The sequence below is a fragment of the Moschus berezovskii genome, chromosome 12 (assembly GCF_049115385.1).
Source record: "Moschus berezovskii isolate FMDL1 chromosome 12, NW_MosBer_1.0, whole genome shotgun sequence".
NCBI lineage: Eukaryota > Metazoa > Chordata > Mammalia > Artiodactyla > Moschidae > Moschus > Moschus berezovskii.
The window spans coordinates 48,699,409-48,771,497 of record NC_142471.1 but is presented as its reverse complement, the minus strand read 5'-3'; the positions used below and the strand labels follow the sequence as shown (position 1 = coordinate 48,771,497).

Below are 72,089 nucleotides of genomic sequence, written 5' to 3'. Positions count from 1 at the left end.
AGATCCACTGGAGAAGGGATAGTCTACCCACTCCAGTATTCTTGGGCTTTCCTTGTGGCTCAGTTGGTAAAGAATCTGCCTGCAATGCGGGAGACCTGGGTTTGATCCTGGGTTGGGAAGAGTCCCCTGGAGAAGGGAAAGGCTACCCACTCCAGTATTCTGGCCTAGAGAATTCCATGGACTGAATGGTCCAAAGAGTTGGATATGACTGAGTGACTTTCACTTTCAATGTATGGCTTTGATATACTTTCCACAACTTTCTCCAGTTCTTTAATTATCTTTAAGACAGTTGCTTTAAAGTCATTTAGTAGGCCACCATCTGATCATTTTCAGGTACAGTCTTTGTTGTTGTTGTTGTTTTCCCCCCTTTGAATGGACTACACTTTCCCAACTTTTGTATGCTTTGTGATTTTTTTTTTTTTTTTGATGGACACTTTACCTCCAAGGTACAGTTCACAGACAATCTGAAACAACCCTGTTTTATCTAAGAATGTGATTCTGTTGTCTTAGGTTCTAATAATTTATCTCAGTGTCCCCTTTCTTATTTCTGCAGGAGATTCCTGGTGACTTAGTTCAGGTAGATATGTTCCTAAGGTAGGTATATATGAAAATATTCTTGTTCTTATTTATATTATGGTACTCCAATTCAAATTTTAAATTATAGTGTGCCCTATAGAAGCATAAAGAGTTAGACATATAAAGGCCTTTAAAAACATTTATTCCAACATTATCATTTTACAGATAAGTCATTTGAGTCCTCAGAATAGTAGTGTTGGTTATTATCAATCTTGGAACATGAACCCATTTCTCGAAAGCCAGGTCACCATTCCCTGCACTAACACATGTCACTTTCAGTGTAAAATATACACTTTCTCATTAAAAGATAAGGGATTTGCATATTAATCACTGACTTTATGTGGTGTAATTATACATACACAATGGCGTCAAAATGAGAGAGATCAGTTGGTGGAAAACAAGAAAAGTAAGTTCTTACTGCATGAACTATTATGTAAAAGTGCCAGTGATTTATAGGATAGTTCTTAAGGCCTGCATATTTTAAATTTCCTTTGCACCATTAGGAGTCCTTGACTGCAGGAAAAAATATGCAAACTTTAGATTTTGAGAAAAGAAAAATGTAGTGGTTAACAAACTCACATACTGACAGAACGTAACACAACAGTACACTCAATGTTTAACATTTAAATATTATTTTTCAAGTTGTATACAAACAAAGCACAAATGGCTTTGAATAGGCCATAGTTTGCCTAATTTATAAAAGAAAATGTACAAAATGCTTTTGGTGTTCATTCCATTACACAGGGAAGTATCTTTTCCTCAGCAGGTTTGAAACACTTGTTTCTTTTAAGTTTACTTTTGCTTTTATTTCCTTTGGTTTAGGAGACATATCCAAAAAGTACTACTATGATTTACATCAAAGAGTGTTCTGCCTATGTTTTCCTCTAGGAGTTTTATGGTCTGGTTTGACATTTATATTAATACCTTTAATACATTGAGTTTATTTTTGTATATGATGTTAGAGAATATTTTAACTTCATTCTTTTACATGTAGCTGTCCAGTTTTCCCAGCACCACTTATGGAAGAGAATATCTTTTTGCCATTGTATATCCTTGCCTCCTTTGTTGTAGATTAGCTGACCATAAATGCACAGTTTTTGCACAGCAAAGGAAGCCATTAGCAAAACAAAAAGTCAACTTACAGAATGGGAGAAAGTATCTTGCACATGATATGACTAATGAGTTAATAGTCAACATACATACACAGCTCATATAACTCAACACCAAAACAAACAAACAAAAAAAAAAAAACAATTAAAAATGGGCGGAGAACTGAATAAACATTTTTCCAAAGAGGAAATGCAAATTGCCAAGAAACAAATTAAAATATGCTCAACATCACTAACCATCAGGGAAATGCAAATCAAAATCACAATGAAATATCACCACACACCTGTCAGAATGGTTATCATCAAAAAGAATATAGTAACAAATGTTGGTGGGGATGTGGTGAAAAGAGAATCCTTGTATACTATTGAAATGTAAATTGGTGATGCCACTGTGCAAAACATTATGGAAATTTTTCAAAAAGCTAAGAGTAGAATTACCATATGAGCTAGCAATTTCACTCTTAGGTATACACTCCAAAAAACAACACATTAATTCTAGAGAAGTATGCACCCCAATGTTCATAGTAGCATTATCTACAATTGCAAGATACGGAAGTGACTTAAGTGTCCATTAACAGGGAAGTGGATGAAGAGATGTGGAATGTGTATACTATGGATTACTTTACAGTAATCCAAGCCTATGCCCCAACCAGTAACGCTGAAGAAGCCAAAGTGGAATGGTTCTATGAAGACCTACAAGACCTTTTAGAACTAACACCCAAAAAAGATGTTCTTTTCATTATAGGGGACAGGAATGCAAAAGTAGAAAGTCAAAAAACACTTAGAGTAACAGGCAAATTTGGCCTTGGAGCACAGAATGAAGCAGGGCAAAGGCTAATAGAGTTTTGCCAAGAAAACACACTGGTCATAGCAAACACCCTCTTCCAACAACGCAAGAGAAGACTCTACACATGGACATCACCAGATGGTCAACACCGAAATCAGATTGATTATATTCTTTGCAGCCAAAGATGGAGAAGCTCTACACAGATAGCAAAAACAAGACCAGAAGCTGACTGTGACTCAGATCATGAACTCCTTATTGCCAAATTCAGACAGAAATTGAAGAAAGTAGGGAAAACCACTAGACCATTCAGGTATGACCTAAATCAAATCCCTTATGATAATACAGTGGAAGTGAGAAATAGATTTAAGGGACTTGATCTGATAGAGTGCCTGATGAACTATGGACGGAGGTTCATGCGATTGTTCAGGAGACAGGGACCAAGACCACCCCCATGGAAAAGAAATGCAAAAAAACAAAATGGCTGTCTGAGGAGGCCTTACAAATAGCTGTGAAAAGAAGAGAAGCGAAAAGCAAAGCAGAAAAGGAAAGATATAAGCATCTGAATGCAGAGTTCCAAAGAATAGCAAGGAGAGAAAAGAAAGCCTTCCTCAATGATCAGTACAAAAAAATAGAGGAAAACAACAGAAGAGAAAAGACTAGAGATCTCTTCAAGAAAATTAGAGATACCAAGGGAACATTTCATGCAAATGGGCTTGATAAAGGACAGAAATGGTAGGGACCTAACAGAAGCAGAAGATATTAAGAAGAGAAGAATACACAGAACTGTACAAAAAATATCTTCACGACCAAGATAATTACGGTGGTGTGATCACTCACCTAGAGCCAGACATCTTGGAATGTGAAGTCAAGTGGGCCTTAGAGAGCATCACTACGAACAAAGGGGAGGTGATGGAATTCCAGTTGAGCTATTTCAAATCCTGAAAGATGATGCTGTGAAAGTTCTGCACTCAATATGCCAGAAAATGTGGAAAACTCAGCAGTGGCCACAGGACTGGAAAAGGTCAGTCTTCATCCCAATCCCCCAAAACGGCAATGCCAAAGAATGCTCAAATACTGCACAATTGCACTCATCTCACATGTTACTAAAGTCATGTTTAAAATTCTTCAAGCCAGGCTTCAGCAATCCATGAACTGTGAACTTCCAGATGTTCAAGCAGGTTTTAGAAAAGGCAGAGGAACCAGAGATCAAATTTTCAACATACACTGTATCATGGAAAAAGCAAGAGAGTTCTAGAAAAACATCTCTTTCTGCTTTATTGACTATGTCAAAGCCTTTGACTGTGTGGATCACAATAAACTGTAGAAAGTTCTGAAAGTGATGGGAATACCAGACCACTTGACCTGTCTCTTGAGAAAACTATATGCAGCTCAGGAAGCAACAGTTAGAACTGGATAGGAAAAGGAGTACGTCAAGGTTATATATTGTCACCCTGCTTATTTAACTTATATGCAGAGTACATCATGAGGAACGCTGGGCTGGAAAAAGCACAAGCTGGAATCAAGATTGCTGGGAGAAATATCAATAACCTCAGATATGCAGATGACACCACCCTTATGGCAGAAAGTGAAGAGGAACTCAAAAGCCTATTGATGAAATTGAAAGAGGAGAGTGAAAAGGATGGCTTGAAGGTCAACATTCAGAAAACAGATATCATGGCATATGGTCCCATCACTTCATGGGAAATAGATGGGGAAACAGTGGAAACAGTGTCAGACTTTATTTTGGGGGGCTCCAAAATCACTGCAGATACTGACTGCAGTCATGAAATTAAAAGACGCTTATTGATTCGAAGGAAAGTTATGACCAACCTAGATAGCATATTAAAAAGCAGAGACATTACTTTGTCATCCAAGATCCGTCTAGTTAAGGCTGTTTTTCCCGTGGTCATGTATGGATGTGAGAGTTGGACTGTGAAGAAAGCTGATCGCCGAAGAATTGATGCTTTTGAACTGTGGTGCTGGAGAAGACTCTTGAGAGTCCCTTGGACTGCAAGGAGATGCAACCAGTCCATTCTAAAGGAGATCAGTCCTTGGTGTTCATTGGAAGGACTGATGCTAAAGCTGAAACTCCAATACTTTGGCCACCTCATGCGACGAGTTGACTCACTGGAAAAGACTCTGATGCTGGGAGGGATTGGGGATGGGAGGAAAAGGGGACGACAGAGAATGAGTTGGCTGGATGGCATCACCGACTCGATGGACATGAGTTTGAGTGAATTCGGGAGTTGGTATGGACAGGGAGGCCTGACGTGCTGTGATTCATGAAGTCGCAAAGAGTCGGACACGACTGAGTGACTGAACTGAACTGAACTGATAGAAAAGTATGAAATTTTGTCATTTGCAGCAACATGGATATGCTAAGCCAATATGCTAAGTGAATTAAGCCAGACAGGTACAAACAAATACTTTCTGCCTTATTTTATTTGCAACTTTGAGTGTATGTTGACAAATCATCTTGATGAAATTATTCCAAGCCACTGGGATATAAGGTTCAATAATTAAAAGGAAAACGAGCTAAGAAACAACTTTTGTATACTTATCATGTAATATGCACTGTAATTCATAGTCATAATATAAATAATATTTGTACTTTTTATACATATAAATAATATATGTATATAATATAAATAATATGTACTTTTGTACAAAGTGGTGTACAAAATTAGAGAAATGAAGAGTAATTATATAAAATATGGTGAGCACTGAATAGAATGTATGCTCAGGGTGTAGAAGAAACACAGAGGAGCAAATATCAGTTTTTTGCTCTGAGATAGGCCAAAGATTGCTATGATAAATACAATGCTTTTAAGGTCAGTCAAAGTATTTCAAACATACTTCACACATTTAAGATGAAAATTATACAGTTGTAATAGTTTTGCTCTCTATGAAACAACTTCTAACTGCTGGTCAATAACTATCCCATTAAATTGTTAATAAAAATAACTAATGAAAATAAGAAAGTACCAATTAAGAACAAATAAAATCAAAACATTTAAAGTTCTTCTTGCATTTACACATCTAACAGGTATTGCTATGGCAACTCAGTTATCCTGAGATATTCAAAAATTAAACGAAAACAGCACAATGTTGAAAATCAACATTTTCACTATTATGCTTTTAACATAAAGATGGCAATTGATTGGAACATACTACTCTATCAAATTTTTAAAAAGATAATATTAGATGATGTTTATAGGTAAACATTAATCAAGTTCAGTTGGTAAAGAATCTGCCTGCAATGCAGGAGCCCCAGGTTCGATCCTTGGTTTGGGAAGATCCCCTGGAGAAGGAAATTGCAACCCACTCTAGTATTTCAGCCTGTAAAAAACCATGGAGAGAGGAAACTCGTGGGCTAACAGTCGAAGGGGTCACAAGATTGGAAACAACTTAGCAACTAAAATACCACCAATGAATTCAGAGGAAAAAGTTAGGAAAATCCACCATCCCCAAACCTCATCATCTTAAACAGTTCTTATCTTCATGTGTGCACATCTGATGGTAGGGTGGGGAAGGTATGGAGGCAGAGAAATGGGTGCAGTTCAGTTCAGTCGCTCAGTTGTGTCCGACTCTTTGCAACCCCATGAACCACAGCACACCAGGCCTCCCTGTCCATACCAACTCCCGAATTCACTCAAACTCATGTCCATCGAGTCGGTGATGCCATTCAACCATCTCATTCTCGGTCGTCCCCTTCTCCTCCCACCCCCAATCCCTCCCAGCATCAGAGTCTTTTCCAGTGAGTCAACTCGTCGCATGAGGTGGCCAAAGTATTGGAGTTTCAGCTTTAGCATCAGTCCTTCCAATGAACACCAAGGACTGATCTCCTTTAGAATGGGCTGGTTGGATCTCCTTGCAGTCCAAGGGACTCTCAAGAGTCTTCTCCAGCACCACAGTTCAAAAGCATCAATACTTCGGCGATCAGCTTTCTTCATAGTCCAACTCTCACATCCATACATGACCACGGGAAAAACCATAGCTTTGACTAGACGGACCTTGATGGCAAAGTAATGTCTCTGCTTTTTATTATGCTATCTAGGCTAGTCATAACTTTCCTTCCAAGGAGTAAGTGTCTTTTAATTTCCTGGCTGCATTCAGCATCCACAGTGATTTTGGAGCCCCCCAAAATAAAGTCTGACACTGTTTCCACTGTTTCCCCATCTATTTCTCATAAAGTGATGGGACCTGATGCCATGATCTTCGTTTTCTGAATGTTGAGCTTCAAGCCATCCTTTTCACTCTCCTCTTTCATTTTCATCAAGAGGCTTTTTAGTTCCTCTTCACTTTCTGCCATAAGGGTGGTGTCATCTGCATATCTGAGTTCATTGATATTTCTCCCGGCAATCTTTATTCCAGCTTGTGCTTTTTCCAGCCCAGCGTTCCTCATGATATACTCTGCATATATGACTGTGGCTCAGATCATGAACTCCTTATTGACAAATTCAGACTTGAATTGAAGAAAGTAGGGAAAACCACTAGGCCATTCAGATATGACCTAAATCAAATCCCTTATGATTATACAGTGGAAGTGAGAAATAGATTTAAGGGTCTAGATCTGATAGATAGAGTGCCTGATAAACTCTGGACGGAGGTTCATGACATTGTACAGGAGACAGGGACCAAGACCATCCCCATGGAAAAGAAATGCAAAAAACAAAATGGTTGTCTGAGGAGGCCTTACAAATTGCTGTGAAAAGAAGAGAAGCGAAAAGCAAAAGAGGAAAGGAAAGATATAAGCATCTGAATGCAGAGTTCCAAAGAATAGCAAGGAGAGATAAGAAAGCCTTTCTCAGAGATCAATGCAAAGAAATAGAGGAAAACAACAGAACAGGTAAAACAAGAGATCTTTTCAAGAAAATTAGAGATATCAAGTGAACAGTTCATGCAAAGATGGGCTCGATTAAGGACAGGAATGGTATGGACCTATCAGAAGCAAAAGATATTAAAAAGAGGTGGCAAGAATACACAGAAGAACTGTACAAAAAAGGTCTTCACGACAAAGATAATCACGATGGCGTGATCACTCACCTGGAACTAGAAATTTGGAATGTGAAATCAAGTGGACCTTAGAGAGCATCACAAAGAACAAAGCTAGTGGAGGTGATGGAATTCCAATTGAGCTATTTCAAATCCTGAAAGATGATGCTGTGAAAGTGCTGCACTCAATATGCCAGCAAATTTGGAAAACTCCACAGTGGCCACAGGACTGGAAAAGGTCAGTCTTCATTCCAATCCCAAAGAAAGGCAATGCCAAAGAATGCTCAAACTACCACACAATTGCACTCATCTCACACGCTAGTAAAATCATGCTAAAATTCTCCAAGCTAGGCTTCAGCAATATGTGAACCGTGAACTTCCAGATGTTCAAGCAGGTTTTAGAAAAGGCAGAGGAATCAGAGATCAAATTGCCAACATCCGCTGGATCATGGAGAAAGCAAGAGAGTTCCAGAAAAACATCTATTTCTGCTTCATTGACTATGCCAAAGCCTTAACTGTGTGGATCACAATAAACTGTGGAAAATTCTGAAAGAGATGAGAATCCCAGACCACCTAACCTGCCTCTTGAGAAACCTATATGCAGGTCAGGAAGCAACAGTTAGAACTGAACATGGAACAACAGACTGGTTCCAAATAGGAAAAGGAGTACGTCAAGGTTGTATAAGAAATGGGTTAGGGAAAGTAATTATAAAGAAAATATTAAAATGCAAAAAATAAGATTTGACTTCGGAAAATTAGAAAGCAGATCAAATAAAATGATTAGAGCCTTCAGAAAAGAAAAAAAAAAAAAAAACTTGCCACTGAGGCATGAGATCTTTAAGTGTACTTGGATCCAAAATAATAACACTAAATTATGATAATGCATGCAGTTCAAGGGACTTGCAAGGGTCTCCTTGAGAAACCCTTAATATCAATAACCTCAGATATGCAGATGACACCACCCTTATGGCAGAAAGTGAAGAAGAACTAAAGAGCCTCCTGATGAAAGTGAAAGAGGAGAGTGAAAATGTTGGCTTAAAGCTCAACATTCAGAAAACTAAGATCATGGCATCCGGTCCCATCACTTCATGGCAAATAGATGGGGAAATAGTGACAGACTTTATATTTTGGGGCTCCAAATCACTGCAGATGGTGATTGCATCCATAAAATTAAAAGACACTTGCTCCTTGCAAGAAAAGCTATGACCAATCTAGACAGCATATTAAAAGGCAGAGATATCACTTTCCTAATAAAAGTATCTAGTCAAGGCTATGTTTTTTCCAGTAGTCCTGTATGGATGTGAGAGTTCGACTATAAAGAAAGCTGAGTGTCGAAGTGTGGGGTCCCCTTGCTTCTCCCCTGGTGGCGCTGCGGTGGAGAGCAAGGCGTTGGCAAATCCTCGACCTCGGATGTGGAGCCCGTTTTGCCTCCCCGCACCAGAGCGGTGGGGAAGAAACCCCAGGGGAAGGGTGAGCTGGCCGCCCGCCCTGCAGCCCTCCTCGCCTGGAGGAGGATACTCAGAGGCAGCAGGGGGGTTCTGTCAAGGCAGTTCCGCTTTATTGTTACAAGCTCTCCATATATAAAGGCAAGCATGGGGGTTTTGCAAGGGACTTCCTGCAGTCGGCTCCAATCATATTAAAGGTCAGGACATCACGCACTGACGTCACAACAGAGGTCTAGGGTGATCATGCACTGTTCATGCAAGGGGACGTGTTCAGGGGCCAATCACAATTTTTTGTGATTATCTGGGGCCGCGCCCTCCTGACATCCATCAGACGCAATCATTATGGGTGCACCTTTGCCATGGGTCTTTTTTCAGCTATGTGCCCTATATCGAAGTATTGATGCTTTTGAACTGTGGTATTGTAGAAGATTCTTATGAGTCCCTTGGACCGCTAGGAGATCCAAGCAATCCATCCTGCAGGAGATCAGTCCTGGGTTTTCGTTGGACAGACTGAAGCTGAAGGTGAAACTACAATATTTTGGCCACCTGATGCAAAGAAAAGACCCTGATGCTGGGAAAGATTGAGGGAAGGAGGAGAAGGGGATGACACAAGATGAGGTGGTTGGATGGCATCACCGACTCAATGGACATGAGTTTGGGTAAAATACAGGAGTTGGTGATTGTCAGGGAGGTCTGGCATGCTGCAGTCCATGGGGCCACAAAGAGTCGGACATGACTGAGCGACTGAACTGAACTGAATGATACTGCAGTCAGGCAGTCATTCAGTCACTCAGTCGTGTCCGACTCTTTGCAACCTCATGAATCACAGCACGCCAGGCCTCCCTATCCATCACCACCTCCCAGAGTTCACTCAAACTCATGTCCATCGAGTCGGTGATGCCATCCAGCCATCTCATTCTCTGTCGTCCCCTTCTCCTCCCACCCCCAATCCCTCCCAGCATCCGAGTCTTTTCCAGTGAGTCAACTCGCCTCATGAGGTGGTCAAAGTATTGCAGTTTCAGCTTTAGCATCAGTCCTTCCAATGAACACACAGGATTGTTCTCCTTTAGAATGGATTGGTTGGATCTCCTTGCAGTCCAAGGGACTCGCAAGAGTCTTCTCCAGCACCACAGTTCAAAAGCATCAATTCTTCGGCAATCAGCTTTCTTCACAGTCCAACTCTCACATCCATACATGACCACGGGAAAAACCATAGCCTTGACTAGACCGACCTTTGTTTTCAAAGCAATGTCTCTGCTTTATAATATGCTATCTAGGTTGGTCATAGGAGCCTGGTGGGCTGCTGTCTATGGGGTTGCACAGAGTTGGACACGACTGATGTGACTTAGCAGCAGCAGCAGCAGGTTGGTCATAACTTTCCTACCAAGGAGTAAGCGTATTTTAATTTCATGGCTGCAGTCAGTATCTGCAGAGATTTTGGAGCACAAAAAATAAAGTCTGACACTGTTTCCACTGTTTCCCCATCTATTTCCCAAGAAGTGATGGGACCAGATGCCATGATCTTAGTTTTTTGAATGTTGAGCTTTAAGCCAACTTTTTCTCTCTCCTCTTTCACTTTCATCAAGAGGCATTTTAGTTCCTCTTCACTTTCTGCTATAAGGGTGGTGTCATCTGCATATCTGAGGTTATTGATATTTCTCCCAGCAATCTTGATTCCAGCTTGTGCTTTTTCCAGCTCAGCGTTCCTCATGATGTATTCTGCATAGAAGTTAAATAAGCAGGGTGACAATATACAACCTTGACGTACTCCTTTTCCTATTTGGAACCAGTCTGTTGTTCCATGTCCAGTTCTAACTGTTGCTTCCTGACCTGCATATAGGTTTCTCAAGAGGCAGGTCAGGTGGTCTGATATGCCCATCTCTTTCAGAATTTTCCACAGTTTATTATGATCCAAACAGTCAAGGCTTTGGCATAGTCAATAAAGCAGAAATAGATGTTTTTCTGGAACTCTCTTGCTTTGTCCATGATCCAGCAGATGTTGGCTATTTGATCTCTGGTGCCTGTGCCTTTTCTAAAACCTGCTTGAACATCTGGAAGTTCACAGTTCACATATTGTTGAAGCCTGGCTTGGAGAATTTTGAGCATGACTTTACTAGCGTGTGAGATGAGTGCAATTGTGCGGTAATTTGAGCATTCTTTGGCATTGCCTTTCTTTGGGACTGGAATGAAGACTGACCTTTTCCAGTCCTGTGGCCACTGCCGAGTTTTCCACATTTTCTGGCATATTGAGTGCAGCACTTTCACAGCATCATCTTTCACGATTTGAAACAGCTCAACTGGAATTCCATCACCTCCACTAGCTTTGTTCCTAGTGATGCTCTCTAAGGCCCACTTGACTTCACATTCCAAGATGTCTGGCTCTAGGTGAGTGATCACGTTATCGTGAGTATCTTGGTTGTGAAGATCTTTTTTGTACAGTTCTTCTGTGTATTCTTGCCACCTCTTCTTAATATCTTCTGCTTCTGTTAGGTCCATAGCATTTCTGTCCTTTATCGAGCCCATCTTTGCTTGAAATATTCCCTTGGTATATCTCATTTTCTTGAAGAGATCTATAGTCTTTCCTATTCTGTTTTTTTCTCTATTTCTTTGCACTGATAGCTGAGGAATGCTTTCTTATCTCTCCTTGCTATTATTTGGAACTCTGCCTTCAGATGCTTATATCTTTCCTTTTCTCCTTTAGTCTTCGCGTGTCTTCAGTTATTTGTAAGTCATCCTCAGACAGCCATTTTGCTTTTTTGCATTTCTTTTCCATGGCGATGGTCTTGGTCCGTCTCCTGTACAATGTCACGAACCTCCGTCCACAGTTCATCAGGCACTCTGTCTATCAGATCTAGTCCCTTAAATCTATTTCTCACTTCTACTGTATAATAATAAGGGATTCTATTTAGGTCATATACTGCAAGTGCTTCTTAAAAGCAAATTTTGAGAACCATTTATGATGGTGATTAACTCACCTTCTCATAGACTCTTCAGGCTAGAGTGAAGTAACTGACAAGTTAGTAGGAGATAATATATTGTAAGTAATATGAGAAGTAAAAAGAAGGAGCACAAATATTGGTATGAATGCACATAATTTATAGACTCACAGTAGAGAATACGCAGCAACTGAGTAAGCAGAAGAAATTTCCCAAAGCTACAAGAATATAACATTTTAATCTCAGAAGTAACAGTTAGCATTTTTTCTGCTTTATAGGCTGTAGCTGAGCATGTGTCTGATGTTTATAGCAGGGACCAATACAGGGATAATTCATTAATAATCTTAAAATTCATTTTAAGAGTGTTTATAAACTTTGTACATCCTTCTAAATGTGAGGCAAAATGACTCATACTGTTTAGTTTTCCTAAGAACACAGGGATACATTATGATACTGTATATTTTTAGCTCTAGTTCAGCAATCATTTCTTCAAATCAGACACATCTTAGAATTTAAGCACAGAATGACAGAGAGAAATGAAGGAATAGTGATAGGCCCTAGGCAGTATATATTTTTTCATCTTTGATTTGGGAAACAGAGACTTTAATGAAAGTACTGTCCCTCTCTTTGACCAAAATTCCATTTGCAGCCTATATATATATATATATATAATTTATATATATATATAATTTATATATATATAATTTATATATATATATAATTTATATATATATATATATTATTATTATTATTTGAGATGAAGATCCTTCAAGAAGCAGCTTGCAGGCAACCAAATGTTTGACTATCATTACCAAAGGTTAAGGGAAATATTACTGAAAGATCTGCCTAAAGAAACCAGAATTGGATCCAGGTTTAAGCTCTCTGATATAAGTACCTTAGTGTTTCAGAGGCTTTATAAAGTTTTTTTTGTTTGTTTTTTTTTAACCTCAGTGACCCAACAGTTGTCCTTACTCAGTTTGCTTTCTTCCAGGTGATGAGGAACCAAACTCCCTCCATTTTGTCTCTGTCTTCCTCCCAATTTTCATTGTCCTCTCCAGCCGGCAGATGGACAAAAAGGATGGGAGGTATGGTGTCGTGAGCCAGGGTTAGAAGTAGTATGTATCATTTCTGTTCCCATCTTCTTGGCTGTAGTCCAGTGACATGGCCTCACCTAACTCCAAAGGAGGCTAGAAAATATAGCTTAGCTGTGGGAGTTGGGTGAGCAACCAGTAATTTGGGCAATTTATCTCTTCGTAGATAAAGATTTTTATTTCCTGAGTTTACTTTCTGAGAACAAAGGAAAATTATATACTTATCAATTCTATTTTTCAGGTATGTGTGTATCTGTGATCCAACCAGTCCATTCTAAAGGAGATCAATCCTGGGTGTTCACTGGAAGGACTGATGCTAAAGCTGAAACTCCAATACTTTGGCCACCTCATGCGAAGAGTTGACTCACTGGAAAAGACTCTAATGCTGGGGGGGATTGGGGGCGGGAGGAGAAGGGGATGACAGAGAATGAGATGGCTGGATGGCATCACCGACTCAATGGACATGAGTTTGAGTGAACTCCGGGAGTTGGTGATGGACAGGGAGGCCTGGTATGCTGTGATTAATGGGGTCACAGAGTTGGACATGACTGAGCAACTGAACTGTACTGTGTACATATGAGTTTCAATAATTATTCTGTCAAAACCCACTAAAGCAGAAGTTTGCCCACACTCTCTTATTACCCTCCTTTTAGCATGTCTTTCTGTTTCAGGTTATACCTCTTCTTTAACTTCAGACTTCTGACAGAACCTAGTGTTCCCATCATTATATAAAAATATTGAACTCTTCCTAGCATACAGGTAGTCTATATTCTTTTCTGGATCTCGGATCCTCTTCAAAATGGATATGTTTGTTGCTTCACAATTTTAACCACTAATAGCCATAACAAAATGTAAGCTAGTCTTAGTGAATAACTGCATAGTGTTTCTCACAAAATAGTTCCTAAATTCACTGCATCATAATCTGAGGTACTTGTTAAAGACGCAAAATTTAAACCAGAAATTGGGAGTTAGAATCTTCCAGAGATGACTGAAGTCAACAATTAAAAAATATACCTCCACATTATTCTACTGCACTCACATATTTGGATTCTTATAGTAACTTTAGAAAAGTAATTTGTGTGTGTGTGTGTGTGTGGCAACTATGACACGTGGAAAGAAATGTTGAGCATGAAAGTGAAAGTGTTAGTCGCTTAGTTGTGTCTGACTCTTTGTGATGCCATGGACTGTAGCCCACCAGGCTCCTCTATCCACGGAATTTTTCAGGCAAGAATCCTGGTGTGGGTTGCCATTTCCTTCTCCAGGGGATTTTCCTGACCCAGGGATTAAATACAGGTCTCCTGCATTGCAGGCATATTCTTTACCATCTGACCCATGAGGAAAGCCAATTTTGAATTTGATTAACAAAGCTACTGCTGGTATTTTGTCACTGAAACTCCAATACTGAAACTCCAATACTGAAACTCCAATACTTTGGCCACCTCATGCGACGAGTTGACTGACTGGAAAAGACTCTGATGATGGGAGAGATTGGGGGCGGGAGGAGACAGAGACGACAGAGAATGAGATGGCTGGATGGCATCACCAGCTCGATGGACATGAGTTTGAGTGAACTCCGGGAGTTGGTGATGGACAGGGAGGCCTGGCGTGCTGTGATTCCTGGGGTCACAAAGAGTCAGACACGACTGAGCAACTGAACTGAACTGAAAGCACCTAATCCTCAGTTGTTTGGTCTATAAGTGGTATCATAATAATGAATTAGTTAATGCCTGATAGCATGAAGGTGTTCAATACCCAAGAATTGACTGCTAATCTGTCAAAATTGTAAGCGGACAAAAATCTGCTTTTTTCACTAAAAAGACAATCAGGTAGGTGACAAAATCAATACTAAGGTGAACAGATACAAATTTAATTTTTCAACAGCTATTTGCTTTTGTTTTTAATATTTAAACTTCTTAAGACATTATTTACTGTAACTTGTCCAGCTATCTCTGCAGTCTAACCACAATTCTGTCTCAGCCACAAATCCACATACATTTTCCGTTAAGCCACATTACCACTTTTCTGTTCCTGGACAAATTATTATCCTATATTTGTTTTTTTTTCCCCCTCAGCTTATTTACCTAGCATATGGTTCACTCTAAAATTTCTTGGCAAAATATACCTCTTACAAAGGTCTGTTTCATATTCCACTATTTCTAGGACATCCCCTGGATCTATTTCATCTCATGGAGTTGGCTCCCCACTTCACATATTTCTGTGAGTGAAAGTTGCTCAGTCATGTCTATTTATAGCCCAGTAGGCTCTGTCCATGGACTTCTTCAGATCAGAATACTGGAGAGGGTTGCTGTTCTCTTCTCAACCCAGGGATTGAAGTCAGGTCTCCCATGTTGCAGGTGGATTCTTTAACGTCTGAGCCACCAGGAAAGCCCAGTGTATTTATGGTATGTTGATTTTCACAGATTTTAATAGGCAGAGCAAAAATATTTATCATATATGCCAGATGTCTAACAATTAGTAACTGAATGGGGTAATATGGGAGTGGAAGGAGGAAAAATGATCCATCACCTTTATGGACATTACACAAGAGCCAGAATTGACTGCTGATGTGTATTACATCAGTGGGTGCTGAGAATGACCATTAGTACTAAATGTTTATATAATTTACACCTATAGGAATCAAAGCCAATTAGAATCTGGCACACCATATTATGGCAGCAAATTTTCATTTAAACTCAAGTTGTAAAACTTTTGCCAGATAACCAAAGATTTTTGTGATGAAAGGATACTTGAATTATTTGTTATGATTACACCCTAAGTACTGAACTCACTTCTCTGAGGTCTTCAGTCTTTTAATCCAGGTAATTCAAGTGGATTTTTGAAAGATCATTTCATGAAGGGAAATATAATGTTCAAACAGACTCTGGTTGCCTTCACAAGCCTATTCTCATATTAGACATATTTAGGATAGCACAAGTTATATAAGTAATCTGTATTTCTAGTAACCTGTATTCTCTTTGTATTCCTAGGTATGGGCTGTTCAGCAAAAACCATCTACAAAGAAGCAAGCAACCACTGCTTGACAAAATATGAGCAACAAAGGGAGTTTGGTGTTTCTTATTCAACAGCACAAGAGTAACATCAGAGATAGTCATGCAAAAGGGACATTGTATGTTAATATAAAATGTCTCAAGGCACAGATGTAAAGAACAGACTTTTGGACTCTGTGGGAGAAGGTGAGGGTGGGATGATTAGAGAGATAGAATTGAAACATGTATATTATCATATGTGAAGTAGATTGCCAGTCCAGGTTCGATGCATGAGACAGGGCACTCAGGACTGGTGCACTGGGACAACCCTGAGGGATGGGATGGGGAGGGGAGGGAGGTAGAGGGGGTTCAGGATGGTGGACACATGTACATCCATGGCTGATTCATGTCAATGTATGTCAAAAACCACTACAATATTGTAAAGTAACTAGCCTCCAATTAAAATAAATAAATTAATTTTTTTAAAAAAAAAGGTCTCAAGGGATTAGAGAAATTGCAATCAAGGGACTGAGAGCTAAAGTATAAAACTTTGGGACTCTGTGGGAGAGGGTGAGGGTGGGATGATTTGGGAGAATGGCATTGAAACATGTATATTATCATATGTGAAACGAATCGCCAATTCAGGGTCGATTCATGTTACAGGATGCTCAGGGCTGGTGTGCCGGGATGACCCAGAGGGAGGATAAGGGGAGGAGGGAGGTGGGAGGGGGGTTCAGGAAGGGGAACTCATGTACACCCGAGGTGGATTCATGTCAATGTATGGCAAAACCAACCAATATAATATTGTAAAATAATTAGCCTCCAATAAAAAAAAGAAAAAAACTTTATGGAAATCTTTGGAGGATTTGTTACAAGGATGGAAATTATTTATTTAGATTTCTGCCAAACACACACACCTCTACAAAAACAATGATACCTAGATTTTAAATGTTCTATTTTTCAGATTTTGCATAATTCACATAATTACTAATACGGGAAATACTAGATAAACTTCAATCCAAATTGAGCAAAACAAATATATTGTTTGTCACAAAACTTTTTTTTGTCAAAGTAAGACACATCCGGGAAGCAAGCATCTTGTGAATTCTAAGACAGCACTAAGTGAAAACTCTGTTCCTAATAAAAAATTCAAAACTTAACCAGGCTGTCATTTAGCTTCTTTACAAATAAACAGGATACTCAGGTAAAAAATAGCAAACTGTTGACAGTAATCAGTACTACAACAAAGTGAGATGGGTTTCCTGTAGCTTCCAGGTGTCTTCATGATTGAAATAAATGACTCTTTAAAACACAACACAAAGTCAATTAAATTTATAAAGAGAAAATGATGTCTAACTTCACATTTTAGAATATATGTAATGTACATATTTTTAAAAACTATTTTAAGCTCAACATATGTCACTAGGAAGAACAAAGTGAAAGTGAAAGTGAAGTGAAAGTCGCTCAGTCGTGTCCGACTCTTTCCGACCCCATGGACTGTATGGTCCATGGAATTCTCCAGGCCAGAATACTGGAGTGGGTAGCCTTTCCCTTCTCCAGGGGAGCTTCCCAACCCAGGGATCGAACCCATGTCTCCCACATTGCAGGCAGATTCTTTACCAGCTGAGCCACAAGGGAAGCCCAAACACAACATCAAATAGCTCTATAATCTAAGTTCACGAAGTGAAATTAAATACTATAACATGTCTAACAGAAAATATTATTTTATTGAAAAGCCTTTTGAAAAAGACAGTTCCTTTAAATTATACCCTAGTTGTTGGGAACTAAGTTTCTAGAGATATAGAGATGTTAACACAAAGGCAAAAATCATTTCATTAATTACTGGGAGAGTGATGTCAATATCAGCTGTGCAGGCTGAGGCTGGAGGGACATATTTCTCTCCAGTGGCACCTGGATTCTGAGGAAGGACCTCAGTGACTGGGGAAGTGGGGAGAAAAGGAAAGGGAGATGACTAGAATATCAAAGTGTCATGTTTCTTGCTGTCTGCTTCTAGATCTCAACGGAGAACTGCTCATGAACCTCTGGACATTCCCCACTTTCCCAGTGGAATCCCCAAAACCCCAGATACTAAGTCCACACCTCATCTCCGCTGTGGACTCCTTGTGCCCACTCCTTGGTGCACCCTCACGATCCAGTACCTATAAAAGAAACAACAAACACGTTATAGTGCCACCTTCTGGGATAAAAAATGTTTCTAATATTGACTATGCTTAAGCCTTTGACTGTGTGGATCACAATAAACTGAGGAAAATTCTGAAAGAGAGGGGAATACCAGACCACCTGACCTACCTCTTGAGAAACCTGTATGCAGGTCAGGAAGCAACAGTCAGAATGGTACATGGAACAACAAACTGGTTCCAAATAGGAAAAGGAGTACGTCAAGGCTGTATATTGTCACCTTGCTTATTTAACTTATATGCAGAGTACATCATGAGGAATGCTGGGCTGGAAGAAGCACAAGATGCAATCAAGATTGACGGGAGAAATATCAATAACCTCAGATATGCAGATGACACCACCCTTATGGCAGAAAGTGAAGAGGAACTCAAAAGCCTCTTGATGAAAGTGAAAGAGGAGAGTGAAAAGGTTGGCTTGAAGCTCAACATTCAGAAAACTAAGATCATGGCATCTGGTCCCATCACTTCATGGGAAATAGATGGAAAAACAATAGAAACAGTGTCAGACTTTATTTTTTGGGGCTCCAAAATCACTGCAGATGCTGATTGCAGCCATGAAATTAAAAGACGCTTACTCCTTGGAAGGAAGTTATGACCAACCTTGATAGTATATTAAAAAGCAGAGACATTACTTTGCCAACCAAGGTCCGTCTAGTCAAGGCTATGTTTTTTTCCCGTGGTCATGTATGGATGTGAGAGTTGGACTGTGAAGAAAGCTGATCGCCGAAGAATTGATGCTTTTGAACTGTGGTGTTGGAGAAGACTCTTGAGAGTCCCTTGTACTGCAAGGAGATCCAACCAGCCCATTCTAAAGGAGATCAATGCTGCTACTGCTACTGCTGCCAAGTCACTTCAGTCGTGTCCGACTCTGTGTGACCCCATAGACAGAAGCCCACCAGGCTCCCCCGTCCCTGGGATTCTCCAGGCAAGAACACTGGAGTGGGTTGCCATTTCCTTCTCTAATGTGTGAAAGTGAAAAGTGAAAGTGAAGTTGCTCAGTCGTGTCCGACTCTTAGCGACCCCACAGACTGCAGGCTACCAGGCTCCTCCATCCATGGGATTTTCTAGGCAAGAGTACTGGCGTGGCTTGCCATTGCCTTCTCCGAAGGAGATCAATCCTGGGTATTTATTGGAAGGACTGATGCTAAAGTTGAAACTGCAATACTTTGGCCACCTCATGCGATGAGTTGACTCACTGGAAAAGACTCTGATGCTGGGAAAGGTTGGGGGCGGGAGGAGAAGGGGACGACCGAGAGTGAGATGGCTGGATGGCATCACCGACTCTGTGGACATGAGTCCGAGTGAACTCCGGGAGTTGTTGATGGACAGGGAGGCCTGGCGTGCTGTGATTCATGGGGTCGCGGAGAGTCGGACACGACTGAGCGACTGAACTGAACTGAGCCAGCTTGTTGAACCATAAGATTCAAAGACAAAAGAAAGTCTTAATTTACGAAGATGTCTGCTACTTCAAATGCGAAAGGAAAAATGAATACCTCTAAACACGATGAAAGACAGTAAAACCAACAGAAAATGGTAATTCTCCAGCAACTAAATTCAAAGGCACAAACTTCTGCAATCTAATAAAGAATTCTAAATAGCCGTCATGAAGAAATTAAATGAGCTACAAGAGAACCTAAAAGGCAATTCTATGAATTCAGAGTAAAAATAATGAATGTAATCAGTTCTCTACCAGAGATTGAAATTCTCAAGCTTCCCCAAGTTGGGGAAAGAACTGGGCATACAAATTATTATATGAAATAATGTATTGTGATGTAATGTATTATATGAATAATTATACAATTATTTCAATGCAAAAAGACCTTCTTCTCCTAGACACATAATGAAACTGTCAAAAAATCAATGACAAATAAAGAAACTTAAAGGCAGGTAGGGTAAAAAACAAAGTGACCAAGGCAACCTACTAAGAAACTCCTAGTAAGCTATCAGAAGATTTCTCACTAGAAACTCTAGGTGGGCCAGAAGAGGGTGAAGTAAAATATATTGTTGTTGAAAGATAAACACTGTCAGCCAAGAATGTTTTATCTGACAAAGTTATTTTTCAGAGATGAGGGAGAAACAATGGCTTTCAAAGACAAACAGAAGCTGAAGAAGTTAGCACCTAACTTGCAAGACATACTGAAAAGATGTTCTTCAAGCTGGAATGAAATTAGTCAGAGACAGGAAAACATATGAAAGTATATAACACACTGGTATCAGTGGGGGGAAAAACAGAATAAGAAAACTGCAACTTTATATTAGAACGTTGCTTTATCCAGTAAACCACATTATACGTTTAAAGGAAAAGAATATTTTAAATAACTATAACTGCTATAATTTATTAACCAATTCAACAATCAGTTCAGTACAGTTCAGTTGCCCAGTCGTGTCGGACTATTTGAGACCCCATGGACTGCAGCACGCCAGGCCTCCCTGTCCATCATCAACTCCCCAAATCCACTCAAACTAATGTCCATCGAGTCAGTGATGCCACCAGACCTCATTCTCTGTTGTCCCCTTCTTCTCTTGCCTTCAATCTTTCCTTAGCATCAGAGTCTTTTCAAATGAGTCAACTCTTCCCATCAGGTGGCAAAAGTATTGGAGTTTCAGCTTCAACATCACTCCCTCCAAATATTCAGGACTGATTTCCTTTAGGATGGACTGGTTGGACCTCTCCGCGCAGTACAAGGGACTCTCAAGAGTCTTCTCCAACACCACAATTCAAAAGCATCAATTATTTATTGCTCAGCTCTCTTTATATTCCAATTCTCATATCCATACAGGACTACTGGAAAAACCATAACCTTGACATACCTTGGTTGGCAAAGTAATGTCTCTGCTTTTTAATATGCTATCTAGGTTGGTCATAACTTTCCTTCCAAGGAGCAAGTGTCTTTTAATTTTATGGTTGCAGTCACCATCTGCAGTGATTTTGGAGCCCCCCAAAATAAAGTCTGTCACTGTTTCCCCATCAATTTCCCATGAAGTGATAGGACCAGATGCCATCTTAGTTTTCTGAATGTTGAACTTTAAGCCAACTTTTTTACTCTCCGCTTTCAGTTTCATGAAGAGGCTCTTTAGTTCTTCTTCACTTTCTCCATAAGGGTGGTGTCATCTGCATATCTGAGGTTATTGATATTTCTCCCGGCAATCTTGATTCCAGCTTGTGCTTCATCCAGCCCAGCTTTTCTCATGATGTACTCTGCATACAAGCTAAATACACACGGTGACAGTATACAGCCTTGACGTACTCCTTTCCTATTTGAAACCAGTCTGTTGTTCCATGTCCAGTTCTAACTGTTGCTTCCTGACCTGCATATAGATTTCTCAACAGGCAGGTCAGGTGGTCTGGTACTGCCATCACTTTAAGAATTTCCCACAGTTTCTTGTGACCCACACAGTCAAAGGCTTTGGCATAGTCAATAAAGCAGAAGTAGATGTTTTTCTGGAACTTTCTTGCTTTTTTGATGATCCAGCAGATATTGGCAATTTGATCTCTGGTTCTTCTGCCTTTTCTAAAACCTGCTTGAACATCTAGAAGTTCACAGTTCATGGACTGTTGAAGCCTGGCTTGGAGAATTTTGAGCATTACTTTACTAGCATGTGAGATGAGTACAACTGTGCCATAGTTTGAGCATTCTTTGGCATTGACTTTCTTTGGGATTGGAATGAAGACTGACCTTTTCCAGTCCTGTGGCCACTGCTGAGTTTTTCAAATTTGCTGGCATACTGAATGCTGCACTTTCACAGCATCATCCTTCAGGATTTGAAACAGCTCAACTGGAATTCCATCACCTCCTCTAGCTTTGTTCATAGTGATGCTTCCTAAGGCCCACTTGACTTCACATTCCAAGATGTCTGGCTCTAGGTGAGTGATCACACCATCGTGATTATTTGGGTTGTGAATATCTTTTTTGTACAGTTCTGTGTATTCTTGCCATCTCTTAATATCTTCTGCTTCTGTTAGGTCCATACCATTTCTGTCCTTTATTGAGCCCATCTTTCCATGAAATGTTCCCTTGGTATCTCTAGTTTTCTTGAAGAGATCTCTAGTCTTTCCCATTCTAACGTTTTCCTCTATTTCTTTGCACTGATCATTGAGGAAGGCTTTCTTATCTCTCCTTGCTATTCTTTGCAACTCTGCATTCAAATGGGTATATCTTTCCTTTTCTCCTTTGCTTTTTATGTCTCGTCTTTTAACACCTATTTGTACGGCCTTCTCAGACAGCCATGTTGCTTTTTTGCATTTCTTTTTCTTGGGGATGGTCTTGCTCCCTGTCTCCTGTACAATGTCACAATGTCAATTCAAGCATAAAAAGAGGTAAACTGAGAGAATTCCCTTGCTTTTCAGTGGTTAGCACTCAGCGCTTTCACTGAAGTGGCAGAGGTTCAATCCCTGGTCAGGGAACTAAGATTCTGAAAGCCACTCAATATGGCCAAAAAGGAAACAAGACACAAACTGGAACATTAAAAACAGAAACACGAAATATAGTTAATAATACACTACATATTTTAAAATTGCTATGAAAATGCTGCTGCTGCTGCTGCTAAGTCACTTCAGTCGTGTCTGACTCTGTGCGACCCCATGGACGGCAGCCCACTAGGCTCCGCCATCCCTGCGATTCTCCAGGCAAGAACACTGGAGTGGGTTGCCATTTCCTTCTCCAACGTGTGAAAGTGAAAAGTGAAAGTGAAGTTGCTCAGTCTTGTCCAACTAGTAGCGACCCCATGGACTGTAGCCCACCAGGCTCCTCTGTCCATGAGATTTTCTAGGCAAGAGTACTGGAGTGGCTTGCCATTGCCTTCTCCGGCTATGAAAATCAGTCTTACTTAAAAGTCCCTATAGCAAAAGAGAAAAAAAAAATTTTGTAACTATGTACGGTGACAGAGGTTAACTAGGTTTATTGTAGTGATCAATTTGCAATCTTTTTGCTGTACACCTGAGACTATATGTTAGTTATACCTCAAACAAACCCAAAACCTAAAAGGTGAGGAGTAAATAGGTGGAACCTTTATAGGGAAGTGAAGATAAGTTTATTTTAATATAAAATGTACTGTCTGAAGAAAACACAAAGGAAAAACACTGTTTATGGAATCAGAGGAATTAATACTGTTAAAATATCCGTCTATAAATTCAATGTAATACTCCCATCAAAATTCCAAAGTGAAATCATGTGATCAAATTAAGAGAAATATTTTCTCAGATTTCATTACATATGTAAATTGTTATATAAAATCAAAGTCAAAAGGAAAAAAAATCTACTGATGTACTTCACTGGGATAAAAGAAAACAATTCTAAAATTTGTACAGAACAATAAAGGACTCTAAATAACCAAAATAATCCTGAGGAAGAAGAAAAAAGCAGAAGGTACCACATTTCTTGATTTCAAACTATCAGCCACTGGTATAAAAATAGACACACACAGACCAATGGAACATAATAAAAAGCCCAGAATTAAGCACCAACATAAAAGGTTAATATTTGACAAGAGACCCAAAACATCTAATGGGGAAAAGATAATCACTTCAACAAAAGCAGATAGTGTTGGGAAAACTGGATAAACACATGCAGAACAATGAAACTGGACCCCTATATTATAATACTCACAAAAATAATTCAAAAACTAGAAGAGAATGTATGGAAGAAGCTTAATACTGAGCTTGGCAATGATTTTTTGGCTATGGCACCAACAGAATCTGCCTGCAGTGCAGGAGCCCCAGGTTCGATCCCTGGTTTGGGAAGATCCCCTGGAGAAGGAAATGGCAACCCACTCCAGTATTCTTGCCTGGAAAATCCCACAGGGTCACAGAGTTGGACATGACTGAGTGACTGAGCATATATATATACATGGCACCCAATACACAAACAACAAAGAAAAAATCAACGAATGGGACTACATCAAACTTAAAAGCTTCCATATTGGGGGAAAAAAATTAACAAAATGAAAAGGCAACCTACAGGATAGGAGAAAATTTCAGCAAACCACTTATCTGATAATGGGCTAATATCAGAAATAAATGTTAAAAATTCAATTTAAAAAGAAGGAAAACTCAATGTGTTTAAAAATGTGAAGATAAGTTAAATAGACGTTTTCCAATATGGCCAACAGGTACATGAAAGATGCTCAACATTACCAATCATCAGGAATATGCAAATTAAAATCATAATGAGATATTACCTCACAACTGTTAGAATGGCTGTAATCACAAGACAAGAGTTGATGAGGATGTGGAGAAAAGTGAATACTTATACACTGTTGGTGGAATATAAATTGGTTCAGCCAATACATGAAACAACATGGAGGTTCCTCACAAAATTAAAAATAGATCTACCATGTGATTCAGCAATATCAATTCTGGGCATATACCACCAGGAAATGAAAACAGGATACTAAAGGAATATATGCACATCTTTTGCAGTATCATTCATAATAGTCAAAATATGGAAACAATCTTAGTGCCCATCAATGGATGAATGGATAAAGAAGACATGATACACACACACAATGGAGTATTATTCAACAGTGAAAAGGAGGGACACCCTGTCATTTGCAACAACATGAATGGACCCTGAGGGCATTATGTCAAAGCAATATAATTCAGACCGAGAAAACCAACTACTACACAATATCACTTACATGTGGAATCTAAAAAGCTGAACTGGTAAAAACAGAGAGAAGAATGGTGGTTTCCAGGTGAGGTGGGGAATAGAGAAGTAGCTTGTATCTGGTTTAAAGGGTAGAGACTTTTAACAAGTAGTAAACAAGCCCTAGAGAGCTATGGAATATAAGAATAACGACAACAATATTTTATTAATATTACAATCATCACATTTACTAAGAGACTAGAACTTATTCTAACCACTAAAGATAAATGACTATGTAACATGAAAGAAGTACAAATCACTACAATGACAATCACATTACACTGTATGATGCTGCTGGTGCTAAGTCGCTTCAGTCGTGTCCGACTCTGTGCGACCCCATAGACAGCAGCCCACCAGGCTCCCCCGTCCCTGGGATTCTCCAGGCAAGAATACTGGAGTGGGTTGCCATTTCCTTCTCCAATGCATGAAAGTGAAAAGTGAAAGTGAAGTCGCTCAGTCATGTCTGACTCTTAGCGACCCCATGGACTGCAGCCTACCATGCTTCTCCACCCATGGGATTCTTCAGGCAAGAGTACTGGAGTGGGTGCCATTGCCTTCTCCACAATGTCTGCTATAGCACTTTATTACTAGTGAGAAAAAACAAAAACACAGCGTAAGTATCCAGAATTATGGTAGGAGCCTTTTCATTCTGGTGTACTCACTTGCTGGAGTGAAATACTGAATGAAGCATGCTTCTGCCTCTAAGTGAGTGAAGCAGAGTTTAACATGTAACGCTCACAGCGCTCATTTAGGACAACGTGAGAGTCAGTGAGCAGGCCCCAGGGCACCGCGCACCGACTGGCACAGGGGTCGTTCAACGACCGCGATGTTTGCTTCAGACTGTGTTTGCTGGGGTGAGAACGCTGCCAGTGGTTTCCTTCGTGCAGTGTTCTGTTACTGCTGCTGTATGATTTGTCTCGGAAAGCCCATCTTTAGAGAAATCAAATGAAACCTTAAGAGTGCATTTTAAAAGTATTGTGGAATTTTACTACTACTAAACAAATCAAAGGTTTTACTATATGTGAATTGACTACCACAGTTAAGAACCAACTCAAATGTCCTCAAATACACCTTCCCCCAAAGTTATTAAACTCCTAAATCAGAGCAGCATGTATGTACACACGTGGACCAGCATGTTGAAAGTAATCAGACTTGAACGCATCTGACATTTCACCGAAGGTAAGGAGAGTATAGTCCCTGGCCGCCTGCTCAAGCCGAATGCTTCTTGTGGCTTACTGCATTCCTGAGCAAACCTATCCAATTAACATGTCTCACATCTTAAAGTTATCCAATGTTTTATGGAAATATATTTTAATAATATAAACAGAACAGTATCTAGCACATAGGTACTCAAAATGTTTGATTGTACACGGAATAGAAAAAATTATGAGTTAGTACAATTCTGAATCTATATATAATCAACCACTTGGGTCAAAATATAAAATAGCACACATTATATGAACATGATTAGGTAGTGCATACAAACACACAAACAAAATTTTATAAAAAGAACAGGCAAGACATTTTCAAGAAAATGAGCATTATAAATCAATCCCCATCACCATCTGCCAGTCTGTGCCACCTGCTTGAGCTGGACAACGTGATTGCTAAATTACGAGCTACCATGACATACCAATAACACCGTGTTAATACCTCCCCCAAAAAAATCATCTTAGATATGAAACAAAGTTTTGCCATGAGGAACATGAAATCCCAGTTTTAGTTTCTCTCCTACACAAAATATATGCAATTATTAGAATTAACTGAGAATGTGCTAGCCCTTCCTTTTCATTGTTGTAAGAAATTTTTTTCAATAACTACTTCCACTTCCCAAGATCACCAGCACCACCATACACCAAGAGTTAAATTTAGTTATTGAATTAGTTCCTGAAAGTTTCTGATATAAGGGTAGAGATAGGGTGGAAAAGTAAGAAAGAAAATCTCTAATGATACCAAACTTTTTTTCAACCAAATAAGATTTGTATTACCCTTTTCTAAAAGATTAACAGTCTGTTTTGAGTGCCAAGAGTGATATAGGCACCTAATGGAAAGCTTCTCTTTTCTCTATATTCCAGTAAATCTAAATATTGTTCAATGTAATTGTTGAAACTAACATTATTAAGCAGTCATATGGTACTGTTTAAAAACCATATTCATTTTTTAATTGATGCAAAGTAGGTCATTGTTCAATACAAATATTTTATAGTAGGTTTTGTTCCCCACCTATTTTCAATTGTTATACCTAAAATCTTGATTAGAATTTGACTCAGGCACAGGAAGTGATGTTTCATTGCTAAAAATGTTTTCTGATGCTCTGAAATAGTCAACCTTCAGTGACTAATATACCAAAAAGCACTGAGCTCTGGGATAGGTTGTTCAATAGTTTCTAGTTGGTATGTGTTTGTTTGGATTGCTGTCATCATCCAGGAATACCAGTATCACTGAACTGCTTTAGTGATTATTTTAGTGGGTATAATACTCAATAATTACGATCGTTGTATTATATTTAAGTAGCAACATTCTAAAATAGAGGTTCCATTCTGCTGCCACTCCAATGTTGCTTTAATCATCTAATTGGTTAAATGGATTTCAGCTCTTTAGTTGCTGTCATTATAGCAAGTCCCAATAATTAGCAATGGTCAGACATGTTTAGGGCTTCCTAGGTGGCAGTAGTCATAAAGAACCTGCCTGCCAATGCAGGAGACATAAGAGACATGGGTTCAATCCCTGGGTTGGGAAGATTCCCTAAAGGAGGAAATGGCAACCCACTCCAGTATTCTTGCCTGGAGAATCCCATGGACAGAGGAGCCTGGTAGGCTACAGTTCATGTGGTCGCAGAGTCGGAGGTGACTGAAGCAACTTAGCAGACATGTTTACCTCAAGAGGATGGAAGCATTTGTACTTTTTTCTAAATGTATATTTTGCTCTAAATTCACAAATGTACTTACCAACGGTGTTACTTTCTGAGAGTTCTATTGCAATATATTAAAGTACATGAGAAACTTTAAGTAAGAAAATTTCAACAGGTTTCCTTGGCTTCCAGGTGAAGGTATTGACTTCCTATAGCCAGAAGGGTAAATGTAAAAGGTTCAGTTAACTCACTACTCCAATTTCTTCCCTTATAGTCTATGTTCCAAGCACTGGCTTGGCCATATGTATTCTTGAAATTGATAGTTTCTCACTTTCTGTACTCTACTTATGATGTTCCTTCTGGTTAGTTAGGGCTTCCCTGGTGGCTCAGACGATAAAGAGTCTGCCTGCAGTGTAGGAGACCTGGGTTCAATCCTTGGGTCAGAAAGATCCCCTGGAGAAGGGAATGGCGACCCACTCCAATATTCTCGCCTGGAAAATCCCATGGACAGAGGAGCCTGGCAGGCTACAGTCCACTGTGTCGCAAAGACTCGGACATGACTGAGTGATTTCACTTTCTGTTTAGCGTTGTCAAAATATTTCAATTCTTGGTGCTGTCAAAATATTTTAATTCTTAGCCCTTAACAATAACAAATATAATTTTTGTTGTCAGAATTAGTCTTTTCCTTCCCGTTTTTAAGTTTAAACTCAGATTCTTTATCATCTTTCTTTTTTTTTAAATTCTCAGAACTTACATTCAGCACATAACTGACATTCAATAAATGAGGAAATCTACCTCTGGATAATTGATTTGAAATTGAACTCAAAGGCAGCTCTTCAGAAAATCTTCCCTGAAGATGATAGAATGAACATTTACTAAGTACTTTTAAAATGTGAAGGTATTGATATATGTTTATTTGTGGATACAAAGAATATATGTTCCTGTAAAGAGAAATCACAGAGAACAAATGGTTAATGACAGGATGTGAAAACAGAGATCAAATATCCGTCATCCAGTAACTCACTTCCTCCAGCTAATCTACATTAACCCTGCCAGCTTTATATGTATATTTAAGTACACACACACTAATGTTATATATCTCATGACTAAAATCTTCAACCAAATTTACCATTTATTTCCTTTCCCCCATCTTTCTCATGTTGAAAATGACACATTGGAACAGTTAGGCATTTCAGTCATCATCAAGAGTAGTGTTCAACCAAGAAACCAGCATATCTTGCCCGAGACTGTATTATCATTGGAGTAACCAAATAAAATAATGATGAACTTCAGTAAATAAATTATTTCAAATTCCTTTTTTATTTCTAGAATATCTGGCCAGGTTAATCCAAGCCTTACATACACGGAGACTGTGGATAGGCCCCTGCCCCTAAAGAGAAGTATTTTCCCTGAAATACTCACATAAAGCATAACTTCTTGTCTACTAAATTTTACAAACAGGATAAAAATGTAATATATATAGTTAAAATTGGTATTTTTATTAATAAGATTGCTGTTTATGATTGGTTATAAGATTAGACCCAAAGTTTTTACAATATAACTTCATAACATGGAGATTCTATATTTTAAACAAACTTTCATTCTTTCATAAAATAAACCCTATTTTGAGTAATCCAACTCTTGTGTGTTTTTCCTATGACTTTTTACAATACATTAAAAATTTGTGCATTAGATCATATATAAACAGAGTGCTTCTTTTATGTTTATTTGTGATAATCTTTTATTTCTAAAAGTTCTGTTATCTTCTAAAAGTACATTTCTATATTTTCTTCTTTTTTCTATCTCAGAACACAATTTTAGGTACAAAGTAATCAACTCATTTAAATAATTATCATGTAGGTATAATCACTATAAAATGCATGATGAAATGAATTATGCATACCTTGCATAGGTGTGTTTGCTAAAGTTCACTTGACAACTTAAATTTTAGATATTTATTTGAATATGGCATTTGAAATCTAATTTTTGTACACTGGAGAGCTCCATGAAGATTAACAACTTTTTTATAACTATGTTAACAGTTACTCAAATTCAATTCAACAACATAAATAGAAGAATTTACACCCTTGTCCCCACAAAAGGACAATTTAAAAAGGCCTCAAGTTGTTGATTCCTGAGACTCTAGCTTTCAGACTTAATGCCTAAGTTATTTGGGCTTTCAAAAGAAAAGTGTATCAAAATTCACTAAATTTCTCAATAGTCTTTCCAAAAAGTACCGAAAAGTTCATTTAAATACTGGGCAAGCAATAATAATGAAACTAGTTGACTTAATTTCACATTGTTTATATTTCAAAACTTACACATATTTGGCCCAAATATTTACTTTACAAATAAAAATTGTAACACAAAAAGTTGCATAATTTTATAAGACGGGATGGGGCTTATTAAGGACAGAAAGATTCTAAAATGGGAAGACAGTTTTCTTTTCACAATAGGATAGACTATTTGAAGCAAATTTAGTTTTATGAATTTAAAATTATAAAGATAGAATGATAGAGATTAGCTTTGTTGAAATTATCCAGATATTTATAAGAGAAATAAACAAATCAACTATCATTTGGAAATCTGAACATACCTCTCTCAGAAGATGATATTAGGAAAATAAAAAATTAAGTATATAGAAGATACAAACTGAAAAACCTAAGAAGCATAACCTAATAAACATACAGAAAACATCACACATGACAGTTCTAAAAAATTCTTTTAAAAAATCAACACAAAACATTAAAGAAATCACATTCAAGGCTACAACTGCTTCCTTCACTAAATTTCAAAGTTTTTATTATAGATTTGACATTTTCTGACCAAATTAGAACAAACCTAGAAAGATTATCCTCTCACATAGAGTAAAAAATTTGAAAATTATTTTTCTAAGAAACTCAAAGAAATAATTTTAATAGAAAATTCTATGAATTGAATGACTGTGAACATACTAATAGGAAACCAGAAGAAAATGATAATTTTAAATGTTTATTTGAGAAAACAAATAAAGATCCAAATACACAAGTTTATTACCTGATAAAAAGTTTACCAAAAAAACAAACCAAAACATATTCTTCACCTAAAAACAGAAGCCAGAAAATGATCAAGATACTACTACAAATCAATGAACCAGAACAAAACATACAACAGAGAATCACAAAAGCCAGTCTTTCAGCATTCAAATATCTGAAGATGAATGATAATCTAAAAGGAGGGGTCAAGGAAAAAAAAAACAGTAGAACACAAAAAAATGTATCAGGAATATAACATCAGGACATCCAAGAATAGGCTGCAGATTCAGAAAATCAGGGAAGTAATCACTTCCTCAAACACAGCAGTGATCCCACTGTTCATACATTCAGTGATAGGCACATAGAGGAATGGAGAATGAAAGCAACAAACAAAAATATAGAAACACAAACATACCAGCACAAATAGAAATACTAACTCACATATCACAGCCCAATATAGAGAGAAGGGGGGGTCCTCTATACTTTTTCACTATTACTCTTTATTTTATTACTGTTTCAGTTTGCTACGCTGTTAAAACACACCCTGAAATCATCCTATTGACCTTTTCATCACTTGTTCATTCTCATTATGCTCCAAGTGGCCAGTGATTGGTCAGTTAAGTCCACTTCTGCAGCTCCAGTTCATAGCAAATCAGGGCCTGGCACAAATCAGAGACTCAGTAAACATTAGGATCAGTAATTAAAGTTAGCTTCCCACATCTAATCACCTGCATAAAGCATTCGCCTTCTCCTTGAATTAAGCTCAGCATATTTGTGGCATATCCATTTGGGTAAGCAATCTCTGATACCCCAGGCCAGGGCCCATTCCCAATCTATATTCTCACCATTCACACCTGTCCAGGAATCTATCATGTTGTTGGCCTTTGAGTGTGGCTCTTCCCACCAACATGTGAAGATAAGCCAACAAACAGGCAGCTGAGAGAGTTCCAGGGTTTTTAATAAACAGAATCCAGAACCTGCCCTGACCAGGTATGTAGTCAAAATTCAAACTGCACTCAAAGAATTTAAGTCCATCCTGCAATAAGGGTGAGGTGAGAGGGCTGGAGAAGAGGAAGAGCCAGACTAGTCTAGGGTAGGCTGGGCATGGGGATAAAGTACTAAACTTCAACCATAAAATAAACTCCTTGTTCCTTGCCACATCCCATCCTTTCCATAAACAGTGGAGCTCGGAAACAGAGATAGATAGACCAGAGACCCTCCCTTCTGCCATACTGCAGTCCAGGGAAACCACGGCCTGAGTTGGAGTCTGACCTGCTCTAGGATTCTTCTGTATGTTGCTGTCTGCCAGGAAGCCATGGTAAGCCTGCATCTCCAACAGGCTGTGGGTTGTCAGCCTTGGGAAAACAAGGTATGGGCAGTAAGTCTTTCAGTTTTTTCTGTCTCCCTGCCCAACTATTGCATCTCTCACTCACATTGGAGGACACACCCACCTCTCTTCCCATGGTGTCGTGAGTGTTCTGTTCCTGGGGTTGGGTCACTTGCTGGGGCTTATCCTTAGGAAGATCCAGCTCCTGTGGTATTTTTGCCTCTGCCTCATTGAATAGCTGCTTACCCTGCAGGGTGTATAGCAGCTGGAGAAAGGTCTGGTGCCTAGGAGGAGGATGTGGGTATGAAGAGAGGGAACTTCTGCTGGACAAGCCTGGATCTGCAGCCCATGCTCCCAGCCTCACCTCTGCAGCTTGGCCTGCTCCTGCCCTGCCTGCTGCTTCAGGGTTCCAAGTTCCTGATATAGTCGTTGAAGTTCCTGTTGAGTTCCTGTCTGACGCTCCCTCACTTCTGATGAAGCCTCCGCCAGATTCTGCAAATGCTTCTCCTACCAGGAGTGAGAATGCAGATATGGTTCCTCAGATCCTGAGGTCTTGGAGCCATTTTCCCAACCCTCCAGCTTAGACCTAGCTGGGGTTTCAGATACACAGATGAATAGAGGGACTCCACTCATTTTAGGCAGGACCAGGAGCTTAGAAAAAAGGATCAGAGTGAGTTGTTCCAAGGTGAGGCATTCTGGAGGGAAGGGGCACAAAGAATGATAAGACTTATTTAGTTTGCTATGTGCCAGGCACTACTTTAATTAAACACTTGCTGTACCAATTACTCAATAGTCCTAACTCTGTTGGGTAGATGCTAGTATTTTCATTTCACAGATAAAGATACAGAAGCAGAGAAAGTAAGGTGACAGTTCAAGATCATGCAGTGGTAAGCAGTGATGCTAGGATCAAAGTCCACGTGGGTCCCATAATATAATGCCACACAGGAGGAAATGAGATGATAATTTTCTAGGCAGAGGACTTGGCTCATGCAATAGCATGGTGGTAGGAAGAGATATTTTCCTAGGGAAATGGACCTACCTGTTGCAGCTGCCACTGCTTCTGGGCTATTTTGAGTTTTTCCATGGCCATTTGCTTCTGCAGGTAAGAGAAGGAAGGGAATGAAGGAGAGGAGGAATGCATTTTTATTGTTGCATTTCATTTTTTTTAATTAATTTTCTCTTACAGCAGATCCTTGTTGGTTATCTATTTTAAATATAGCAGTGTGTCCATGTCAAATTCCCAATCTATCCCCAGCCCCCTTCCTCTCTGGTAACCGTAAGTTTTTTCTCTAAGTCTTTGTGTCTATTTCTGTTTTACAGTAAGTTCATCTTTTTTTTTTTTAGATTCAACATATAAATGTTATATTTTCCTTTGTCTGACTTTCTTAAGCATGATTATCTTCAAATCTATCCATGTTACTGCAAATGGCATTATATTATTTTAATGGCTAAATAATACTGATGAATGAATAAAGAAGATGTGGTATATATATATATAATGGAAGATTACCTCAGTCATATGGTTGAAATTTAAAAGATAACCAGTGGGTCCAACCTAGCATAGTCACCCTTTTCTTCCTCCTCTCTGCTTGCCCTTCCCTCCCCTCATCATAGGTTCACCTTGGCGTGGAGCTGTTTAAGGGCCTCCTGGAGCTGTGCCTGCTTTGTTTGGGCATCCTCCACCTTGGGAAGTGCCTGGGTTAGGGAATTTGTGATGACCTCCACATGTTCTTGATAGGTGGCCTTCAGCTCTTTCCATTGCTCTTTGGCTTCAATTGCCTTCTGCCCTGCACAGAGCCACCAGAAATGAGTATATAAGTGAGGTAGGCCCACTTGCCTGCAGCACTGGGGCTTCAGTCATCACATAAGCCAAACAGCTGACCTGACTGATGTCCCACTTTCTTCTTCACTCAGGGAAGCCCCTATCTGAACCCTGAGTCCACTCACGGCTTGTGTCTTCAGAAGCCAAGGGGTTCTGGTCCTGGGCAGTGCCTTCCTGAACCAAGAAATTCTGCAGGAAGTCCACTACTTGAAGCTGGCTGCAGAGAAGCTTGTCTTTCTTCCGAGAGTCCTGTTCAGAAGGAGGGTACCGGCAGGGAACATTCTTACCTCCTTGTACTACAGGCCCAAAAGGTTACCTTCCAGTCTGCTCACCATTAATGCTCCCCAGTAACTCAACAAGAGGATCCAGGAGCAGCCCCTGGCTGGTGAAAGGCTAGCTCCCATCTTGCACATACCATCACAAACTCAGCCAGTATCTGGGCAGGCAGTTCAGCCTCTTCCTGAAGACCTACAGGCTCCAGAATGTCTGCTAACTTGGCCAGGGCCCTGAAAGGATGAGAAAACAGGAAAAACTGCAGACTCCTGAGGTGCTAGTTCTAGTGAATTTGTGTGCACATTGCACATATGTGATTATGTGTATTAATGCTGAGTCTTGTCCTGACTAGTAGCTACACACAGGCTTGAAGGAACACCTGAGACCAGGAATGGAGTGTGCATGGAAGACACATGGAAGTAATAAGTGAAATAATAAGTGAGGAAAAATAAGCAAAGCAACGGGAATAATAAGCATGGGGAAAGAGCTGTGATTTTAAATAGGGTCTGTTTCACCGAATAGAAATCTTTTGAGGGAACTTCCCTAGTGGTTCAGTGATAAAGAATCGGCCTGCCAAAGCAGATGTTACAGAGTCCATCCCTGGTCCAGTAACAGTCCACATGCCACGGAGCAACTAAGACGGGACACCACTGCTCCTGAAGCCCTCGCTCTAGAGCCAGTGCTCTGCAAGGAGACGCCACTGCAATGAGAAGCCCGGCACCGCAGCTAGACAGTAGACCCACTCAATGAAGCTAGAGAAAGTCAGCGCAAAGCAAGAAAGAAGACATTTGAGTTTCTGAAATCAAAAAAATATACAGGGGGTGGGACAGCGCCCCGCGCAGAGACACAGTCTTGGAGCAAGGTCTCAGAATACTGGAGGAGGAGCTAAGGACAGGGGGCTGGATCCCTGGGTCTAGGCTCTCCAGAGTTCTTCCTTGTTAGGGGCTGGAGCAGTCCATTAGGAAGCGGTAACCGGGATAAAATAACTCACAGCAACAGTGTATGTTGGGACAAGTGTGGCAGAAATTAAACGGCCTTCCCAAGGTATCCCCTGGGGTGGAAAGTTTCCTGTTAGGATGGTCGATCTGCGAAGAGATGTGGGGGCTTAACAGGGATGTAACCGTCCCCTTTAAGTACACATCTCTGGGGTGGGTGAGTTCGTGGTGGGGAACAAACAGTCTCTCATATGCCTTACTCCTGGAGAGAGCCAACATAAGACAGGGAGTCTGGGGTCACGATCACTTCACTACAGAGCCGAACTCCAGCAGCTATTAGTGATTTTACTCGGGGGTGCGCAAGGACCGTCCCAGCCCGCCCGCAGCTGCTCCCACGCCCCGCACCCCGGGCGGGAGACACTTACTCTCGGGCTGTAGCCTCCACTTCAGACTCCGCAGCCCCCATCTTGTCCCAGCCTGCGCCCCAGCTCTACCCTGGGACTATTTTGGATCCACCGCAGGCTGCGCGCCGGAACAAGCGATTGGATGTCCGGTCAGTGGGCGGGATTCAAGGACCACTAAGCGCTTTCATTGGCAGGCCCAGATTGACGCATTGGCGGGGCCCCGTTGTTTGGCGCAGGCGCAGTAGTTGCTGACGCTGCAGGCGCGCAGTTCTAAGCCTGCGCAGTAACCCGTAGGCTGAGCTGGGGTGGGGGAGGTGTGGCTTGAGTTCGTTCAGCGGCGCGAGGCCCAGTTCTCCTCAGACTAAGTGGCACAGGAAAACATTTCTCTGTATGGCTTTTAGGGGTACCTTTCAACAGTTCTTTTTTTGAAAAAGAAAAAAAAAAATTCTACTGCTGTTGAAAGAGAACGCTGGGTCTGTTTCCAAGACAAGTTGGCGTCAGTAACGAGTAACAGTGACCCTGAAGACTGAGGAAACAAATGCTATCAGTTCAAAAAGCTTACTGTATTTACAAGGTTTTCCAGACTGCAATGCAGGGAGAGAAAACTTAAGCAGAGCCCAGCGAATTGCCTGCGTTGACAGGAAGGAGCAGCAAGTTTGGGGCAGACCAGGGCAGGTAATGTTCTTTTCAGAGTATAACAGAAAGGCGAGAGTTGTTCAGAGAACTTGGAGTTCTGTAAATTTTCTCCAGGATTCTACTGAATTTTGAGCATCTTTTGTCTGAGGAAACTATCCGGAAGGGGATTTAAGGATTCACTTAGGCACAGAAATAGTAATTCGTTTCACCGATCTGGCTGGAAAACTTCCTAATCCATGGGGCATTGGTTATTAAAGTACACAGACAGATTTTGCCTTAATAGTAAGTAGAGCATTCGCCTTAGACACCTCACTCCTCTAGTGCATGTGTTCACAGTTTCCCGCTTTTTGGGATCTGTAGCCGACCAAGCTCCTCTGTACACGGGATTTCCCAGGTAAGAATACTGAATGGATTGCTGTTTCCTTTAGGGGATCTTACCTACACAGGGATTGAACTGGCCTCTGTTTTGTCTCCTGCATTGGTAGGCTGATTCTTTACTACTGAGGCACTGGGGAAGCCTTCACTTGTCTAGTGCCACCTAACAAATCTTAAAAGCATGTCCCAAGTGGATCAAATGGTTAACAAGTCATTTAAGTATATAACAGACCAAAGTTCAGTAATATTTATAGGAATACAAAAATGTTCCGCAACCAATAAGTTATAGTTCACAATGCCTAGCATCAAAAACTACCAAGCTTGCAAAAAATCAGGAAAAGAAAACCCATATTTAGCAGCAAAATCAATCACTGATCAGAATAGAACTAGCTCTTAGAATCAAGGGTATTAAAAGTTATGTTCAAAAAGATAGCAAGAGGGAAGGATGTGAAAAAGTGGACTGCTCATGTTGCTAGTAGGAATGTAAAATGATGCATCTGCTTTTGGAAAACAGTTTAGCAGTTCCTCAAAATGTTAAACATACCAAGTGCTAGTCAGAAAAGCACGTATTTGGGCTTCCCAGGTGGCTCTAGAGGTAAAGAACCCTCTTGGCAATGCAGGACACTTAAGAGATGGGCGTTCGATCCCTGAGTCAGGAAGATTACCTGCAGAAGGGAATGGCAACCTACTTCAGTATTCTTGCTTGGAGAATCCCATGGACAGAGGAGCCTGGCAGACTACAGTCCATAGGGTCACAAAGAGTCGGAAACGACTGAAGTGACTTATCATGCAGTCTTTCACCCGAAACAAGCTAGAAGGCACCTGAAAGCCAAGCACCAAGCAGAAAAAAAAGAACACATTGTATGATTTTATGTGAAATGTCTAGATTAACCATATATAAAGAAACAAAATGGATTAGTGGTTGTCTAGGGGCTGGCAGGGGAATAAGGATGAATGTGGGGTTTCTTTTAGTGAGTGAAAAATATGTTCAAAAGTTAGATTATAGGGAAGTTTGCATAATTTTATATATAAAAAAATACTTTAAATGGGTCTCAGAGTTCTTGAAAAGTTAATCAAAAACATGAAACATAGAGTAAGACTTAAACTTGTAGAAGTAAAAACTGCGATGTGACAGATGAAATTAAATGGAATTAATAGCAGATTAGACACTGAGCTGTGGTATAATTTCTAACAACCTTATGCTTTGGTAAGGACACAAGAATCTGAGGTCTTACCCATGACAAAAACAAGTTTATTGAAGAAAGAACAGAAAGAACACTTCAAAGGAAAGGTGGAGCAAGCCAAGAGAGGCACTCGTGCAGGAATGATGTGGTACAGGGTATTTCAAGACAGAGCCTTTGCATATTCATTTAGGCAGATGACAGTTTTGATTGACAGGTACAAATTATATAACAGCAGGCTCTATTGAACATGTCTTTCCCATAATTCAGTCTGTTATAAGAAGATTATATATGTAATTACATATAATCTATGTATGTATATAATATTTATGAACCAAAATCCCATGGACAGAGGAGCCTGGTAGGCTGCAGTCCATGGGGTCGTGAAGAGTCGGACACGACTGAGCGAACTGCACTTTCACTTTTCACTTTGATGCATTGGAGAAGGAAATGGCAATCCACTCCAGTGTTCTTGACTGGAGAATCCCAGGGACAGGGGAGCCTGGTGGGCTGCTGTCTGTGGGGTCTCATGGAGTCGGACATGACTGAAGCGACTTAGCAGCAGCAGCAGCAGCAACAGGCTCCCACTTGCCTAAGGTCACTTGAGGACACAGCTGTGCATCCAGACCCATGTGCCAGAGCCAATGTGTGCCTAGGGCCAATGAGCTTGAGTTGGAAAAGTCTCTGTGGTTATTTTGTATTAATAGTGTATTTGTGAGCTCTCCTGGGCTGCAATGGGGTGTGTCTGGGGTAGGGTTTAGAGACCTACTTGAATCATTTTTGGCTTGGCCGCCCCAGTTGCTCATGCCTAACTTCCTACCTAACACTTTGAGCACAAATTCCCATGAAAATACTGCCTTTTGAATAAAATCCTTTTCAAATATATGAAATGACCTCACTTCATATCTATATTTAAATATTTTAAATATTTTAGTGTAAACTGAAGATGAAATCATTAAAAGATCAAATAAATAGCAAATCAAAATGACATACTGCAAATTGAATTTGAGTGCAAGATGGCTTTGGACTCTACATAGTGCAAATTTGCCAGCTCTGGGGCACTCGCTGGGTTTCCTATGTTTAGGACTCTATGCTCATACTGCCAGAAGCCCAGATTCAACCTCTGATCTGGAACTAAAATCCTGTAAATAACATGGTGTGGCCCCAAACAAACTAACAAAAACAAACCCTAAATTTGCAGCTCTGTTTAACCCTCCACTTGGCTCTGATTTCTAGAAAGTGTTAAACTGTTGGTCACTCAGGAGTAACCGACTCTTTGTGACCCTATGGACTGTATGTAGCCTACCAAGTTCCTTAGTCCATGGGACTTCCCAGGCAAGAATACTGGAGTGGGTTGCCATTTCCTTCTCCAGGGGATCTTCCTGACCCAGGGGTCAAACCCAGCTCTCCTGTATTGCAGGCTGAGTCTTTACCATCTGAGCTGCCAGGGAAATATATAGAGATCTGACCTAATGAAAATTACTATAGATCAATAAAAACATATGATTCTAAGTTTTTTCCCTTTCTGTGTTGTCTAATACACCAGCCACAGCCATGTGCACCTATTTAAATTTAACTTACAGTTCAATAAGATTAAAAGTTTATTTTCTAAGTCACATTAGCCACATTTCAATTTTCAATAGTAATGTATGCCTAATGGCTGCCATACTGGATAATGGAAATTTTAGAACAATTCCATCAATAGATAAATATATCCTGTAAATTATGTACCAAAATTTTTCATTTACATTAATTTCAATTTTGTAATTTGTGTACCAAAAGTTTACATTTACATTAATTTTACCAAGCAGGATAGAAAAATTTCCATGGCTTAAAAAAGTCACATTTGCAGTAAAGAAGTTGCAAGTGTATAAGCTGTTTATGAATTTAGAGTTATTTGCAGCTTATCAAACTCTAATGCCCTCCATAAATTATATATAAAAATTTTATGTTGCTCAATCCATTTCCCCAGTTGCAGAAAGTAATAGCACAACCAGCAAGGATGTAAAGCAAATTCCCTTAAGCATATAAATGATAGGGGCATTATATTTTCATTATTAAGACAGAAACATCTATTTGGTCACTGAACAAGTGGAAAAAAATGTTAAAGCATATGTTCCTAGTAATAAAAAATTTCCTCATTCGCCTTGAAGTTTTATTTTTGTATGTAGTGCATGTGAAATGGTTCTGAAAATAGCACTGACATTAAACTCAAATGTGAGATATGAGTCTAAATTCATCTTTCTGTACATGGAAATTCAGTTATTACTGCACTACTTGTCAAAAAATTAGTCTTTCCTCATTTAATTGTCTTGGCACTTCTTGGCACAAAAAATCAATTTGCTAAAAATGTATTTGTGTTTCATGGACTCTCAATTCTATTTCACTGATCAATGTTATTCTTACAGCAGCACTGCATTGTTTTGAATATTGCACCCTTTTATAATACCTTTAGAAGTTGAGAAGTGTACATATCCCAAATACTTCTTTTACAAATATGACTTGACTATTCTGTTGGTCTTTCTTTTTTTTTTTTTGCTACACTGTGCGTCTTGTGGGATCTCAGTTCCTCTTGACTATTCTGGATCTTTCATTTCCATATACGTTTTAGGAATAGCTGATCAACATCTAACAAAGGCCTGCTGGGATTTCCTAAGATTTACATTGTATTAGGTTGGAAGTTATTTTTCCAAGTCTTTTTTTTTCTTAATTTATTTTTATTTTTAAAACTGTGTGTTATTTCAAAGGTTGGCTGCCAATAATTTTCAGAGAATACTTCATATAGTTGTTGCATAAAAGCATGAACCAACAATGTCTCCAGTAATTCTCTAGACTGGTGAGACTGAACTTTAGGTAAACACTTCTCTCTCTAGATAATTAAACACAAACACAGAAGTGGACTAATTAGACTTTTTGAAAGAATTTAACATTCAAATTAATTAAACACAAACACAGAAGTGGACTAGTTAGACTTTTTGAAAGAATTTAATGTTAAAATTAAAGTATTTAACGCCAAAACTTCACCTTGTTTAAAAGAAAACAGGCAAGAAGTTTAAATACTTCATTATCAGGACACAACAATATTTTCTTGAGAAAGCTAGATAATTTGCTCTTTCACAATTAGGTATTTTTTCCTTCATAGAAGTATAAGAAAACTACTTTTTCTTAACACTGCAGGAGCTAATCATCTTTGTGTTTTAAAAAAAGCAATCACAACTTCTAAACTGATGTGTAAATTCTGAAATTTGGAAAAGAAAAATGGATTAAGTCCTCCTTAAATCTAGCATCTGTGGGAATTTTGTTCTGAATGGGTGAAATTCACATTTATTAACCCAAGGCACTAAGCTGGACAAAAAAAAAAAACCTCATTTAATAGCCACACAGAAGCTCTGAACTTTTATTACTCTAGATTAATAGAAAAGAAACTTGATTGAAGTAATTTTACCATGGCCACACAACTACTGTAGTAAGTTGCAGACCTAAATCTGAAATATATTTGACACTAAAGTTCAATTCAGTTCAGTCGCTCAGTCGTATCCAACTCTCTGCGACCCCATGAATCACAGCACACCAGGCCTCCCTGTCCAACACCAATTCCCGGAGTTCACTCAAACTCATGTCCATCGAGTCGGTGATGCCATCTAGCCATCTCATTCTCTGTCATCCCTGTCTCCTCCCGCCCCCAATCCCTCCCAGCATCACTCTTTTCCAGTGAGTCAACTTATCACATGAGGTGGCGAAAGTATTGGAGTTTCAGGTCAGCATCAGTCCTTCCAATGAACATCCAGGACTGATCTCCTTTAGAATGGACTGGTTGGATCTTCTTGCAGTCCAAGGGACTCTCAAGAGTCTTCTCCAACACCACAGTTCAAAAGCATCAATTCTTCGGCGATCAGCTTTCTTCACAGTCCAACCCTCACATCCATACATGACCACGGGAAAAACCATAGCCTTGACTAGACAGACCTTTGTTGGCAAAGTAATGTCTCTGCTTTTTAATATGCTATCTAGGTTGGTCATAACCTTCCTTCCAAGGAGTAAGCGTCTTTTAATTTCATGGCTGCAGTCAGCATCTGCAGTGATTTTGGAGTCCAAAAAAATAAAGTCTGACACTGTTTCCACTGTTTCCCCATCTATTTCCCATGAAGTGATGGGACCAGATGCCATGATCTTTGTTTTCTGAATGTTGAGCTTCAAGCCAACCTTTTCACTCTCCTCTTTCACTTTCATCAAGAGGCTTTTGAGTTCCTCTTCACTTTCTGCCATAATTGGAGTTAGACCTGAGAGATTTTCAGCAATAAAATTCAGCCTTTGTTGAAGGTTTGTTTTCCTTATGTCATCAGCATCTTATTCTCTACCTGTGTGCCAAGTCACTTCACTTGTGTCTGACTCTTCAAACCTATGAACTGTGGCCGCCCCTTCACCACCACCCCCCACCGCGGCCTCCCCACTTCTCTGTTCATGGGATTCTCCAGGTAAGAATAGCGGAGTAGATTGCCATGCTCTCTTTCAAGGGATCTTCCTGGCCTAGGGGTCAAATCCATGTCTCTTAAATCTGCATTGGCAGGTGAATTCTTTACCACTAGTGCCACCTGGGAAGTATATTTATTCTCTACCTGATTCTCAGTGAATGTTTTTAAAATTGATTCTAAATTACTTTGTTACTTTGTTTTTGTCCTGTTCTACTTACATGTGGTAGTAGTGCTTTATCCTCCAAATTATATGCTCTGCGTATGATTTCTGAAGCTTTAAAAACCTTATTAAAAATTTCAATTGAGAGAGGGCATATTTTAGTACAAAGCTTTTTAGATTTGTCAGTTTGGTTTAGTTTTCTCCCTTAGTTCTTGCCTTATTGCAATAAAAATTTAGAAAGAGGAAGAACTTTGAAACACAAGTTACAGCTCAGTTCAGCTCAAGCAGACAGATCCTTTATTAGACACACACTCCCAAGGTTTGGGAGTAGGCTAACCCCGAAGAAACGGTCTTTTTTCTCTTGGCTTCCCCCTTTTTATACTTCCAGTCTCCTTTGGTTATGCCCTCTGCAAAATAGGGCTTCTACCCACCACCAATCAATGAAATGAAGTGAAGTGAAGTTGCTCAGTCATGTCCGACTTTTTGCGACCCCATGGACTGTACCCTACCAGGCTCTTCCATCCGTGGGATTCTCCAGGCAAGACTACTGGAGTGGGTTGCCGTTTCCTTCAATGAAAGGGAATGCAAAAGGCAGATTGACAATTGCAAGTTAAATAAGAGTAGGCTGTGTTGTTTATGTATTCCCATAATTCAGCCTCTTATAATCAGGTGTAGAATATGTACGCACCATTAATGGGCTCTTAGATGCCTACGGTTACCTGGAGAAGCCACTGTGGTTACTTTGTATCCAATGTGTGTCTAGGTTGCTCCTGCAGGAGTTGGAAAAGTCCTTGTGGTTATTTTTGTAGTTTATCTGTGAGCTCTCCTGGGTGTGTCTGGGATGGGTTTTAGAGATCACCTTGCATGTCTTTCAGCCAAGCTATCCTTCCTTCAGTTCAGTTCAGTTCATTCACTCAGTCCTGTCTGACTCTTTGCGACCCAATGAACTGCAGCATGCCAGGCCTCCCTGTCCATCACCAACTCCCGGAGTTTACCCAAACTCATGTCCATTGAGTCAGTGATGCCATTCAACCATCTCATCGTCTGTCGTCCCCTTCTCCTCCTGCCCTCAATCTTCCCCAGCATTAGGGTCTTTTCAAATGAGTCAGCTCTTCCCATCAGTTGGCCAAAGTATTGGAGTTTCAGCTTCAACATCAGTCCTTCCAGTGAACACCCAGGACTGATCTCCTTTAGGATGGACTGGTTGGATATCCTTGCAGTTCAAGGGACTCTCAAGAGTCTTCTCCAACACCACAGTTCAAAAGCATCAATTCTTTGGTGCTCAGCTTGCTTTATAGTCCAACTCTCACATCCATACAAACTATTGGAAAAGCCATAGCCTTACTAGATGGACCTTTGTTGACAAAGTAATGTCTCTGCTTTTTAATATGCTATCTAGTTTGGTCATAATTTTCCTTCCAAGGAGTTAAAGAGTCTTTTAATTTCATGGCTGCAATCACCATCTACAGTGATTTTGGAGACCAGAAGAATAAAGTCAGCCACTGTTTCCACTGTTTTCCCATCTATTTGCCATGAAGTGATGGGACTGGACGCCATGATCTTAGTTTTCTGAATGTTGGGTTTAAGCCAACTTTTTCACTCTCCTCTTTCACTTTCATCAAGAGGCTTTTTAGTTCCTCTTCAGTTTCTGCCATAAGTGTGGTGTCATCTGCATATCTGAGATCATTTATATTTCTCCCAGCAATCTTGATTCCAGTTTGTGCTTCCTCCAGCCCAGCGTTTCTCTTGATGTACTCTGATAGAAGTTAAATAAATAGAGTGACAGTATACAGCCCTGATGTACTCCTTTCCCTATTTGGAAGCAGTCTGTTGTTCCATGTCCAGTTCTAACTGTTGCTTCCTGACCTGCATACAGGTTTCTCAAGAGACAGGTCAGGTGGTCTGGTAGTATCATCTCCTTCAGAATTTTCAACAGTTTATTGTGATCCACACAGTCAAAGGCTTTAGCATAGTCAATAAAGACTTCCCTGGTGGCTCAGATGGTAAAGCCTCTGCCTACAATGCTGGAGACCTGGGTTCAATCCCTGGGTCGGGAAGATCTGGAGAATAAAATGGAGACCCACTCCAGTATTTTTGCCTGGAAAATCCCATGGATGGAGGAGCCTGGTAGACTAACACGACTGAGTGACTACACTTTCTTTTCACACAGTCAAAAGCTTTGGCATAGTCAATAAAGCAGAAATAGATGTTTTTCTGGAACTCTCTTGCTTTTTCAATGATCCAACAGATTTCGACAATTTGATCTCTGGTTCCTCTGCCTTTTCTAAAACCAGCTTGAATATCTGGAAGTTCACAGTTCACGTATTGCTGAAGCCTGGCTTGGAGCATTTTGAGCATTACTTTATCAGCATGTGAGATGAGTGCAATTGTGCGGTAGTTTGAGCATTCTTTGGCATCGCCTTCATGCTCATGCCTAACTTCCTACCAATTAGACTCTTTTCAATATTAGCATTTCAATGACCAGCATCTTCTAAATTGTACATCTTCAACTGTATTTTCTGTAAATGTTTTGCAGGAAAGGTGGGTGGACTAGGAATGCATTTCAGATGATCAAAGCCTGAACTTAGTTGAGAGTCATATTTCATCAAAGAAAATTAGTTGCCCCCTGAAGAAGCTGAAAATCAAGTTTCTTATAGCACAATTCATGGCAAAAGGCAGAGGATATGGTCTTTGTAATAAGAGATTCAAGTCCAATTTCAGTCCAACTACCAACTACATTTGTCACCTTGGGTAATTTAAATGTAATATTGAGTTCTGTCTTCTCATTTATTAAATAACAATAATTATGAGCAGGGTTATTTTTGTGTGTGTATGAAAAAACGAGTAAAACAATTTTGGGGAATCATCTTAATCTATGTCCAACACATAGTGGACATAGTTAAAATTTTAGGAGTCATATTTAAATAAAGCCAAAGCATGAATATCTGCAGAAATTATTTAGAAATTATCATATAACTACTCAGTAAATGCTTATTTTCCAATAAACTATATCTTCCAATTGCATGAGTGTTTAACATAATTTACAGTTTTTACCTTTTAATATTTCCTATTGTTTGTTTTACAACATCAACTTGGTCTTTATACATAAAACTCAAATTTGTGGTTTCACTAAAACAACTCATAAATACCCTTCCAAAGACTTAACATTGACCTCGTAAAGCTATTACTTTTTTTCCCATGAACTATAATTCTGAGTCAGTGACAGTTTAGTGTTAGCTACAACTATGCTTTGCTGGAATTTTCAGATAAACACACTACTGCTTTTAGGAAGAATCTCCATGTTGAGCATCTAAATGTCAGATCATAAGATAATTCTTGCCTTGGTTTGCTAGTTCCAGATGGATAAATTCTTTCTTACACCCTGTTCAATTCCCTATTTCAACCTCATTCTTCTAACAATGCTCAGCAACCATGCAATTTGGATACGGATCATCAGAAGTAAATTGCAACACCCTCGTGGGAAAGGATATCTCCTTAGGAGTAAATGCCCATGAAAGCCTATTGAATCTTTTCTAATCACTGTCTAACCCTCCAGCTTCTTACTCTTTGTTTTCTGACAGTAATGAACCAAAACAACATGATGAAAGCCTGAAAGTTAAAGGGATTATTTTTAATTCTCAAACTCATTTTTATGTATCTGTTGCACTTATAATCAGTTTTGATAATTCCCATTGCTTTCCTCTAATTTTGAAGGGAGATAATTTCATCTTATCTATCTAAATCTTTCCCTTTCAATTCAAGAAGTGTTATCTGTTTCTCTTCATAGATTAAGATAAATGCTAAATGTATTTTGTTTTTTTTTTCACCCCACAGCCAAGGAGATTCATCCAGGGATAGCTAGTATTTCATAGGTGCACACAGTGGAAATGAAAATGTTAGTGGTTCAGTCATGCCCAACTCTTTGCGATCCCGTGAATTGTAGTCCCTGTCAGGCTCCTCTGTCCATGGAATTCTCCTCGAGTGGGTAGCCATTCCCTTCTCCGGGGGATCTTCCCAACCCAGGAATCCAACTCAGATCCTCATGTATTTCAAGCAGATTCTCTAAGGTCTGAGACACCAAGGAAGCCAAAGTGGGTGGCTTGGAAAAGCAAGAGGAACAAAGACATAATCTAGGGAATCCATTCCCCTCCCCCTGCCATTTCATCCTTATACATATATTCTACATATTGCTAAAGAAATTATTCATCTCTTTGACGTTTTTTATTCTGTTTAAATATGATTATGAGGCCCACTTGACTTCACACTCCAGGATGTCTGGCTCTAGGTGAGTGACCACACCCATCGTGGTTACCTGGGTCATAAAGATCTTTTTGCATGGTTCTTCTGTGTTTTATTGCCACCTCTTAATATCATCTGCATCTGTTATTTCCATACAGTTTCTGTCTTTCATTGAGGCTATCTTTGCATGAAATGTTCCCTTAGTATCTCTTCTTTTGCTTCTCTTCTTTCCTCAGCTGTTTGAAGACCTCCTCAGACAATCATTTTGCCTTTTTGCATTTTTTTTTCCCTTGGGGATGGTTTAGATCACAGCCTCCTGTACAATGTTGCAAACCTCTGTCCATGGTTCTTCAGGCATGCTGTCTATGAGATCTAATCCCTTGAATTTATTTGTCACTTCCACTATATAATTTCAAGGGACTTGATTTAGATCATACCTGGATGGTCAAATGGTTTTTGCCATTTGGGGGGCTAGAGCCCATGGGGTCACAAAGAGTTGGATACAACTGAGCAACTAACACTTTCACAATTATAACTTGTACTGTAATCAAACTATTTGCTAAAAGAAGTTCATGTGATGAAGAATAGTCTATTATATTTACTATTGTCTATTGTTTTTCATTCCTTTCTAAAGATCACTGTCTTCTATTATCACCTTCTTTTATAGAAGGTTTACAGAGCTTTTTTTAGTAATTATTTAAGTGTAGATTTGCTATCCGGAGAAGGCAATGGCACCCTACTCCAGTACTCTTGCCTGGAAAATCCCACGGACGAAGGAGTCTGGTAGGCTGCAGTCCATGGTGTCGTGAAGAGTGGGACACGACTGAGTGACTTCACTTTCACTTTTCACTTTGATGCATTGGAGAAGGAAATGGCAGCCCACTCCAGTGTTCTTGCCTGGAGAATCCCAGGGACAGGGAGCCTGGTGGGCTGCCATCTCTAGGGTCGCACAGAGTCAGACACTACTGAAGCAACTTAGCAGCAGCAGCAGCAGATTTGCTATCACAAATTATTTTAGCATTCTTTTGACTGAGAATATGTTTATGTCTTCTTTATTCCTGATGGATAGTTTCACCAATGGGTATAGAATTTATGGTTCTTTTTAGGATTGACAGTTCTTTTCTTTCAGCACCTTAAAAAAAAAAAAAAAAAAAAAGCACACAGTTGTGCTTCCTTCTGGCCTGCATGGTTTCAGGTAGGAAATCCACTATAGTATGAATTGTTACTCTTTTATAGGTAATGTATTCTTTTCCTCTGGCTATTTTTAAAACTTCTTTTTATTTCATACTTAAAATGTTAGTTTTGTTATATCTTGGTGTGGATTTCTTTGGGGTTATTTGAGGGTTTTGCATGTTTAAATATGTAGATTTGTGTCTTTTGCCAACTTGGTAAGTTTTCAGCCATTGTTTTCTCAGATACTTTCCCAGTACCACACTCTTTGTTTTCAGTACTATGATAAAATGAATTTTTGCTCTTTTTGAATTTTTCAACAGAAACTTTTGTTGATCTGTTTTTATCTTCAGTTGATTTTATCATTTCCATTTACACTCTGTTGTGTACAACTAAGTTGTTTTTTAATTTCAGTTAAATTTCAGTTAATTTTTTTAAATTATAGTGTTCAATTCTACAATTTCTTTTCATTTATTTTATATAATTTCTATTTCTGTGCTGAGATTTTCTTTTTTCATATGTTTTGTGATAATTTGTAATTTATTTCTAAAGGATTTTTAAGGCGGTTGCTTTTAAAATGCTTGTCAGATAATTTCAATATCAGATTAATCTCCATATTTGTTATCTTTTCTCATTAAATTCTGATTTTCCAAATTCTTGATATAAAGAATGTTTTTTATTGTATCCTGAACGTTTATTTTATTAATGGATTTTTGTTCCTATCCAAGTATTCTATTTTAGCAGGCAGTTAGTTGTTCTATTTAAGTTATATAGTATATAAGTTATAGTCCACTTCTCTGAGTGTTAATTCCCTTGAATGTTTACTTTGTGATCCCTTTCAGTGATATATTGTCTTGTTTGATTTCTAGTGCTGGTAGGACTCCTGTGTAAGCCCTGTTGGTGTCATCTGTGGGGTACTGAGCAATATTCTGTGTGAGGCAAAAAACCACTGGCCCTAGTTCTCTTATACCACTGGGTGGAAGCCAGGGAGTCTCAGAGCTTTACTATTGCAGTAGAAATGAGCTAGTGGGACCACTCTCTGGGCCTTGCTTCTGGCCATGGGAATAAGAAAATTAGGAGTTTGTTTCTTCACTGCTGGGAGATGACATCACTCACCTGGTGTAAGGTATGGAACAGAGGCTGGGATGGCTGAGACTTCACTGTTGCCACTGTTGTTGGTAAGTTGGGTAATCAACAGAGGCTCTATTTGTGGAAAACTGCTTGAGGTTCCCTATTAGGTCTCTGTTGGGTTTCTACTTTCCCAGTCCTTTGGTAAGAAAGAACAGATTTGTCTTTCTTTCTTCTTCCCTTTTTTCTTTTTCTTTCTATCTGTCGGGAGCCGGCATGAGAGACCCCGCCCATGACAGCAGGCTCGCTCTATCCCCCAGGTGTCAAGGTGTAACTATTCTGTCAGCACCTCACATCAGATGAAACAGAAACCAGTCTCAGAATGCACCTACCTGCAAAAGCAAGAACGCTGGACCCATACTCTACTCTTTTCTTTCTCTCACTGGGGAGAAGACACAAACTGGGTGCTTACTCATGATCATGGTGAACTGAGACTATTTCTGTTTGCAATTTTACAACTCTCTAGTGCTTCCACAGTCTGCTGAATTCTCTTTTAATCTCTGCAGCCTCTGGCACTCAAGTTATGCCAATTACCTGTCAGTGCCTTGAGTCAGGTTAAACAGAAAGCAGTCCCTTTAAAATCTGGAACTTTAAATACACATGCTACCATTCTCTTTCCTTCCCAAAGGAGAAGCCACAGCTGGGCTTTTCTTCTGAATTACAAACTGTGCTAGCTTTCGGTAGCATGGCTGGAATTAAATAGATTTTCTTATCTGTTTCATTGTGACTCTTCTTGGATTTGAACTTGCCTTAGTGCTACATCTTCCTAACTGATTTCTGAATTTCTCATAGAAGTTTCTGGGACTGTATGTTTTTAAGTTGATGCTTCTGTGGTGCACCAGATTCTGGGGCTTCCTGTACCATCGTTTTGCTGATGGATATAACTGCCTGGCACATGACTGGTGCTTAATAAATATCTGTAGAATATGAATGAAGCAGTTCCAGTTCGGGTCTAGTATATCAAACTTGTTTCTAAATGATATGAAAATATTTGGTTTTCTAAAGACATTGATATCTTGCCAGGTTTGCTCATTTCTCCTCAAGACAATGGGTTTCAGAGTGTGAAAGTGAAAGTGTTAGTTGCTTAGTCACGTCTAACTCTTTGTGACCCCATGGGCTGTAGATTGCCAGGCTTCTCTGTCAATAAAATTCTCCAGACAAGAATACTGGAGTGGGGAGCAATTCACTTCTCCAGGGGATCTTTGCGACCCAGGGGTTGAACCCAGGTCCCCTGCATTGCAGGCAAATTTTTTACCATCTGAGCCACCATGTGATAGACTTACTACAAATTCAGCATGTAAACAGCAAGACCTAGAGCAGTGCTTTCCAATAAAAATGTATGCAGTAATGAAAATGTTTATTTCTGCCATCCAAAAGATTGCCATAAGCCAGATGTGGCTTTTTAGCATATGAACTGTGGCTGACGTGAGGGATAGAACTTAAAATCTTATTTACACCTAATTTTAAATAACCATGTGTAGCTAATGGTTACCGTATTGGACAATGCAGCTCTGGAGGACTTAATAGCTGGCCTGGGTCTCTAAAAATGCATTTTGAAAATATTTATGCTGCAAAATTTCCTGTTTTTTTCTTATTAAAAAGAGATGCAATGTCATTGTCTTCATTTTGAACAGAAGTTTCTATCTGCTACCAGAACCAGTCATTTTTTAATTACTTTTCATTTCCTTCCTTCTTTCCTTTTCTTTTATTTTCTTGGCTAAATCAATCATTAGAATAACAGGCAAACTTTTGATATTTCTGTTGCTATTATTCCATGGTATTTAATTTTATATCAAAGCAAAAATATGTATACATATATACTTGGGTCAAATAATACTACAAAACTTAAAAAACATTTTCCTAGTAAATACTTTGTCCCACCCTTGACTTAAGGTCCTTTGAAAAAAGTACTTTGAACTCTTCAGCTATTTTTTTCTAATATTTCCTTTCATATATATAAAACAATCATGGAGCTAGTGGTTTTCAGAGAAGAGCTTTATGAGGGCAGTAGTGTTAGTTGCTTAGTCATATCTGACTCTGTTATTCCATGGACTGTAGCCCACCAGACTACTCTGTCTGTGAAATTCTGCAGGCAAGAATACTGGAGTGGGTTTCCATTTCCTTCTCCAGGAAATCTTCCCAACCCAAGGACTGAACCTGGGCCTCCTGCATTGCAGGCAGATTCTTTACCATCTGACCCACGAATGAAGCTCTTCAGATATATAAAACATGCTTAAAATTAAGTTTTCTCTTTTCTAAGTCACGCTATATCCATTTGTAGCACATGAGGATGCACCTTTCTTGTATGACTTGATCTGAAAACACACAGATACACACACAGGACATATCCCTTTCCCATTTCTCTTATGCAATGTCTTCATAATTCTGGTTAAATAAACTTTTGGCATTTATATAAATAAGTCTCAAGTGAAAGAGGAAAGTGAAAAAGTTGGCTTGAAGCTCAACATTCAGAAAACTAAGATCATGGCATCTGGTCCCATCACTTCATGGGAAATAGATGGAGAAACAATGGAAACAGTGCCAGAGTTTATTTTTGGGAGCTCCAAAATCACTGCAGATGGTGATTGCAGCCATGAAATTAAAAGACGCTTGCTCCTTGGAAGGAAAGTTATGACCAACCTAGATAGCTTATTAAAAAGCAGAGGCATCACTTTGCCAACCAAGGTCCCTCTAGTCAAGGCTATGGTTTTTCCTGTGGTCATGTATGGATGTGAGAGTTGGACTATGAAGAAAGCTGATCACCGAAGAATTGATGCTTCTGAACTGTGGTGTTGGAGAAGACTCTTGAGAGTCCCTTAGACTGCAAGGAGATCCAACCAGTCCATTCTAAAGGAGTTCAGTCCTGGGTGTTCATTGGAAGGACTGATGCTAAAGCTGAAGTGCCAATACTTTGGCCACCTCATGCGAAGAGTTGACTGACTGGAAAAGACTCTTAAACTGGGAGGGATTGGGGGCGGGAGGAGAAGGGGATGACAGAGAATGAGATGGCTGGATGGCATCACCTACTCGATGGACATGACTTTGAGTGAACTCCAGGAGTTGGTGATGGACAGGGAGGCTTGGCTTGCTGTGATTCATGGGGTCGCAAAGAGTCGAACATAACTGAGCGACTGAACTGAACTGAAGCAGAATTTTTAAAAGTAAATGCCCTGATGATTGCTTTCATGTGAACACTACTGTTTTACTTTATGTTTCTCACGTATTTCGTTCTAGAGGAGAAAGGAATAATATCTGATTGGTGAATTTGGAGGGTAGAACAGAGAAGATTTGGCCCTGCCCCTCCCTCTCACTTCACAATAAGAATGAACTTGCTCATGGAATGACCTCTGTGCCGTTTGGTTTATGATTCCAAGGCCCTAAAGTGAGTCTAAAGTGAAGTCACTCAGTTGTGTCCGACTCTGCAACCCCATGGACTGTAGCCCACCAGGCTCCTCCATCCATGGGATTCTCCAAGCAAGAATACTGGAGTGGGTTGCCATTTCCTTCTCCAGGGGTTCTTCCCAACCCAGGGATCGAACCTGGATCTCCCGCATTGCAGGAAGATACTTTAGCATCTGAGCCAAGGCCCTGCTGCTGCTGCTAAGTCACTTCAGTCGTGTCCGACTCTGTGCGACCCTATAGACGGCAGCCCACCAGGCTTCCCCATCCCTGGGATTCTCCAGGCAAGAACACTGGAGTGGGTTGCCATTTCCTTCTCCAATGTGTGAAAGTGAAAAGTGAAAGTGAACTCACTCAGTCATGTCCGACCTGTAGCGACCCCATGGACTGCAGCCCACCAGGCTCCTCCGTCAGGTTCTAGCCCTACAAGATAGGGAGATGTCCTGGTGGCTCAGTTGGTAAAGAATCCATTTGCAATGTGGGAGGCATCGGTTCGATCCCTGAGTTAAGAAGATCCCCTGGAGAAGGAAATACCCACCCCACTCCTCTGGACTGTAGAATTCCGTGGACTGTATAGTCCATGGGGTTGCAAAGATTCAGATACGACTGAGTGAGTTTCATAGTTTTAGGGGATAAAAAATTCACTTTAGGGGAAGAACACAAATAGAATTGAGGAGTCCTTTTGTCCAGGGTCTGTGGCTTGGATTTTGAATTTTAGTAAGTGGGGAGGTCACTATTAATGCTTGTGGAGAAATATGTCACACCATATGTTTTTGATTTTTAATGGTTGAATCTGGGCAAGATAATTTAAACTGTAAAGCTTAGATTTAACTTATGATGGCTTTAGCAACAAATAAGTAGCTAGTCTTACAGAAACTGATCTTTACATTTTGGGTCTTCATCAGTTAAACAGGGGTTGAGGGCTTTAGCAAAGTGTTAGGGTCTGGGCAGACTGCAACAGGTAGAGTTAGGGCTTAGGGAGGCAGAGGTACTACTTTTGACAAAGGACCTAATTTCTCTAAGCATTAAGTTTTCTTACGTAAATTACTGAAAACAATTCTACTTCATAGAATTCGTAGACTTGTTAAGATTAAATAAGATAATAAATAAAAATAAATTAGTGGAGTACCTGGCATATAGTGTGTTCTTAATTTTTTTCATACTTATGTATTTATTAATTTATGGCTACACTTAATCTAGACTGCTGTGTTCAGTCTTTCTCCAACTGTGGTAACAGGCTTCTCATTGCAGTGGCTTCTCTTGTTGCAGAGCGTGAAATCTAGGATGGGTACATGGGTCCACTTGTAGCATATGTGATATTCTGTGACCAGGGCTCAATCTCACATCCCCTTCATTAGCAGGTTGATTCTTAACCACTGGACCATGAGGGAAGTCCCTTAATCCTTAATTTTAGATACCAATGTTATTATCTGTATATCGATTGTACAATAAGAACAGTTCAGATTGCTTCACATTATACTCTTCATGGCAATTCTGAACAAAAATATAGCCATTAAAATAGGTGGGAGGGCTAATCAAGACTTCTTGGGCTCAGGCAGGTCGATATCCACCTGAGAAGGTGCGCCGGTTGTACACCCAGAAAACCGAGTGGCAGGGACTGGGGAGGCGATAAGTCAAAGCGACTGCACTCGCCAAACACCTGGTCACCTGAGCTGCTCAGACTGGGGAAGGCACAAAACGCAGACCAAGCCAAGTCTGCGCCTTTGTGGAGTACCCAAGAAACTGAACTTGAGACGCTCAGACGTGTGAGGTGCATACAACCCAGCGCCATACTCGGACAGTTCCCAGCAGAGCAACCTAGAGCCTGTGCAGTGTAGACTGGGACAACACACGCTCTGTGAGCGGGGTCAAACCCAGTGTGGCCGAGACGCTGCGAGCACTCACCACAGACGCCAGAGATATTTGTCTGCAACAACGCCAGAGATATTTGTCTGCAGCATTCCTCCCTTCCCAGAACAGGACTGAACAACTGAGCCTTAAAAAGTGTCCACACACCCCCTAGTATCAGGGCGGAAATTAGACACTGAAGAGACCGGCAAACAGAAGCTAAAACAGAGGGAACCACCTTGGAAATGACAGATAAAGAAGTCTAGAGACTACTCCAAGAATAAGACCAAAAACCAGAGGCAAGAGGCTTAAGCCCAAATCCTGAGAACACCAAAGAACTCTTGACTTCAGGGAACATTAATCGATAGGAGCTCATCAAACGCCTCCATACCTACACTAAAACCAAGCACCACCCAAGGGTCAACAAGTTCCAGAGCAAGACATACCACGCAAATTCTCCAGCAACACAGGAAAATAGCCCTGAGCTTCAATATACAGGTTGCCCAAAGTAACTCCAAACCCACTGACATCTCATAACTCATTACTGGACACTTCATTGCACTCCAGAGAAAAGAAATCCAGCTCCACCCACCAGAACACCGACACAAGCTTCCCTAACCAGGGAACCTTGACAAGTCACCCATCCAACCCCACACACAGGGAGGAAACTACATAATAAAGAGAACTCCACAAACGGCCAGAAGAGGGAAAGACCACCCCAAGCAAAGCATTATAAGCAAGATGAAGAGGCAGAGAAATACCAAGCAAATAAAGGAACAGGATAAATGCCCACCAACACAAACAAAAGAGGAAGATATAGGGAATCTACCTGATAAAGAATTTCGAATTTTGATGGTGAAAATGATTCAAAATCTTGAAAGCAAAGTTGAGGTACAGACAAATAACCTGGAGAAAAGGATTGAGAAGATGGAAGAAAGGTTTAATAAGGACTTAGAGAAAATAAAAAAGAGTCAATATACAATGAATAATGCAATAGATGAGATCAGAAACACTCTGGAGGGAACAAACAGTAGAATTACGGAGGCAGAAGACAGGATAAGCGAGCTAGAAGATAGAATGGTAGAAATAAATGAAACAGAGAGGAAAAAAGAAAAACAAATTAAAAGAAATGAGGACAATATTAGAAACCTCTGGGACAATGTTAAATGCCCCAACATTCGAATCATAGGAGTCCCAGAAGAAGAAGACAAAAAGAAAGACCATGAGAGAATACTAGAGGAGATAATAGTTGAAAACGTCCCTAAAATGGGGAAGGAAACAATCACCCAAGTCCAAGAGAGCCAGAGAGTCCCTAACAGGATAAACCCAAGGCGAAATACTCCAAGACACATATTAATCAAATGAACAAAGATCAAACACAAAGAACAAATATTAAAAGCAGTAAGGGAAAACCAACAAATAACACACAAGGGGATTCCCATAAGGATAACAGCTGATCTTTCAACAGAAACTCTTCAGGCCAGGAGGGAATGGCAAGACATACTTAAAGTGATGAAAGAAAATAACCAACAGCCCAGGTTACTGTACCCAGCAAGGATCTCATTCAAATATGAAGGAGAAATCAAAAGCTTTACAGACAAGCAAAAGCTGAGAGAATTCAGCATCACCGAACCAGCTCTCCAACAAATACTAAAGGATCTTCTCTAGACAGGAAACACAGAAAGGGTGTATAAACTCGAACTCGAAGCAATAAAGAAAATGGCAACGGGATCATACTTATCAATAATCACCTTAAACGTAAATGGGTTGAATGCCCCAACCAAAAGATAAAGGCTGGCTGAATGGATACAAAAACAAGACCCCCATATATGTTGTCTACAAGAGACCCACCTCAAAACGAGGGACACATACAGACTGAAAGTGAAGGGCTGGAAAAAGATATTCCATGCAATTAGAGATCAAAAGAAAGCAGGGGTAGCAATACTCATATCAGATAAAATAGACTTTAAAACAAAGGCTGTGAAAAGAGACAAAGAAGGAAACTACATAATGATCAAAGGATTAATCCAAGAAGAAGCTTAACAATTATAAATATTTATGCACCCAACAAAGGAGCATCACAATATGTAAGACAATTACTAACAAGTATGAAAGGGGAAATTAACAACAATGCAATAATAGTGGGAGATTTTAATACCCCCTTATGGATATGGATCCTTACGATCTATGGATAGATCAACCACACAGAAAATTAACAAGGAAACACAACCTTTAAATGATACAATAGACCAGTTAGACCTAATAGATCTCTATAGAAGATTTCACCCCAAAACAATGAATTTCACCTTTTTCTGAAGCGCACATGGAACATTTTCCAGGATAGATCACATCCTGGGCCATAAATCTAGCCTTGGTAAATTAAAAAAAATTAAAATCATTCCAAGCATCTTTTCTGACCAAAATACAGTAAGATTATATCTCAATTACAGGAGAAAAACTATTAAAAATGCCAACATATGGAGGCTGAACAACACACTGCTGAATAACGAACAAATCATAGAAGAAATAAAAAAAAAAAAAAGAAATCAAAATATGCATAGAAATGAATGAAAATGAATACATGTCAACCCAAAACCTGTGGGAAACTGTAAAAGCAGTGCTAAGGGGAAGGTTCATAGCAATACAGGCACACCTCAAGAAACAAGAAAAAAGTCAACTAAATAACCTAACTCTACACCTAAAGAAACTAGAAAAGGAAGAAATGAAGAACCCCAGGGTTAGTATAAGGAAAGAGATCTTAAAAATTAGGACAGAAATAAATGCAAAAGAAACAAAAGAGACCATAGCAAAAATCAACAAAGCCAAAAGCTGGTTCTTTGAGAGGGTAAGTAAAATTGACAAACCAGTAGCCAGACTCATCAAGAAACAAAGGGAGAAGAACCAAATAAATAAAATTAGAAATGAAAATGGAGAGATCACAACCTACAACACAGAAATACAAAGGATCATTAGAGAATACTATTAGCAATTATAGGACATTAAAATAGACAACTTGGAAGAAATGAACAAATTCCTAGAAAAGTACAACTTTCCAAAACTGAACCAGGAAGAAATAGAAAATCTTAATAGACCCATTTAAAGCATGGAAATAGAAGCTGTAATCAGATATCTTCCAGCACACAAAAGCCCAGGTCCAGACGGCTTCACAGCTGAATTCTACCAAAAACTTAGAGAAGAGCTAACACCTATTCTACTCAAACTCTCCCAGAAAATTGCTGAGAAGGGAAACTTCCAAACTCATTCTATGAGGCCACCATCACTCTAATCCCAAAACCTGGTAAAGATCCCACAAAGAAAGAAAACTACAGGCCAATATCACTGATGAACATAGATGCAAAAATCCTTAACAAAATTCTAGCAATCAGAATCCAACAATACATTAAGAAGATCATACATCATGACCAAGTGGGCTTTATCCCAGGAATGCAAGGATTCTTCAATATCCGCAAATCAATCAACGTAATACACCACATTAACAAACTGAAAAATAAAAAACATATGATTATCTCAATAGATGCAGAGAAACCCTTTGACAAAATTCAACATCCATTTATGATAAAAACCCTCCAGAAGGTGGAAATAGAAGGAACATACCTCAACATAATAAAAGCTGTATATGACAAACCCACAGCAAACATTATCCTCAACGGTGAAAAACTGAAAGCATTTCTCCTAAATTCAGGAACCAGTCAAGGATGCCCACTCTCACCACTACTATTCAACATAGTTCTGGAAGTTTTGGCCACAGCAATCAGAGCAGAAAAAGACATAAAAGGAATACAAATTGGAAAAGAAGAAGTAAAGCTTTCACTGTTCGTTGATGATATGGTCCTCTACACAGAAAACCCTAAAGACTCTACCGGAAAACTACTAGAGCTAATCAATAAATACAGTAAAGTTGCAGGATATAAAATCAACACACAGAAATCCCTTGCATTCCTATACACTAATAATGAGAAAATAGAAAGAGAAATTAAGGAAACTATTCCATTCACTGTTGCAACGAAAAGAATAAAACACTTAAGAATATATCTACCAAAATAAGCAAAAGACCTCTACATAGAAAACTATAAAACACTAGTGAAAGTAATCAAAGAGGACACTAATAGATGGAGAAATATACCGTGTTTGTGGATTGGAAGATTAAATATTGTGAAAATGAGTATACTACGCAAAGTAATTTATACATTCACTGCAATCCCTATCAAGCTACCAATGATATTTTTCACAGAACTAGAACAAATAATCTCACAATTTGTATGGAAATACAAAAAAACCTCGAATAGCCAAAGCAATCTTGAGGAAGAAGAATGGAACTGGGGGAATCAACCTGCTGGAGTTCAGGCTCTACTACAAAGTCACAGTCATCAAGACAGTATGGTACTGTCATAAAGTCAGAAATATAGATCAATGGAACAAAATAGAAGGCCCAGAGATAATTCCACACACTTATGGACACCTTATCTTTGACAAAGGAGGCAAGAATATACAATGGAGAAAAGGCAGTCTCTTCAACAAGTGGTGCTCGGAAAACTGGTCAGCCACTTGTAAAAGAATGAGACTAGAACACTTCCTAACACCATACACCAAAATAAACTCAAAATGGATTAGAGAGCTAAATGTAAGACCAGAAACTATAAAACTCCTAGAGGAGAACATAGGCAAAACACTCTCTGACATAAATCACAGCAGGATGCTCTATGACCCACCTCCCAGAATATTGGAAATAAAAGCAAAAATAAACAAATGGGACCTAATTAAAATCAAAAGCTTCTGCACAGCAAAGGAAACTATCAGTTCAGTTCAGTTCAGTTCAGTCGCTCAGTCGTGTCCGACTCTCCGCGACCCCATGAATCACAGCACGCCAGGCCTCCCTGTCCATCACCAACTCCCGGAGTACACTCAAACCCACGCCCACAGAGTCAGTGATGCCAAAGTAAGGTGAAAAGACAGCCTTCAGAATGGGAGAAAATAATAGCAAATGAAGCAACCGATAAAGGATTAATCTCCAAAATATACAAGCAGCTCCTTCAGCTCAATTCCAGAAAAATAAATGACCCAATCAAAAATGGGCCGAAGAACTAAACAGACATTTCTCCAAAGAAGACATAAAGATGGCGAACAAACACATGAAAAAATGCTCAACATCCCTCATAATCAGAGAAATGCAAATCAAAACCACAATGAGATACCATTTCACATCAGTCAGAATGGCTGCTATCCAAAAGTCTACATGCAATAAACGGTGGAGAGGGTGTGGAGAGAAGGGAACCCTCTTACACTGTTGGTGGGAATGCAAACTAGTACAGCCACTATGGAGAACAGTGTGGAGATTCCGCAAAAACCTGGAAATAAAACTGCCATATGATCCAGCAATTGCACTCCTGGGCATACACACAGAGGAAACCAGAAGTGAAAGAGACACATGTTCTCCAATGTTCATCGCAGCACTGTTTATAACAGCCAGGACATGGAAGCAACCTAGATGTCCATCTGCAGACGAATGGATAAGAAAGCTGTGGTACATATACACAATGGAGTATTACTCAGCCATTGAAAAGAATGCATTTGAACCAGTTCTAATGAGGTGGATGAATCTACAGCCTATTATACAGAGTGAAGTAAGCCAGATAGAAGAACACCAATACAGTATACTAACGCATATATATGGAATTTAGAAAGATGGAAATGATATCCCTGTATACGAGACAGCAAAAGAGACACAGGTGTATAGAACAGTCTTTGGGACTCTGTGGGAGAAGAGGAGGGTGGGATGATTTGGGAGAATGGCAGTGAAACATGTATATTATCATGTGTGAAATGAATCACCAGTCCAGTTTTGACGCATGATACAGGATGCTTGGGGCTGGTACATGGGGATGACCCAGTGGGAGGATAAGGGAAGGAGGGAGGTGGGAGGGGGGTTCAGAAAGGGGAATTCATGTACACCCAGGCGGATTCATGTCAATGTATGGCAAAACCAACCAATATAATATTGTAAAATAATTAGCCCCCAATAAAAAATAAAGAAAAAAAATTTAAAAAAAAATAGATGAGGAAACTAAAACTCAAATGTTAAGTAATTAGTCCAATACTCACAAAACTATAGTTCACATTGTTTCATTTAATTCATTTATGCATTCATCCATTTAATTTGTGCAAATTTATTATTTTTCCTATTCCCAGAAGTATACTAGATATTATATATAAGGTAGTGAGCAAAAATGTAATCTACTTTCATAGGATTTTATCTCACATTCTAGAGGGAGACATGGACTGGACAAATGTAAACAGATAAGTACATAAAAATTATTACTTGCAAACAAATTATTTTCAAATAAAAAAATAAGTGCTATATGAATTAGCGAAAGAAATGCAACCCACTCCAATATTCTTGCCTGAAGAATACTGATAGACAGAAGACCCTGGTGGGCTACAATCCATTGGGTAGCAGGGAGTCAGACACGACTGAAGCAACTTAGCACGCATTCTTGCTATATGAATAGGTTATGAAAGCTTTTATAAAGGTCTTCTTTCGAGACTGAAGAGATAAAGAAGAGCCAGTTCAGTGAAGAAGAGCGCTCTAGGCAGGAAGTACATCATGTTTCAAAGCCTCTCACTTCCTAACCATGTCCGACCTAACTGTCTGCCACATTTGGTGGGGTATTGCTCCAGTACCTTTTCAGATGTGTAAGATCCTCCTATCCATTAAACTATTGATGGTTTGTTGTTGAAAACAAAAAAAGGCTCTCATGTCCTAATTGCTAGTCTAACCCAGCACTATTAGTGGCACTGTGTGTGTGTGTTTATAGGGGACAAGTTAAGTTGGGAGTCATCCCTCTCTCTATCATAGGTCTCACTTTCTTGGACCATAGCCTTTTAGTTAAGTTTACCGTGAAATTTTGCATGAGACTATAAAGTGGGAAAGATTGAAGAGGAGAAAGGTGAAAATGGTCATGTCAAATACTTTTGGATACATGGTCAGTAAATCTAAGCTCCAGGAAACTTCCACTTGCACATAGATTTGCTGGACCAAACTGCCTAGACTGAAGGGACAGAGGCCACATCAATAACATTTTCCACATAAGGTGGCTCAATTCCATCTTGCAAAATGTGGCACTCAATAAGATCTTTTAATTATAGCAACAAACCTCTGTGAGGTTTCCTGATATTTGGCATTAATGAAACCAATTAGACTTTTCATAAAACTCACTGGAAACCTGTACAAGTTCTTTGAGATTTCTTTTTCTATATAACAGTTTCTTCCACCCCTGTCACAGAAAAGATATTAAGGCATTTTGTATGAAAGTGGGAGAAATGGGAAAATGAGAGCAGATGCTCAAAAAACGCTGCCTCCTTTTCATGGCACTCAAACAATATTTCCACAAGTGTTATATTTCAAAGGAATTTATATCTAAAGGAAATTTACTAAAATGTTTATGTGTTTCCAATAAGTCTCATCTTCATAAACCTCTGTAAGCCTCAACTGAAGCTAAATGTAGCTTTTCAGAATTATAAGCACAGCAGTACTTTATATATTACTGAGTTTGAGATTTGAAACTCGAGTGTGGCAAACCTAAGGGAAATGACTTAAGGCAATCATAGATGGGACAGGTATCTCTTATTTATTGCATATAAACAGTTTTGCGTAAAGACCTTTAAATCTAATGACTGAAAATGAATTTGGCTAATTCCAGTGTCTAGCCTCACAATGATTATATTGAACATTCCTAGAATAGAAAAATGTTAAATAAGAAAGTGTTATAGTCATGAACAAGCAGTTTGTAACACAAACCTAGAAGTTGGAAGGATCTGTGCTTTTCCCTCTGCCTAGAAATTATTGCCTCTTAGTCTAGGTATTCTCGTGAGATGCCTTGTCTATGTAACAAATATTTACTCATCTTACAAAAAACAGTTTTAGCATCACCCATATTTTGACACTAAAACATTTCTTGAAATTATTTGAACAAAGGACTGGTGATGGTTAATTATGTGTTAAGTTGGAAAATGTTTTGGGATGAGAAACATTTAAATCAGTGATATTTGAGTAATCAGATGACCCACCATAATTTCGGTGGGCCTTATCTAATCAGCAGAATGACTGAATAGAACAAAAAGACTGGCCTGTTAGACTGTTTGTGAATTGATCCCGAACTTGACTATCCTGGGTCTTCACCTGCTAATCTTCAGAGTAGAACTGCACCATCAACTCTCCTGAACTGGAGTTTCTCAGCCCACCCTGCAGATTTTGTACTTCTTTGCCTCCATAATTTTGTAGCATGGAGACACATTAACAAAAAAAATATTAATCATGCTCTCTGTAAACATGGGGAAAGTAAATGGGATGGACTGGGGCATCATCTCTTTTTCACTCTTACATTATTATCAGTAGCATTAGTATAGTACTGTATTGGAACTAGCACTTTTATCATTATATTAAGGCAATTTTTATAATATTTTAAAATATTTTTCATAATATTTCTGTGACATTTTCAAATGACTATGTTTATGTTAAATTTGCAATTAAAACTTGTAAAATGCTAACTCTGACATTTATTCCTATAGAATATACTTCCCATATATGACAGGATATGATAGGCTATATATACACATATGCACATACCCACACTACTTGGATACATTTCAGTTCAGTTGAATTCAGTCGCTCAGTCGTGTCCAACTCTCCGTGACCCCATGAATCATAGCACGCCAGGCCTCCCTGTCCATCACCAACTCCCGGAGTTTACTCAAACTCATGTCCACAGAGTCGGTGATGCCATCCAGCCATCTCATTCTCGGTCGTCCCCTTCTCCTCCCGCCCCCAACCTTTCCCAGCATCAGAGTCTTTTCCAGTGAGTCAACTCATCGCATGTGGTGGCCAAAGTATTGCAGTTTCAGCTTTAGCATCAGTCCTTCCAATGAACACCCAGGATTGATTTCCTTTAGAATGGACTGGTTGGATCTCCTTGCAGTCCAAGGGATTCTCAAGAGTCTTCTCCAGCACCACAGTTCAAAAGCATCAATTCTTCGGCGATCAGCTTTCTTCACAGTCCAACTCTCACATCCATACATGACCACGGGAAAAACCATAGCCTTGACTAGATGGACCTTTGTTGGCAAAGTAATGTCTCTGCTTTTTAATATACTATCTAGGTTGGTCATAACTTTCCTTCCAAGGAGTAAGCGTCTTTTAATTTCATGGATGCAATTAGCATCCGCAGTGATTTTGGAGCCCCAAAAAATAAAGTCTGACACTGTTTCCACTGTTTTCCCATCTATTTCCCATGAAGTGATGGGACCAGATGCCATGATCTTTGTTTTCTGAATGTTGAGCTTCAAGCCAACCTTTTCACTCTCCTCTTTCACTTTCATCAAGAGGCTTTTGAGTTCCTCTTCACGTTCTGCCATAAGGGTGGTGTCATCTGCATATCTGAGGTTATTAATATTTCTCCCAACAATCTTGATTGCAGCTTGTGCTTCTTCCAGCCCAGCGTTCCTCATGATGTACTCTGCATAGAAGTTAAATAAACAGGGTGACAATATACAGCATTGATGTACTCCTTTTCCTATTTGGAGCCAGTCTGTTGCTCCATGAACAGTTCTGACTGTTGCTTCCTGACCTGCATATAGGTAGGGGCCAACTATTCAATATGGATTTATTAACATTATGAACCTGACACTTTACAAGGTCCTACTGGTTAAGATTATGTTTGGTTGTGGGTAGCAAAGATTTGAAAAGTAGTTTTTTAGCCAAAATAGACATTCATTCTTTTATAAAAGAAAAGGAACTAAGAATTTGATAGGTTAGAGTGAGTATTGTCTGGTGGCTCAAACAGTAAAGAATCTGTCTGCAATGCAAGAGACATGGGTTTGATCCCTGGGTTGGGAAGTTCCTCTTGAGAAGAAATGGGAACTCACTCCAGTATCTTTGACAGGAGAATTCCATAGACAGAGGAAACTGGCAGGTCCCAGTCTATGGAGTTGCAAGAGCCTGACATGACTGACACTTTCACTTTGTCAGGATAGCAGGCTTTTTTTCTCTTGTTCCCTGGAAAAGTCTCCACATGATCAAAGATGGCTATTAGAGCTTTAGCCATCACATCAACATTTTAAGCAATACTTAAAAGGGATGGTTCCTCTTCCCTTGTAAGGAAACTTTATGGAACTCTATATTGACACCTCAACAGCCAACCGCTGCAAGAGATGCTATGAAATATATCCTTTTATTGTGGTGGCAGTGTCTCTAGTATTTGTTAAGTTAAAAGCAGAGATAAGGTACCTAGAAGAATCAAGTAGTTTCTGCCATAACATTGAGAGAATTCAAAGAAGTAAATTCCATACTATTATAAAGCAGTTCAAATCTGGTCAAGAACTCAAAACTATAATGTATGAATCTACTTTAAACGTTAAAGCATAAATCTTTTAATAGGGACCATGAAGAATGGATGACTTGAAGAAATAAAGAATGAGCAGCCTGATATGAAACAGAAACTGCAGAATTTAGGCACTGAATAAATATTTGTTGAATAACTGAATTAGCAATCGAAGAGATAATTCTCAATATCCTGTTGAAAGGAAGTGCAGTTCAATGTGATACAAATCTGTGAAAAAACAGTGATTGGCAATTCATCTTGATACACTGGATCACCTTTAGTATGAAAATCCTGGCTCTCAGGACTGTGAGAGGCCTCAAAAGAATATCTAGTATAACCTTTTACCTTTAGTCTAGTAAAGAATTACGAATCTCATTTTAGAGGTAAGACCAAAAGATATTAAATGACTCAGATATGCGAATACAGTTAATAAATCATCACTTGAGATCTAGAATACTTGCTTGTTTTTTCCATTTTATTGTTTATTCAGTGAACTATATTTTCCACTTTATTTTTTTTATTTTGATGTGTTAATCCTATTTGGGAATTTTGGGGAAAAATCATGTACTAAAAAGACACTTCAGTTCAGTTCAGTTCAGTTCAGTCGCTCAGTCGTGTCCGACTCTCCGCGACCCCATGAATCACAGCACGCCAGGCCTCCCTGTCCATCACCAACTCCCGGAGTACACTCAAACTCATGTCCACAGAGTCGGTGATGCCATCCAGCCATCTCATTCTCCGTCGTCCCCTTCTCCTCCCGCCCCCAACCTTTCCCAGCATCAGAGTCTTTTCCAGTGAGTCAACTCGTCTCATGAGGTGGCCAAAGTATTGCAGTTTCAGCTTTAGCATCAGTCCCTCCAATGAACATCCAGGATTGATCTCCTTTAGAATGGACTGGTTGGATCTCCTTGCAGTATAAGGGACTCTCAAGAGTCTTCTCCAACACCACAGTTCAAAAGCATCGATTCTTCGGCGATCAGCTTTCTTCACAGTCCAACTCTCACATCCATACATGACCACGGGAAAAACCATTGCCTTGACTAGACGGACCTTGGTCGGCAAAGTAATGTCTCTGCTTTTTAATATACTATCAAGGTTGGTCATAACTTTCCTTCCAAGGAGCAAGCGTCTTTTAATTTCATGGCTGCAATCAGCATCTGCAGTGATTTTGGAGCCCAAAAAAACAAAGTCTGACACTGTTTCCACTAGGAAAGCTGTATTAATCATCATTTTTGAAGAGTGTGTTCTATTCTTTCAAAAAGGGAATAATGGTGAGTTATTAATGAGTAAGAAATTTCCTAATGAACAAGATCCTTCCTTTTCCCATATACAACATTATTTCTATTTGACAAAGCTTATAGCATCTCCAGAGACAAGTCCAGCAAGCCAACAAGTGGGAAAATAAATACACTTCATTAATCTTTATTACATATCTGTGAGGAAGATTACTATTGGCATAAATTGCTTGTAGGGTGAAAACCAGAAAAAAAAGATAAAGGTGAAATAAGGACTAAAAAGCTTTTTTTCTCTTTGTCTCTGTTCTTCATCTCAAGACTAGTAAGAGACAATGGAATGGAGAGCAAAAGAAAAGATAAACAAAATAACATGCACAGTGTTCGTATTTTTGGAAATGTTCTAAGTTTACTTATGGTATCTTCAGCATAGTTAACTCATTATCCATGTTCCTTTGTGTTGATGGCTTTATTTTTTACAGATGACTTGTAATTAGAGTGTTAGTTGAAGGACAAATCATTAGACTTCCCTGAGGTTTTCACTGATATAATGGGAATCATTTATTTTGAGCACAAATAACAAAAGTTCTTCAGCACAAAGGTGAAAATAAGAATCATTATAAATTTTACTTGACATTGTTTTTCTGGTAGACAAACTTTTCAGCAATTTGTATTGTCCTGTTCAAGTTCTATAGAAACTCCACTAAAGTTTCAGGATGTGTTTCTCATTGCAATCACTAGGTACCGCTGTGAAATTTTAAAGAGGAGACACTACCAGAAGATAAATGAAGAGTAATAACATCACCTTAACATTATAACCTTAGAGTTATAATGTTAAGAGTAATGACATTATCTCTTAACATTGTTAAGAGTCTGAAGTTCTTTAAAGGTCATAGAGCCGGTTTCCTTCCTTTCATACTTTAAGGAGTTTCAGTCTGTGGAGGTGCAGTTCATTCAAAATCATGAACCTGGGTTAAGGTGGATCCAAGCCTAGATACTAGTCTCTTAATTAAGCATCCAGTTCTCCTTCTTGCTAAGGAAAAGTTGTATATAATTTTAAAAATCACAAAGCTTATAAAAAATATCAGTAGAGGTATTACACTCCTGCTTTTCATTCCTTACTGCAAAGTGTTATTTGTCCCGAAGCAAAAGACCTTCTTCTCCTCTATTATTTGAAATCTAACACATTACCTGTTTGTTTGTTTTTTCTTTACTCTGCTTATATTTTCATTGTGTTTCCATTAGCCTCAGAACCTACAATTATGACACGTTAGAATGTAACCCACTCTCAAGAAAAAGAGATACAAGACAGGTATGGCAGGGATATAACTTCATTCAGTTCAGTTCAGTTCAGTTCAGTCGCTCAGTCCTGTCCAACTTTCCGCGACCCCATGAATCACAGCACGCCAGGCCTCCCTGTCCATCACAAACTCCCGGAGTTCACTCAAACTCATGTCCACCGAGTCGGTGATGCCATCCAGCCATCTCATTCTCTGTCATCCCCTTCTTCTCCCGCCCCCAACCTTTCCTAGCATCAGAGACTTTTCCAGTGAGTCAACTCATCACATGAGGTGGCCAAAGTGTTGCAGTTTCAGCTTTAGCATCAGTCCTTCCAATGAACACCCAGGATTGATCTCCTTTAGAATGGACTGGTTGGATCTCCTTGCAGTCCAAGGGACTCTCAAGAGTCTTCTCCAACACCACAGTTCAAAAGCATCGATTCTTCGACGATCAGCTTTCTTCACAGTCCAACTCTCACATCCATACATGACCACGGGGAAAACCATAGCCTTGACTAGACGGACCTTTGTTGGCAAAGTAATGTCTCTGCTTTTTAATATGCTATCAAGGTTGGTCATAACTTTCCTTCCAAGGAGTAAGCGTCTTTTAATTTCATGGCTGCAATCAGCATCTGCAGTGATTTTGGAGCCCCCAAAAATAAAGTCTGACACTGTTTCCACTGTTTTCCCATCTATTTCCCATGAAGTGATGGGACCAGATGCCATGATCTTTGTTTTCTGAATGTTGAGCTTCAAGCCAACATTTTCACTCTCCTCTTTCACTTTCATCAAGAGGCTTTTGAGTTCCTCTTCACTGTCTGCCATAAGGGGAGTGTCATCTGCATATCTGAGGTTATTGATATTTCTCCCAGCAATCTTGCTTCTAGCTTGTGCTTCTTCCAGCCCAGCGTTCCTCATGATGTATTCTGCATATAAGTTAAATAAGCAGGGTGACAATATACAGCCTTGACGTACTCCTTCTCCTATTTGGAACCAGTCTGTTGTTCCATGTCCAGTTCTGACTGTTGCTTCCTGACCTGCATACAGGTTTCTCAAGAGACAGGTCAGGTGGTCTGTTATTCCCATCTCTTTCAGAATGTTCCACAGTTGATTGTGATCCACACAGTCAAAGGCTTTGGCATAGTCAATGAAGCAGAAATAGGTATTTTTCTGGAACTCTCCTGCTTTCTCCATGATCCAGTGGATGTTGGCAATTTGATCTCTGGTGCCTCTGCCTTTTCTAAAGCCTGCTTGAACATCTGGGAGTTCACGGTTCACATATTGCTGAAGCCTGGCTTGGAGAATTTTGAGCATGACTTTACTAGCGTGTGAGATGAGTACAACTGTGCCGTAGTTTGAGCATTCTTTGGCATTGCCTTTCTTTGGGATTGGAATGAAGACTGACCTTTTCCAGTCCTGTGGCCAGTGCTGAGTTTTCCAAATTTGCTGGCATATTGAATGCAGCACTTTCATAGCATTATCTTTCAAGATTTGAAATAGCTCAACTGGAATTCCATCACCTCCACTAGCTTTGTTCGTAGTGATGCTTTCTAAGGCCCACTTGACTTCACATTCCAAGATGTCTGGCTCTAGTCAGTGATCACATTATTGAAAAGTAAAGAACTGCATAGTGAAATTCAGCTTGAAAATTTTTCAAGTGAGAGAAATGCACACAAACACTCTTTGCCTTATTTCTTAATTAATTTAGGGATAATTACATTCATTTTTGCACACCCATATTTATTTTCATGAGAAACATAGTAAAGTTTCAAATGTATTAAATGTACCATTACATATTTTTAAAATTCAAATTAAAATATTCTGATATCTGCTTTTTCTATTTAAATAAACCCCTTACATGTAAAAACATACATCCAATTGTCCTTCCTTCTTCATTATTGAGGAAATGAATGTATATGTATTTACTAAAAAGAAGTAGTGATTAAGTAGAGGAAAGTTTTAAATTCAAGTTAAATCCACAGTCTTAAAACACAAACTATTCTGTGTCTATATTACTGTTCACTTTTAATGTCCTTCCATGATCTATTTATCTGGACAAGGCAGTAAGGTAAAAGCGTTCCAATTATCCGTAATAGAAAATGCAATTTCATTCCCAAAGAACAAATAAAGCCTGATACTTAAAAGGCTATAGGAAGAATAAAACTGACCTAATCAATTATTAAATAGTTAAAGAAATGTGGCCTTCAGAACCATGGTTATATAACTGTGGATGGTTAAAAGCTATGGAAACACATTCTGTTTCAAATTGATAAAGTAATGTGTTGTTCAACTTGGGTTGCCATAATAAAGTACCACAGACTTGGGTGGCTTAAATAAAAGAAATTTATTCTCATAGTTCTGGAACCTGGAAATCTAAGATTAAGGTACCAGCAAGACCATTCTTTTGTGAGGCCTCTTTTCTGAGCTTGCAGAAAGTCACCTTCCTGCTGTATCCTCACATGTCCTTTTCTCTGTACGTGACACTCAGAGAAAAGGCTAAGGAAAACAGTCCTACTGTATCAGGGCCTAACTTTATGATCTGATTTAACCTTAATTGCCATATCTCCAAATAGTCACATTGAAAGGTTAGGACTTAACACATAATATCTGGGGGCGATAAAATGGAGTCCATAACAGAATAGACTTAAAAAACTATTATAAAGTATAATAATGGATCCCATTAATCAATAGCAGTGATTAAAATTTCCATTTGGGGTCAGTAATCTTGGACTATCCATATGCCATGTTTTGTCGTTGTTCATCGTCCTACCTGTTTTATTTTTTTTATTATTATTTTTTTAATGTCTCTGCTTTTTATTTTTTTATTTTATTATTATTTTTTTAATTTTTATTGAAGGCTAAATATTTTGCAATATTATATTGGTTGGTTTTGTCATACATTGACATGAATCCGCCCCGGGTGTATATGAGTTCCCCCTCCCAAACCCCCCTCCTACCTCCCTCCTCCTCTTATCCTCCCTCTGGGTCATCCCTGCATACCAGCCCCGAGCATCCCGTAATATACATCGACCCTGAACTGGCGTATGTTTCACATATGATAATATACATGTTTCAATGCCATTCTCCCAAACCATCCCACCCTCACCCTCTCCCACAGAGTCCCAAAGACTGTTCTATGCATCTGTGTTTCTTTTGCTGTCTCGGATACAGAGTTATCATTTGCATCTTTCTAAATTCCATGTATATGCATTAGTATAATGTATTGGTGTTTTTCTATCTGGCTTACTTCACTCTGTATAATAGGCTGTAGATTCATCCACCTCATTAGAACTGGTTCAAATGCATTCTTTTCAATGGCTGAGTAATACTCCATTGTGTATATGTACCACAGCTTTCTTGTCCATTCGTCTGCAGATGGACATCTAGGTTGCTTCCATGTCCTGGCTGTTATAAACAGTGCTGCGATGAACATTGGAGAACATGTGTCTCTTTCACTTCTGGTTTCCTCTGTGTGTATGCCCAGGAGTGCGATTGTTGGATCATATGGCAGTTCTATTTCCAGGTTTTTGCGGAATCTCCACACTGTTCTCCATAGTGGCTGTACTAGTTTGCATTCCCACCAACAGTGTAAGAGGGTTCCCTTCTCTCCACACCCTCTCCACCGTTTATTGCATGTAGACTTTTGGATAGCAGCCATTCTGACTGGTGTGAAATGGTATCTCATTGTGGTTTTGATTTGCATTTCTCTGATTATGAGGGATGTTGAGCATTTTTTCACGTGTTTGTTCGCCATCTTTATATCTTCTTTGGAGAAATGTCTGTTTAGTTCTTCGGCCCATTTTTTGATTGGGTCATTTATTTTTCTGGAATTGAGCTGAAGGAGCTCCTTGTATATTTTGGAGATTAATCCTTTATCGGTTGCTTCATTTGCTATTATTTTCTCCCATTCTGAAGGCTGTCTTTTCACCTTACTTATAGTTTCCTTTGCTGTGCAGAAGCTTTTGATTTTAATTAGGTCCCATTTGTTTATTTTTGCTTTTATTTCCAATATTCTGGGAGGTGGGTCATAGAGAATCCTGCTGTGATTTATGTCAGAGAGTGTTTTGCCTATGTTCTCCTCTAGGAGTTTTATAGTTTCTGGTCTTACATTTAGCTCTCTAATCCATTTTGAGTTTATTTTTGTGTATGGTGTTAGGAAGTGTTCTAGTCTCATTCTTTTACAAGTGGCTGACCAGTTTTGGAGCACCACTTGTTGAAGAGACTGCCTTTTCTCCATTTTATATTCTTACCTCCTTTGTCAAAGACAAGGTGTCCATAATTGCCAACATCCACTGGATCATGGAGAAAGCAAGAGAGTTTCAGAAAAACATCTATTTCTGCTTCATTGACTATGCCAAAGCCTTTGACTGTGTCAATCACAATAAACTGTGGAACATTCTGAAAGAGATGGGAATCCCAGACCACCTGACCTGCATCTTGAGAAACCTGTATGCAGGTCAGGAAGCAACAGTTAGAACTGAACATGGAACACAGACTGGTTCCAAATAGGAAAAGGTGTACATCAAGGTTGTACATTGTCACCTTGCTTATTTAACTTATATGCAGAGTACATCATGAGGAACACTGGGCTGGAAGAAGCACAAGCTGCAATCAAGATTGACGGGAGTAATATCAATAACCTCAGATATGCAGATGACACCACCCTTATGGCAGAAAGTGAAGAGGAACTCAAAAGCCTCTTGATGAAAGTGAAAGAGGAGAGTGAAAAGGTTGGCTTGAAGCTCAACATTCAGAAAACAAAGATCATGGCATCTGGTCCCATCACTTCATGGGAAATAGATGGAAAAACAGTGGAAACAGTGTCAGACTTTGTTTTTTTGGCCTCCAAAATCACTGCAGATGCTGATTGCAGCCATGAAATTAAAAGACGCTTGCTCCTTGGAAGGAAAGTTATGACCAACCTTGATAGTATATTAAAAAGCAGAGACATTACTTTGCCAACCAAGGTCCGTCTAGTCAAGGCTATGGTTTTCCCCGTGGTCATGTATGGATGTGAGAGTTGGACTGTGAAGAAGGCTGATCGCCGAAGAATCGATGCTTTTGAACTGTGGTGTTGGAGAAGACTCTTGAGAGTCCCTTGGACTGCAAGGAGATCCAACCAGTCCATTCTAAAGGAGATCAATCCTGGATGTTCATTGGAGGGACTGATGCTAAAGCTGA

At 39.4% G+C, this 72,089-nt stretch overlaps 1 protein-coding gene across 1 annotated transcript; it reads right to left on the bottom strand.

Annotated features, from left to right (window-relative positions):
- Positions 1-30,597: 30,597 nt before the first annotated feature.
- ZWINT (ZW10 interacting kinetochore protein) lies at positions 30,598-35,538 on the bottom strand. Its single transcript, XM_055425192.2, has 9 exons — positions 35,416-35,538; positions 34,198-34,288; positions 33,908-34,031; positions 33,581-33,747; positions 33,000-33,056; positions 32,325-32,467; positions 32,085-32,244; positions 31,906-31,988; positions 30,598-31,292 (listed from the first exon to the last, which is right to left on the bottom strand). Exons 1-8 carry the CDS (start codon positions 35,454-35,456, stop codon positions 31,911-31,913), a joined length of 861 nt encoding a protein of 286 aa, XP_055281167.1. The 5' UTR covers positions 35,457-35,538; the 3' UTR covers positions 30,598-31,292; positions 31,906-31,910.
- Positions 35,539-72,089: the final 36,551 nt, after the last annotated feature.

What these genes read in the sequence shown, in the direction of transcription:
- ZWINT (XM_055425192.2), bottom strand. Translation starts at nt 35,456, where the DNA reads ATGGGGGCTGCGGAGTCTGAAGTGGAGGCTACAGCCCGAGA. An exon ending in GGCTTCTGAAGACACAAGCC is followed by an intron (nt 33,748 to 33,907) that starts GTGAGTGGACTC and finishes GGCTCTGTGCAG; the next exon opens with GGCAGAAGGCAATTGAAGCC. An exon ending in GAGCAGGCCAAGCTGCAGAG is followed by an intron (nt 32,245 to 32,324) that starts GTGAGGCTGGGA and finishes TCCTCCTCCTAG; the next exon opens with GCACCAGACCTTTCTCCAGC.